The sequence below is a fragment of the Somniosus microcephalus genome, chromosome 19 (assembly GCF_052327205.1).
Source record: "Somniosus microcephalus isolate GS21.2 chromosome 19, FLI_Smic_1.0, whole genome shotgun sequence".
Taxonomy (NCBI): Eukaryota; Metazoa; Chordata; class Chondrichthyes; order Squaliformes; family Somniosidae; genus Somniosus; species Somniosus microcephalus.
The window spans coordinates 46838364-46910452 of record NC_141005.1 but is presented as its reverse complement, the minus strand read 5'-3'; the positions used below and the strand labels follow the sequence as shown (position 1 = coordinate 46910452).

The 72089-nt window shown below is 45.6% G+C and overlaps 1 protein-coding gene across 2 annotated transcripts; it reads left to right on the top strand.

Annotated features, from left to right (window-relative positions):
- Positions 1-30876: 30876 nt before the first annotated feature.
- Positions 30877-67219, top strand: sdsl (serine dehydratase-like). Of its 2 annotated transcripts, XM_085961761.1 has the most exons (8): positions 30877-31075; positions 34877-35038; positions 35145-35184; positions 37827-37966; positions 46646-46734; positions 53248-53475; positions 59045-59169; positions 61723-67219. In XM_085961761.1, exons 2-8 carry the CDS (start codon positions 34880-34882, stop codon positions 61914-61916), a joined length of 975 nt encoding a protein of 324 aa, XP_085817887.1. In that variant the 5' UTR covers positions 30877-31075; positions 34877-34879; the 3' UTR covers positions 61917-67219. The 2 variants fall into 2 exon arrangements, with proteins under 2 accessions (XP_085817887.1, XP_085817888.1); XM_085961762.1 differs by lacking the exons at positions 35145-35184; positions 37827-37966 and having other exon boundaries at positions 30879-31075.
- Positions 67220-72089: the final 4870 nt, after the last annotated feature.

The following is a 72089-nucleotide window of genomic DNA, read 5'->3' as shown; positions in this document are numbered from 1 at the left end:
CCCACCCAACTGGACGACGGTGGAGAGGCGTTGGAGAAGGATGGAGTGGTCAAACGTGTCAAAGACTGCAGACAAGTCAAGAAGGACGAGGAGGGATAGTTTACCTTTGTCACAATCACAAAGCATGTCATTTGTGACTTTGATGAGAGCCGTTTCGGTACTGTGACAAGGAAGGAAACCTGATTGGAGGGATTCAAACATGGAATTGTGGGAAAGATGGGCACGGATTTGGGAGGTGACAACACATTCAAGGAATTTGGAGAGGAAAAGGAGGTTGGAGATTGGGCAGTAGTTTGCAAGGACGGAGGGGTCAAGGATTGGTTTTTTGAGGAGAGGGGTGATGACGGCAGATTTGAGGGAGAAGGGGATGATGTAAGAAAACTACTAGGCACTTGGTCTAAGCGTTAAACAAAGTTTTAATCAACTGTTTTACAACATGGAGGTCTATTTGTGTCCTTCACTAGTTCCTGTTAAGAATGTCCTGTGCAAGCTGGGCCCGTGCCCGAGTATTTATACTCTCCCTGGACAGCGCCACCCGTAGGCCACTCAGTATTATTTCTTAAGTGTTTCTTTCATGAATGACTGATTCATGTCAGGGGACAGTACCCGAGGAGAGAGAACCGTTAATAATGTCAGCTAACATGGGAGCCAGAAAAGGAAGTTGGGTGGTCAGCAGTTTGGTGGGAATAAGAGGTTGAGAGAGCAGGAGGTGGGCCTCCTGGACCAGATGAGCGTGGAGAGGTCATGAGGGGAGATCGGAGAGAAACTGGAGAAAGATGTGAGTTCAGGGCTAGGGCAGGGGGAAACCGAAGAGGAAGTTTGGCCCGGTGGGTCACAGAGATGAAAATATGAGGGCCAATTATGTGATTCCATGCAGAGAGCTACACTTGCAGGAAGTGCACCTTGAGTCAATGGTGTGGGTGTGCAGCCCATGGTGGTTCATGGATGGAAAATCCATGTGCATCTGCAATTTTCCACAATACACACCCTGTGAGTGCAGCTCCCTGCTGGGAGTACAAGACCCTGGAATCGGCCCTAATGTGTTTTCATGATGTGCCATACAGTCCCTTGGGATAAGAGATTTTGCTCCAAGCTGACAGTTGGTGAGTTGTTTATTTAGCACTGTATATTATAAATCAGTGATGGTGAATTTGAATTTGGAAGTGCAGAACAAGCCCAGAGTTACATCTAGTCTAATCAGGGTTTGAACTGGAAGTAGTAAGTTAACCAGACAAGCTAGTTAAGATGGGAATTATTTGGTCCTGTAACACTTTTGTTTCATTGCCAATCTAATCATTTATGGCAGATGGAATTGAAAGTGGAAGTATGCCAGAGCAGCTATTCATTTGGAAATTTAATGGTTATTATTACTTCCAACAAATAAGCCATGAGATTGCTGTTGGACCACTATTTAAGGGTTAACTGAGCAGAGCTTAAGGATTTGGGGAGTTAAAGGCAAGCCCGTTAACCTGGTTTTGGGCATTATAATGGTCGAACAGCAGGCTGACCAATGGAGCGGCACCACCAACAACAAGGGCCAGCAGCTGTCAGTAGTGCTAATAAGTCGTCTAAATCCCCACAATAGTGCAGGGCGCATTGTTACTGCAAAATATTCCTGTGCAATGGAGGCCCCAAGGCTGAGAAAGTGTAGGGTTGATGACCAGGTGCTAGCAGTGCTTTACAGTGAGTGAGAGAAAGAGGCAAGTAATTTTTTGGCAGAATTGGCCACTGTTCCTGGAAACACTGGATGCAGTATGAATGGAAAGAAATGCTACCACAAGAATCCAGCGGATCTAGAGGGATATCAGGAAGATGTCTGACCTGAAGAAATTAGTTAAAGTAAGTCAAAAGTACTGTTATGAATGTCAAACACTTGCTATCAGTAGGCATGTCAGAAGGTCTGCTCTGAAGAACTTTAATTATTTTTCTGATAAACCATGTCATAGTCATAGAGTTATACAGCACAGAAAGAGGCCCTTCGGCCCATCGTGTCTGCGCCGGCCATCTAGCCCTATCTATTCTAATCCCATTTTCCAGCACTTGGTCCGTAGCCTTGTATGCTATGGCGTTTCAAGTGCTCATCTAAATGCTTCTTGAATGTTGTGAGGGTTCCTGCCTCTACCACCCTTTCAGGCAGTGAGTTCCAGATTCCAACCACCCTCTGGGTGAAAAAGTTTTTCCTCAAATCCCCTCTAAACCTCCTGCCCCTTACCTTGAGACTATGCCCCCTGGTTATTGACCCTTCTACTAAGGGGAAAAGTTCCTTTCTATCTGTTGTGTATGTACCTTTAAGGGAATAACTGGTCTTAGACTGCAGTACCAGCAGTGACCATCCCTGTATAAAAGGCCCTAGCAGGCTTCTGTAGTTTTAGTTTCAAGCGGCCTCTTGTTCAGTAAAGTATCTGTTAAACTGTTCTCCCAAAGTCCGTGTATTATTGAGGCGCGGACTTTACAGTGGCGACAAGTAAGTTCGAACTCACCTGCAGTGTGGCATCATCTCACGGGGATCTCGCCTGAAAGGAAGGTCCTGGAAGGTCGTAGTCTGAGCAACGGGCGTCGACCGAGGGCAACCGCCCAAAGAATCCATCGGTGTTTGGAGAATTGCGGGAGAGACTGTTGTTCCAGCGAATCGTGCTGGTATCAGGTAGCGCGCTGACCCGTTCGGACTGCGGCGGGCTCAAGCTCGATCGAGCGGCTCTACGAAACGGGCTGCGCAGCGTCACCGGGAAAAGAAAACAAGAGAGAGAGGGTGGAGCGCACCGGGCACGGTCGGTGCTCGAGAACAGGACAGCGGAGAGAAACCAAACGGGGGGGAAGGAAAGCGAGACGCGCCGAAGCTGTGGGTCGCCGCCATTACCCCGTAGAACGCTAGGAGCAGCGTGGCAGTAAGGGGAAGAAGCAAAAGCGTGGGAGGCGCCATTTTATCCCGTTGGGGAAGAAGCAAAAGCGCGGGAGGCGCCATTTTATTCCATTGGGGAAGAAACAAAAGCGCGGGAGGCGCCATTTTAAATCGCCCAAGATGCTGAAAAATGGCAGTATCACTGCTTTCGACAACGAGGTAGAAGACTAGACCACGTATGTAGAAAGAATCGAAGTGTACTGCAAGGCAAATGAGGTGGCTGATGGAAAGAGGGCGTCGGTATTATTAAATCTGATGGGTGCGAGTACGTACGGCCTATTGCGGAATTTAATTACCCCAGCTAAACCAATGGAGAAAAGTTTTGAGGAGATTGTTCATATCTTACAGGAACACCTAAGCCCTACACCACTGCTGATAGCAGAACGATTCAAGTTCCATAAAAGAAACCAGCACAAAGATGAGAGCAATGCTGACTATCTTACGGAACTACGCAAGTTATCGAAGCACTGCCAGTTCGGAGCAGGACCGGCAGACACCTTACGGGATAAGTTTGTCTGCGGGCTCCAGAGTGAAGGAACCCAGAAACGACTACTTTCAAAAAAGGACCTGACGCTAGAACAGGCTTTCAGCGTGGCAGTATCCTACGAAGCAGCAGCACGGGGAGCTGCGGAAATACAACAGAAACCACAAGAATACAACGCTAACGAAATGGCGTATGGAGCCGAAAAGTGCTATCGCTGCGGCAGAACAACCCATGAGCAGAAGGACTGCTGGTTTAAAGACAAAATATGCAGGCAATGCGGGAAAATGGGACATATAGCAAGAGTCTGCAGGTCGGGAAAGAAGACCAACACGACAAGAACTACTAAGGAACAGTACAGGAAAGTAAAGAAACTGACAGATAGTAGTTCCGAAGATCAGGAGAGTGATAAGGACTCCGGGAGCAGGCGACTAAGTTGTTTAAAATTACACAACGTGATCGCAAAAGAAGATCACCGAACCATTTGGGTCACCCTCATGATAGCAGGGTCCCCAGTGAAGATGGAATTGGACACAGGATCAGCCCTAACTGTCATGAATCGACGAGACTATGAGCGGCTATTCTCACACATACCCTTAAAGGACACGTCCATTGTATTGAAGACATACACGGGGCAAAAGTCTACCCCAGAGGAAAAATAAGGGTGCCAGTTGAATATAACGGAAAGGAAACACAGAAACTATACATGTATATACTACGAGATGGAGGACCACCATTATTGGGACGTGAATGGATCCGAAGACTACAATTGGATTGGCATTCCATTCTGGCACTAACTGTGACTGACAAAAAAGATGATGACGTCGCACCTGGACGTCTGTCACGAATTCTATCTGACGCAGAAGAGGTGTTCCAACAAGGACTTGAGACTCTAAAAGGAGTAAAGGCAACCATAAAGATTGAGGATAACGCAACCCCAACATTTTTCAAGGCCAGACCGGTGCCATACGCGATACGCCCAGCTGTGGAAGCTGAACTGGAGAGTCTGGAGCATTCGGGGGTGCTGTCTAAGGTGGACTGGAGCGAGTGGGCCACACCCATCGTTCCTGTAATGAAGAAAGCATTGAGCAGCACGCCTGGGGAGCCAAGGAAGGTTCGCATCTGTGGGGACTTCAAGGTGACTGTGAACCCAGTCCTGCACACAGTACAGTATCCGCTTCCGCGGATAGAAGATATTTTCGCCTCACTATCTGGAGGGAAACATTTTACAAAGATTGACCTGGCTCAAGCGTATCTACAAATGGAGGTGGAAGAAGCATCTAGGAAATACCTCACGATAAACACTCACAAAGGCCTTTACCAGTACAATCGACTGGTATTTGGGGTAGCATCGACCCCGGCTATGTGGCAGAGGGCAATGGAACAAGTCCTGCAAGGGATCCCGGGGACCCAGTGTTATTTGGACGACATCCTGGTTACGGGCGAAAATGACAATGAACACCTTGCCAACCTGGAACAGGTGCTCACGAGATTGCAGGAATATGGGCTACGAGCCAACCGTCCCAAATGTGAGTTCTTCAGGAGACAAATCTCGTATTGTGGCCACATGATTGATGAGGAAGGGTTGCATAAGTCGCCGGACAAGATTGAGGCTGTAGTCAAGGCTCCAGCACCAGAAAATGTGTCGCAACTGAGGTCGTTCCTTGGGTTGGTGAACTACTACCATAAGTTCTTGCCGAATTTATCTACAATTCTGCACCCACTGAACGCCCTCCTTCAAACTGGTGTAACATGGAAATGGAGTGATGAGTGTAAGCGTGCCTTTCAGGAATGTAAATGCCTAATCACTTCAAAAGAAGTATTGGCCCACTACAACCCAACACTACCGATTTGGTTGGCATGTGATGCGTCACCTTACGGCATTGGAGCGGTGCTGTCACACAAATTCCGTGACGGTTCAGAGAGGCCAATAGCCTTTGCATCGCGCTCACTAACCTCAGCCGAGCGTAACTACGCCCAGATTGACAGGGAGGCCCTCAGCCTGGTGTGGGGGGTGAAGAAGTTCAATCACTATCTGCACGGGCAGAAATTCACCCTACTGACTGATCATCAACCCCTGGTCTCAATTTTTAACCCAAAGAAGGGTGTTCCGGTGATGACAGCACAACGGCTGCAAAGATGGTCACTTTTTCCAGGGGCACATCAGTATGACATAGAGTACAAAGGTACGAAACAACATGGAAACGCTGATGGGCTGTCGCGCCTACCGTTGCCTACAGCGGAAGAAGCACCTGCAGTGGACCCGGTGGAGATATTCCATGCGACCATAGTTGAATGTTTGCCTGTTACAAACGCAAGTATTGAGAAGGAAACCCGAAATGACCCGACACTCTCTCGGGTCTATGATTTGACGGTGAAGGGATGGCCAGCATATGGCGACTCACTGTTGCCAGCATTCTCGCCAAGGAGGGAACAGCTGTCAGTGTGCCGGGGAACCTTGATGTGTGGATCCCGAGTGGTAATTCCACCCAAGTTGAGAGATAGAGTACTCAATGAGCTTCACGAGGGTCATCTGGGAGGGGTAAAAATGAAGAGCCTAGCCAGGGCGTTTGTGTGGTGGCCGGGAATCGATAAAGAAATCGAGGATATGACCAAGAGATGCACAGGATGCCAGAAGGTCCAAAACGCTCCACCACAGGCCCTGCTACATCCATGGGAGTGGCCCTCATCTCCATGGCAATGGGTACACATTGATTTCGCTGGTCCATTTATGGACTCAATGTTTCTAATCGCTGTGGACGCCCATTCGAAATGGCCAGAGGTCATTAAAATGTCCTCCACCACCACGGAGAAAACTATTGCAGTCCTAAGGACCATCTTCGCCAGGAATGGGTTGCCAGAACAGATCTGTTCCGACAATGGCCCACAGTTTGTGTCTGAGGATTTCCGGAGGTTCCTGAAGAATAATGGGGTGAAACATTACACATCTGCCTCATATCATCCAGCCACAAATGGATTGGCTGAGAGGTTTGTTCAGACCTTTAAAAAGGCCATCAAGGCAATGTATAATGACGACATACCACTGCAACACAAGGTGGATAACTTCCTGTTTGCTTACCGGAATGCGACACATGCAGTAACCAACCAAACTCCAGCCGTACTGTTTTTCAACCGGAGACTAAGATGTCGCTTGGATTTGCTCAAACCAAACATAAGACGAGATGTTGAGGATAAGCAGTTCCAGCACATAAATGAGAAGCCAACCAGGAGCTTCAAGATAGGGCAACCAGTCTTGGCCCGCGACTACCGAACAGAAAAATGGCAGCCAGGCACGATATGCACACAGCAAGGACCACTAATGTACACAGTGGACGTTGGAGAGAGCATCGTGAGACGCCATGCTGACCAGATTCTAGAGTCACAGGAACAAGCCAAACCTGTACCACAAGCATGTGCACCTGGTAATGAGCCCGAAGTACAGATTGCGTCTACCTCAGAAGCAGGGGTATTGGAAGCTGACGAACCAACCAATGACAGTGAGCCAGAATTGACTCCACTGCCAGAACAGGATACTCGAGAAAGGCGCTATCCAGTCCGGATCAGGAAGCCTCCTCAAAGACTGAACTTATAAATGATTATTTCAGTTGATGTATATATTATTGAGAAAATTGTAATTGTAATTAGTTATTATTTAGTTGTTAAATGAATGTTATGTACTGTTTATCTAAAAGGGGAGGAATTGTTGTGTATGTACCTTTTGATGCGCTATCAATTACTCATAAAAGACTGAGAGTTAGAAGAGTAACTAAAGGCTTTTATTAACAACAGAATGGAGGTCTGCCTCGAGTGGTCGACCGGTCCAGGATACCAAGGGCTGGGGAGCAGTCACCTTTATACTAGGACCTGTGGGAGGAGTCAGCCGAGGCATGTCCAGGCATGCACACAGTGGAATACAAACAGGACAAACAGGAATACAAACAGTGGTTTACCACATTCACCCCTTGTTTAAAATTGAGTCCGGCGGGGTGAAGTGTATTAAAAGTTAGTGTATTGGAGTCTCTCCGGAGGTCTTGTCTGCCGCTGTGATCGGCGTGGCGACGGCAGGGGTAGTGAAGCTTCCGGCGTCGAGTCCAGCGTAGGCTGTGGCACAGGCGTGTCGTCCTCGTAGATGTCGAGCGGGTCGCGGGGCCCAGGCCTGCCGTCTGCTGGGGCTGGATATCGGATCGTGGTGGGGGGTGGTAGTGGGTTACTGTGGTCCCCGAGGGTGCAAGGTCTCTTATGGAGACTGTGTCCTCCCGCCCGTCCGGGTATGCGATGTAAGCATACTGGGGGTTGGCGTGGAGGAGGTCGACCCTCTCGACCAGGGGGTCCGTTTTATGGGTCCTCACGTGTCTTCTCAGTAGGACCGGCCCTGGGGACGTCAGCCATGGCGGTAGCGATGTCCCTGATGTGGACTTCCTTGGGAAGACGAACATTTTCTCATGAGGGGTGGCGTTAGTGGCAGTGCAGAGCAGTGACCGAATAGAGTGGAGCGCATCGGGGAGCACATCCTGCCAGCGGGAGGTTGGAAGGCCCCTAGACTTTAAGGCTAGCAGGACGGCCTTCCAAACTGTCGCATTTTCTCTTTCCACCTGTCCGTTCCCCCGGGGGTTGTAACTGGTGGTCCTGCTTGTGGCAATACCCCTAGTTAGCAGGTACTGACGGAGTTCGTCGCTCATAAACGATGAGCCCCGGTCGCTATGGATATAGCTGGGGAAGCCGAACAGGGTGAAGAGGTTGTTCAGACATTTAATGACCGTGGCACTGGTCATGTCCGGGCAGGGGAAGACGAACGGGAAACGGGAGTACTCATCAATAATATTGAGGAAGTACACATTGCGGTCGGAGGAGGGGAGAGGCCCTTTAAAATCAACGCTCAGGCGCTCGAAGGGGCGAGTGGCTTTTATCAGGTGGGCCCTGTCTGGTCTATAAAAGTGTGGTTTGCACTCAGCGCAGACTTGGCAGTTCCTGGTCATGGTCCTGACCTCCTCAATAGAGTAAGGCAGGTTGCAGGCCTTGATGAGGTGGAAGAACCTGGTGACCCCCGGGTGGCAGAGGTCATTGTGGAGGACCCGTAGTCTATCGATCTGCGCGCTGGCGCAGGTGCCACGCGATAGCGCATCCGGGGGTTCATTTAGCTTCCCGGGCCGGTACAAGATCTCGTAGTTGTAGGTGGAAAGTTCGATTCTCCACCTCAAGATCTTGTCATTTTTGATTTTGCCCCTCTGCTTGTTGTTAAGCATAAAAGCAACTGAACGCTGGTCAGTGAGCAGGGTAAATCGTTTTCCGGCCAGGTAGTGCCTCCAATGACGCACAGCCTCCACAATCGCCTGGGCCTCCTTCTCAACAGCGGAGTGTCTGGTCTCCGGGCCTTGGAGGGTTCGTGAAAAGAAGGCCACGGGTCTCCCCGCCTGATTGAGGGTAGCGGCCAGGGCAAAGTCGGACGCGTCGCTTTCCACCTGGAAGGGGATGGATTCGTCCACTGCGTGCATGGTGGCTTTGGCAATGTCCTCCTTGATACGGTGGAAGGCTAAGCGGGCCTCTGCCGTCAAGGGAAAAGAGGTGGACTTGATCAGCGGACGGGCCTTGTCCGCATAGTAGGGGACCCACTGGGCGTAATAGGAGAAAAACCCTAGGCACCTCTTCAGGGCCTTGAGGCAGTGGGGCAGTGGAAGTTCCATAAGGGGACGCATCCGGTCGGGGTCGGGGCCGATGACTCCGTGTTCCACAACACAGCCAAGGATGGCGAGGCGGTTTGTGCGGAATATGCACTTCTCCTTGTTATATGTCAGGTTTAGGAGTTGGGCGGTGCGGAGGAATTTTTCGAGGTTTGCGTCATGGTCCTGCAAGTCACGGCCGCAGATGGTCACATTGTCCAGATATGGGAAAGTGGCCTGCAACGCATTTTGATCTACCATCCGGTCCATCTCCCTTTGGAAGATGGAGACCCCGTTGATGACGCCAAAGGGAACCCTAAGGAAGTGATAGAGGCGGCCGTTTGCCTCAAAGGCAGTGTACTGGCGGTCCTCAGGGCGGATGGGGAGCTGGTGGTACGCTGATTTCAGGTCAATGGTCGAGAAGACGCGGTACTGCGCGATCTGGTTGACCATATCAGCTATACGGGGGAGTGGGTAGGCGTCCAGCAGGGTGTAGCGATTTATTGTCTGGCTGTAGTCGATGACCAGGCGCTGCTTCTCGCTGGTCTTAACGACCACAACCTGGGCTCGCCAGGGGCTGGTGCTGCCCTCAATAATCCCTTCTTTCAGGAGCCGCTCCACTTCGGTTTTAATGAAAACCCTGTCCCCGGCACTGTATCGCCTGCTCTTTGTGGCGATGGGCTTACAGTCGGGGGTGAGGTTAGCAAACAGTGGTGGGGGGGTGACTCTGAGTGTGGAGAGGTTGCACCTGGTGCGCGGCGGGCAATTTGGAAGCTGCTGGCTGCGGACTGTGAGTGGGGGTAGGGGTCCACCGTACGCCATCGTAACACTTTTAAGGTGGCACTGAAAATCTAACCCCAGCAGGACGGCAGCGCAGAGGTCAGGCAGGACCAGAAGTTTAAAATGATCGTACACGGTCCCGTCTACTACGAGTGTCACCACGCAGTAGCCGCCGATGTCCGCCGACTGGGACTCGGAGGCCATAGAAATCCGCTGTTGCGCAGGCAGGACTGGGAGAGAGCAACGCCGCACCGTGTCGGGGTGGATGAAGCTCTCCGTGCTCCCAGAGTCAAAAAGGCAGATTGTATCGTGACCATTTACCTTAATGTCCATTGTGGAACTGGCCAGTTGGTGCGGTCTCGCTTGGTCCAGTGTAACGGATGCCAGCGTAGGGGTCGGTGTGTCGCTGCGGGTATCAGATGAGGCGGTGTCGGGGGCCTGCTGCGTCCCGGCTGTCGTCCAAGATGGCGGCGTCCATGATCCCCATGTGGCTGGAGGCGTCCAAAATGGCTGCTGTACCGGTGATTCGCACACGGCCGGGGAGGTCCAAAATGGCGGCCCGCATGGCCCACACGCGGCGCTGCTGGGGTTCGGGGTGGCTTTGGCCCTGCAGACGCTAGCGTAGTGTCCCTTCTTCCCGCAGCCCGAGCAGATCGCGTTTTTCGCCGGGCAGCGCGCTCTGGGGTGTTTTGCCTGGCCACAGAAGTAGCATTTCTGGCCTTGGGACACTGCTGTCTGGCCTTGGGACACTGCTGCGGTAGTTGGGCCGTTGTTGGGGTGTGGCTGGGGTGGCACGGCGCTATGAGGCGGTCCTACCGTGTCCCAGGCTGTCATTCCCCGCGGCGTCCACGGTGCAGAGGAGTAGGCATCCATGCCCTGGTAGGCTGCATCCAACGATAGTGCGAGTTCAGAGGCCTTGTTGAGGTCGAGGTTACTCTGCTCCAACAGTCGCTGTCGGGTGTAATTGGATCTGTGGCCCGCTACAAAAGCGTCCCGGATAAGTTCCTCTGTGTACACGGCGGCCTTTACATCCTTACAACCACAGGCCCGGCCAAGCACAGACAGTGCCTGAAGGTATTCCACGGTCGATTCCCCAGGTTGTTGTTTACGACTCCCCAGGAGGTGCCTGGCGTACACTTCGTTCACTGGGCGCGTGTACTGGTCCTTGAGGAGCTTGATAGCGTCCGCGTACGAGGTCGCGTCTTGGATGACCGAGTACACTCGGTGGTTCACTTTGGAGGTCAGGACATCCAGTTTGTCCTCGTCCGATTTGATTGCTTCGGAGGCGGTCAGGAATTTTTCGAAACACTTAAGCCAGTGAGTAAACTTGGTGGATGAGTCCGCCTCCCGATGATCTAAGTCCAGGCATGCTGGTGTGAGGATCTTCTCCATTATAAAAATGTTGTTAATAAAATTGATGCGCTATCAATTACTCATAAAAGACTGAGAGTTAGAAGAGTAACTAAAGGCTTTTATTAACAACAGAATGGAGGTCTGCCTCGAGTGGTCGACCGGTCCAGGATACCAAGGGCTGGGGAGCAGTCACCTTCTTCTAGGACCTGTGGGAGGAGTCAGCCGAGGCATGTCCAGGCATGTACACAGTGGAATACAAACAGGACAAACAGGAATACAAACAGTGGTTTACCACACCTTTAAGGGAATAACTGGTCTTAGACTGCAGTACCGGCAGTGACCACCCCTGTATAAAAGGCCCTAGCAGGCTTCTGTAGTTTCAGTGTCAAGCTGCCTCTTGTTCAGGAAAGTACCTGTTAAACTGTTCTCCCGAAGTCCGTGTATTATTGAGGTGCGGACTTTACACTATCTACCCTATCTATACCCCTCATAATTTTGTACACCTCAATCAGGTTCCCCCCTCAGCCTTCTCTGCTCTAAGGAAAACAACCCCAGCCTGTCCAGTCTCTCTCCATAGCTGAAACGCTCCAGCCCAGGTAACATCCTGGTGAATCTCCTCTGCACCCTCTCCAATGCAATCACATCCTTCCTATAGTGTGGCGACCAGAACTGCACACAGTATTCCAGCTGTGGCCTAACTAGCGTTTTGTACAGCTCCATCATAACCTCCCTGCTCTTATATTCTATGCCTCAGCTAATGAAGGCAAGTATCCCATATGCCTTCTTAACCACCTTATCTACCTGTCCTGCTGCCTTCAGGGATCTATGTACATGCACACCAAGGTTCCTCTGATCCTCTGTCCTTCCTAGGGTCCTACCATTCATTGTTTATTCCCTTGCCTTGTTAGTCCTCCCAAAATGCATCACCTCACACTTTTCAGGGTTAAATTCCATTTGCCACTGTTCTGCCCATCTGACCAACCCGTCTATATCATCCTGTAGCCTGAGGCTTCCCTCCTCGCTATTTAGCACTCCACCAATTTTCGTGTCATCTGGAAACTTACTGATCATTCCTCCTACATTCATATCTAAATCATTAATGTACACTACAAACAGCAAGGGACCCAGCACCGATCCCTGCGGTACACCACTGGACACAGACTTCCAGTCACAAAAACAACCTTCGACCATCACCCTCTGCCTCTTGCCACTAAGCCAATATTGGATCCAATGTGTCAAATTACCCTGGATCCCATGAGCTCTTACCTTCTTGACCAGTCTCCCACATGGGACTTTGTCAAAAGCCTTACTGAAGTCCATGTAGACTACATCATCTGCACTACTCTCATCTGCACTACTCTCATCCACACACCTAGTCACCCCCTCAAAAAATTCACTCAAATTGGTTAGACATGATCTCCCCCTGACAAAGCCATGCTGACTATCCTTCATTAATCCTTGCCTCTCCAAGTGGAGACAAATTCTGTCCCTCAGAATTTTTCCAATAATTTCCCTACCACTTATGTTAGGCTCACTGGCCTGTAATTCCCTGGTTTATCCCTACTATCCTTCTTGAATAATGGTACTGTACTACGTTAGCTGTCCTCCAGTCCTCTGGTACCTCCCCTGTGGCCAGAGAGGTTCTGAAAATTTGTGTCAGAGCCCCTGCAATCTCCTCCCTTGCCTCACACAGCAGCCTGGGATATATCTCGTCTGGGCCTGGGGATTTATCCACTTTTAAGACCGCTGTTGTGTATGTACCTTTAAGAGAAGAACTGATTTTATACTGCAGTACCGGCAGTGACCACACCTGTATAAAAAGCCCTAGCAGGCTTCTGTACTTCAGTCTGACATTTACCCTCTGTTCAGTAAATACCTGTTTTATTGTTCTCCTGCAGTCCGTGTATTATTAAGGCGCGGACACTACACCCGCTAAAATTGCTAGTACCTCCTCCCTCTCAATGCTAGTTTGTTCAAGTATATCACAATCCCCCTGCCTGACTTCTATGCCTATATCGTCCTCCATAGTGAACACAGATGCAAAATATTCATTTAAAACCTCACCGACATCTTCCGGCTCTACACACAGATTGCCACTTTGGTCCCTAATGAGCCCTACTCTTTCCCTGGTTATCCTCTTGCCCTTATATACTTTTGAGTAACAAGCAGTTGCCAGTGTAGTACTGGTGAGAGAGAACCAGGGCACTAAATGCTAATCATATGAACAATGACAGACAGGAAAAGACCCTCTGGTCCATTCAGCCTGCCCCACACAATGGCGATACTTCGGTATCACTATATATACACTCTCCACCCCACCCAAAGACCATGTGATCGCCTGGGAGAGGCGAGAAACCAGATTAAAAATCCAGGCCAATTTGGGGAAGAAAAGCTGGGAAATTCCTCTCGAACCTATCAAGGCGATCGAATCTAGTTCAGATCATTCTAGCCCTGAATTCCTTGGAGTACATACCTTTTTTGTAAACGGTGATCTCCGCCCCAGCCTGAAACTTGCTTGAAGGAATTCAGTGAATTGGTGTCCACCGCACGAGCCAGCAGCCTGTTTCAGAGGTCCACTATTCTCTGGGAAAAGCACCACCTCCTGACATCGAACCTAGATCTGGCCTTATACAACTTAAAATTCTGACCCCTGCGCTTTCCTACTCTATTTAATTGGAACAAATAGCCATCTTGAACACAATCTATTCCCTTCATCATCTTATAAACCTCAATCAGATCATCTCTAAGTATATGCTTCTCTAAAGTGTAGAGTCCCAGCTCTGTAGCCTATCTTGATAACTAAGATGCAAGGACATACAACTGCATGAATGAAATGCAATGAGGAAGTGTGAATGCCAAACTTTCTGGGCAGCAGAAAGCCTTAAAGACATAAGCAATCCTATTTCCATGCTGCATTTTCATTTGCTATCAGCCAGGATGACCTTGAAGATGGGCAGCTGCATTACACTTACATTTGGTATCTCTAGACAACCTTGAGACTACTTACTAGACAAGATGGCATATAATGGACATGGACTGGAGGTGAACTTGAGCAGTACAAACCCTTGAGCCATTTTGAGGAGGCTTAACCAGACATGATTGGGTATGAGTTCATCAAGGGAGTAGAAGGTGAAGCTTGAAGCCAGAGGCATCCCCAGGTTCATGGCCAGTATCACGTTATGTACTTAGTCAAGGACCTTAAGTAACATCACACATAGTATATTGCAATGAAAGGACTCCTACCAGGTGCTGATTTGATGCCACATTTTGACATTTGTTCCTAAGACTGGAATAACAGAGTAACACCACAGTCATTTTGATTTTAAACTTTAAACTTTTGATTTATCTTTTTGATATTAAATAATAATTATATTCATTCCCTTGGGGAAAGAAAAACGGAGAAACATCAGTGGGAGAGAAACCTACAGAAGGGATTGGAGGGGGGAGGTGGGGAAGAGAATATACTGGTGTTCCAGACCTTTCACTCACATTTTTGGGTGACAGAAAACAGATGGGCAGATGACAAGAGACATCGATGGGAGAGAAAGAGACACAACGATGAGAGGTAACAAAAGATAGACAGTGAAAACAGACTGCAAGGACATTACTATAGAGACATCTGGGATGATATTACTAAAAAGACAGATGCAAACAGAGAAATGTGATTCAAACAAAGAATGAAGGACATTGGAGTGATGCAGACACGTTCCCCATACTGCTCTAGTGTTAATAGTTGGCCTCCTGCCTATTTCCCAGCCTGAGCCTATCCCTTTCTCTTTACCACTTGTCTTTTATCTTTTGTTTCCCCTTTTTTTTTCCTTTCTTTCATTGATTGGTCATCAGGGCTTCTGTAGACAGAGGGAACAACATGTAATGAGGGCTATGTCAGTACAAGAAGCAGGATAGAGCAGACTAAAGTCTTGTTTTAGGTGCCTGGATAAACCTGGTGGAGCCCTGCAATACAAGCCAGCAAGAATCTCCAGAACCATTACAAAGCTTGCTGCATGTTACATCATATGACAATCAAGAAAGGCTTGCTGCTACCAGAAGCTAAAGAGGGTGGTGATGATGATTGGGTAAAAGGGCCTCCAGCCCCACAATAAGAGGAGGGTGTACTGGAAGGGGAGGACATGGAACAGGACAGCCAGCAACCAGGACACAACTTATAGCCCAGTGCTTTCATTGAATACAAATTGATGCTCATATAAAGTCATTTCACAGCTGTCTGTTCTCCTCCCACTTCACACCCTCACAAAATCCTTCACTATCAAAGACTTTTGCCGAGTTCCTTCATAAGACAGAAGTTTATATATTCTCCTGACAACACTCAACTTCCCAAAGTTGCAAGTTTACACAGAAATGAACTCCGACCTCGGTTTACTTTGCAGAAAAACATGCACCAAAAGGTGCCCAAAAATCCATTCAATCCTTCTACAATTACTGCTTAACAGTGCCTACCCTATTGTGCCATACTGGTGAAGCATCTTGCTTGAGCATCTTGTCTGCTACTTCTACGAGGTGCTAATTTGCACACAGCAAGATCCCACAAACAGCAATGAGATGATGACCAGATGATCTGTTTCAGTGCTGTTGGATGAGGGATAATTATTCTCCATGACACTGGGGAGAACTCCCCTGCTCTTCTTCAAATAGTGCCATGGGATCTTTTACATCCACCCGAGGGGGTAAAAGGGGCCTCGATTTAACATCTCATCCGAAAGACAGCACCTCCGACATGCAGCACTCCCTCAGTACTGCACTGAAGTGTCAGCCTAGATTATGTGCTCAAGGGATGAGAAACAGCTTGGTTACTGCCCCCTCCCTCCTCCTGTGATACTGGAACACTTTTGTGCTCTGAACACTAAAACTACATTTATCAGGATTAGAAAAATAATTCTCTAAGAAGAAGTTGATAGAAAATAAATAGAACTACAATTAGCAAACACCAGAGACACCTAGAGGGGAGTATTATTTACATTTCCATTGGAGTAGTGAGAACGATATAGCAGTTACTTGTCTGTATCCTCAAACCCTGGGCATGAGTAATTTTAAAAAGCTACAATAATTTAATTAAATTTAGAAAATATAAAGCTTTCTCACAGTTTTGCAGCCTTGTTTTGGGAACATAGGAATGTGGATGAACAAAAGAGAGCACTGCAGTCTATCTGGCTGGTTCCGAGGTTTGAACAATACCACACACTATTGCATTAATGTGTCACAATTTCAAAAATAATGCAGTTTGGCAGCAACTTAGTGGAGAATGATCTCTAAATACAGCCAATGAACTGGAATGTCCAGCTCGGTATTCCATAATGCCACAAGTTTGCCAACAAATGGCAGAGGAACACTTGTCAAAGAAAATGTGCTTGTGAATTTTTTGCCATACTTTAATTACAGCTGGTGTTTCTGATGTTGTACTAAGTTGACCATGGCTTATTTTCAAACTATTTCAAGGGCATCTCCTACACTGCCTGCTTCTATTTATGATGGATGGAACAGGGACAGAAATAGAAACTAACTGAATTATTCCCTAGGGTAGAGAGATTTATATTAGTGTCGACTCTTGACTTCCAGATTATTATTAGGGATCTTCCACTTTATTACAACTCATTATTTGGATGTAAAAAAGAAAATATTTCCAGAATGTAAAGCATAAGGAATATTTATTTCAGGGTTAACAGATGGACACACGATTTAGGGAACCTGACCTTGGTTTATAGATGCCGATTATTCACTTTATGTCTTCTAGAGATTCAAAGGTAAAGTTCCCAGGCCTTTGCCAATGGTGCTCTGTAATGAAATTTTAAAAAGAGCATGACTAGGTCTCAGTTACTTTCCTTCAGTACCTCTGACTTTTCTTGCCCTTATCCTAACCTCTACTGATTATCGCCCCTTAATAGCCGAGCTGAGATTGGGAACTCGCCATGCAGGAAACACCCTGGCACTTCATTCAACCCCAAGTTAGGCACCAATAATGGCCTACTAGAATTAATTACTTCTAATCTGGACATCCCATCAAATCAGAGACCAATGTAATCCTTTGCAGTCAATAATGTGGTCAAAGAAAAAAAAAGATTTTCATAGCTTTACAGCATCTAACAAATGAATATGAGTTGTAACTCCACAAGTCTGAATCAGATTAAACAAACTCTCAACATCACAGTATAAACGTTACACCAACTATGTAGGATCATTATACCTGTGTGTACAGATGTTATAACTAACTGTTTGATACACTGTATTCTGGATTTCAATTGTTATGCATCTGGTACACTGATACCAAGACACTTACAGATGAAACATTGAGCGAAGTAACACTTTAGGCTGTCTAATCCAGTACAAGATGATACATAGCAATTTGATTCTAAAGGGAAAATGAAAATCTGAGCTAAGAGAGGAAATGTTTCCTTCTAGTGTTTGGCACATGCAAATTCCCAAGTTCAGCAAAGAGACAATTTTCTGAATGTATCCTTTGATGGCGAACCTCACCTGCTGGTGACATGCATTTGGAAAACTGACCCAATACAGGTAGACTACCCTTTATCCGGACTTCCGAAAACCGAAACCCTCTAAAAACCGAAGGTTTTTTCGGTCAGCGTAAGTCGTGCGCACGACATGACCAGAGTGGCGCACAACTTACAGGCCTAGCCGGATAAGGGATAGTGTAGCATTTTTCCGCACTTCTGAAAACCGAAATCGCTCAGCGTAAGTGTACCAGCCTTTATCCGCACATCCAAAACCAGAAAACCTCTGAAAGCCGAAAGTGGCGCAAAGCATGACTTCTGAAAACCGAAATCGCTCAGCGTAAGTCGTGCGCACGACCCCGACCCCCGCCGACCCCCACCGACCACGACCCCCGCCGACCCCCACCCCCGACCCCCCCGCCGACCCCCACCCTTTCGGATAAGGGATAGTGCATCCTTTATCCGCACTCCCGCAAACCGAATTACTCTGAAAACCGAAGTGTTTTCGCGCACCTTCCGAAATCCGAAATTTTCCTAAAACCGAAACACGGCTGGTCCCGAGGTTTTCGGATAAAGGATAGTCTACCTGTATTGGTTTCCATTGTTGTAAAACAAAAAGCTTCTGATCCCTCACAACATTCTGTATGTGTGCAGGTATACAAGAAATCTCAAGTATAACTTCAGGAACATTTTTGATATCTTAAAGCATTACTGAAAGCTTTTAACAAAACTGGAACTGGCAGCAGCATAGACCCATGACTATATTGAACCTTATCTCGTGCTGCCAGAACCAACAACCCATGGTTGTACTGCCAAACACATTGAGCTGATTCATATGTTTGATTTATGATGTAAAGTTGCATCACAATATGAACATACATGATGCATCGGGCTGGCTCATCATCTGTTCCCAGGCCGGCAACTCCAGTTTTTTTAATTAAAAGTATTATTTCACCAAAATGACACCAAATTGGGGGGTATAGTTAATAATGAGGAAGACTGTGACAAAATACAAGAAGACAGTAATAAACTTGCAGAATGAATATGTAAATGGAAAATGATTTTCCGTATAGTTAAGTGTGAGGTGGTACATTTTGGTAGGAGGAATAAGGAGGCCACACACTCCTTGGGGAAAATAAGGGGGGAATTTTAATATGGAGGAGCGGGTAGGAGGGGTTAAAGCTGTTGAAAGTGACAGCACTTCGGGAAGCCAGCTTCTGGGTTTCACTCCAGCGTGCTAGGCTGTGTGCATGCAACCCCCTTGGGACAGGCAGGTTGCTTATTAACATATGTTAATGGATAGTATCATGGAGCAGCAAGACAATGCATGAGAATGAGTGTCACTGGTGGATGGATAGATGGGAATGTGAGGAAGTGCATAGACAGAGAGGGATGAGCGCACCTTCAGGGGAGGTGGGTATGAGGCGTGATGTGCTGGAGTAGTTTGAGAAGTCAGGGTGATGAGATGAAGTGGCGCACACCGCAGGATGTAGGTGAATGTGCCACTGTACTCGCCTTTCCTGACCTGGTTAGGTCATTAAACCGCTTCCTGCACTGCATCCAGGAGCGTGGCACTACGCTCCTGCTGCTGACCTCCTTGGCAACCTCCAACCACGCCATCATGGTCTCTTCCTCCTGTTGCTGGGGAATAGTATCTCCTTCCGGCTCCTCGCAGCCCCTAGCAGCACATCCAGGGAGGCATCATTGAAATGGGGTGCAGCCTTTGAATGTCTCGCTTCCATTTCTCATCTTCTTCCCTACTCAAACTCCTTCAACTTGCATGCTTGGAATGTCTGTTTAAATACTGGAGTTGAGATTGCGTCATGCGGGTCCTCATTACGCTGCTGCCACTGATTGGACAGGAAACCCGGAAGTAAAATGATAATGAGGTGGCTGTGCTAAAACGCCACTGACAGACGCACTTAACATACTTCCGAGTTTCCTACGCGGTATTTGAAAGTAGCAATGCAAGTTAACCAGGCCATAAAAATGCACAATAAAACTGGGGTTGTGTTCGTCAGTAATAAGACACAAGACTGCAGGAGAACGGTACAACAGGTGTTTACTCAACGTGGCTCACTCTGGAACTGAACTGTACAGATTACTACTCAGTGCTATATACAGGTGTGGTCACTGCCGGTACTGCAGTATACATGAGCTGTAAAAAGTAGTTCCCCCCTTTAAAGGTATATACATTCTATATATACACATTACAATTCCTCCCCTTTTAGATTAACAGTACCATAACACTCATTTAACAATTAAATATCAAACTAATTACACTTTTAACATACAACGTTATCTGAAAATAGTCCATTTATATATTCAGTCTTTGGGGAGGCTTCCTGATCCTTTCTGGATAACGCCTTTCCCGAGTGTCTCGCTCTTGGTGCGGAGGCGATTCTGGCACCCTGTCGTCGGTTGGGTCATCAGCTTCCGATGCTACTGTTTCTGAGGTAGATGCGACCTGTACGTCGGGTTCCTCACCAGGTACGTATGGGCGAGACATGGGGTTGACTTGTTCCTGTGACTCTAGGATCTGGTCAGCATGGCGTCTCACGATGTTCTCCCCAACGTCCACTGTGTACATTAGTGGACCCTGCCGTGTGCATATCGTTCCTGGCTGCCATTTTTCTGTTCGGTAGTCGCGGGCCAAGACTGGTTGCCCTACATTGAAGCTCCTTGTTGGCTTCTCATGGATGTGCTGGAATTGCTTACTTTCAACATCTCTTCGTACGTTTGGTCTGAGCAAATCCAGGCGAGATCTTAACCTTCGGTTAAAGAACATCATGGTCGGGGCCTGGTTGGTGACTGCATGTGTCGCATTCCGGTAGGCGAACAGGAAATTGTCCACCTTGTGCTGCAGCGGAATGTTGTCATTGTACATAGCCTTTATTGCCTTCTTAAAGGTTTGTACGAACCTCTCAGCCAATCCATTTGTGGCTGGATGATACGGGGCGGATGTGTAATGCCTTACCCTATTCTTCTTCATAAACCTCTGGAACTCTTCGGACACAAACTGTGGTCCGTTATCGGAGCAAATCTGTTCTGGCAAGCCGTTCCTGGCAAAAATGGTCCGTAGGACTGCAATAGTTTTCTCCGTGGTGGTGGAGGACATTTTGATGACCTCAGGCCATTTCGAGTGCGCATCCACGGCTATTAAAAACATTGAGTCCATGAATGGACCAGCAAAATCAATATGCACCCGTTGTCATGGAGATGAGGGCCACTCCCATGGGTGTAGAGGGGCATGTGGTGGTGCATTTTGGACTTTCTGGCATCCTGAGCAGCTCTTGGTCAGGTCCTCGATTTGTTTATTGATTCCCAGCCACCACACATAAGCCCTGGCAAGGCTTTTCATTTTTACCCCTCCCAGATGACCCTCATGAAGCTCATTGAACACTCTGGCCTAGAAATTCAGTGGGCTGCGCCACCAGTTAGCGCCCAAAGAGGGCACTCAGTGGCTTTAGCGCCACTGGCCACGCCTCCCGCGATATTTAGCGGGGCGCTAATGGCGGCGTTAGCTTGTAGCGCTGCGCCGCCACCGATGACGTCATTGGTGTGCGCAGCGCCCCACTCCCGCCCTGATCATGATATTTGGTCGCGCCCGCCTCTGTAACGCCGGTCGCAAATCGCGACCTGTTCACAGGGCCTACCTGTGGCGGTAGTGGCGCAAATTAAGGTGGAGGTGCGGGGCGGCCATTTTTTCCGGTGGCCGCCTGCCAGCACCTCCTCGCGCTGGCCTCCTGATCCACCCCCCGGGCAGTGCCGGCTGTGTCCCAAAAGCCCGGCACTTCTCCTTGGTGTCGGGCTCTTTTGCTGGCACTTGCGATCGGTGATCGCGTTGGTGCAGGCCCCTCCCCCTTAAGAAGGGGAGGAAGGCCTGCAGTACAGCAGCGCACCGTGCCACAGCATGTGGCGCTGTGGCACGTAGCGCGGCGATATTCAGTTTGAGCGCCCCAAGCGGGACGCGGGGAGCCTCGAGCAGCGCCCCGAGTCCCTCTTGGGGCGCTCCCACTGAATATCGGGAGGGCGCAAGCGGCTCTGGCCGGAGCGCAAATTCTGGTGCCCAGACGAGCTTGGTGCCCCAAGCGCGGCGCCACCGAATTTTTAGCCCTCTATCCCTTAACTTGGGTGGAATTACCCCTCGGGATCCACACATCAAGGTCCCCCGGCACACTGACAGCTGTTCTCTTCTTGACGAGAATGCTGGCAACAGTGAGTCGCCATGTGCTGGCCATCCCTTCACCATCAAATCATATACCCGAGACAGTGTCGGGTCATTTCGGGTCTCCTTTTCTATACGAGCGTTAGTTACCGGTAGGTATTCAACTATAGTCGAATGAAATATTTCGACAGGATCCACTGCTGGTGCTTCCTCCGCAGTAGGCAGTGGCAGACGTGATAGCCCATCAGCATTTCCATGCTGTTTTGTGCCCTTATATTCAATCTCATGGTGGTGCGCCCCTAGAAAGAGTGACCATCTTTGTAGTCGTTGCGCAGTCATCACCGGAACGCCCTTCTTCGGATTATAAATGGAGACAAGGGGCTGGTGGTCAGTCAGCAAGGTGAACTTCTGCCCGTGCAGATAGTGATTGAACTTTTTCACTCCCCACACTAGGCTGAGGGCCTCCCTGTCAATCTGGGTGTAGTTACGCTCGGCTGAGGTTAGTGATCGTGATGCAAAGGCTATTGGCCTCTCTGAGCTGTCCGAGAATTTGTGCGACAGCACCGCTCCAATGCCGTAGGGTGACGCATCACATGCCAACCGAATTGGTAGTGCTGGGTTGAAATGGGCCAATACCTCTTTCGATGTGATTAGTGTTTTGCTCTTCTGGAAAGCTCGTTTACATTCGTCACTCCATTTCCATGGCACCCCAGTTTGCAGTAGGGTGTTCAGTGGGTGTAGTATTGTCGACAAATTTGGCAAGAACTTATGGTAGTAGTTTACCAGCCCGAGGAACGAGCTCAGTTGTGACACGTTTTCCGGTGCTGGAGCCTTGACTACTGCCTCAATCTTTTCTGGGGACTTATGTAACCCCTCTTTAATCGATAACGTGGCCACAATATGAGATCTGTTTTTTAATAAACTCGCATTTGTGGCGGTTAGCTCGGAGCCCATATTCCTTCAATCTAGGTTGGCGAGGTGATCACTGTCATTTTCGCCCGTGACCAGGATGTCGTCCAAATAACACTGGGTCCCTGGGATCCCTTGCAGGACTTGTTCCATTGCCCTTTGCCAAATAGCCGGAGCTGATGCTACCCCGAATACCAGCCAGTTGTATTGGTAGAGACCTTTATGGGTGTTGATTGTGAGGTATTTTTTCGATGCTTCTTCTACCTCCATTTGCAGATACGCCTGGGCCAGATCAATCTTAGTGAAGCGTTTCCTTCCAGATAGCGAGGCGAAAATATCTTCAATCCGCGGAAGTGGATATTGTATGGTGTGAAGGACTGGGTTCACTGTTACCTTAAAGTCCCCACAGATGCGAACCTTCCTTGGTTCCCCAGGCGTGCTGCTCAACGACTTTTTCATCACAGGGATGATGGGCGTAACCCACTCGCTTCAGTCTACCTTGGACAGTACACCTGAACATTCCAAACTCTCCAGCTCTGCTTCGACGGCTGGGCGGATTGCATAAGGTACTGGTCTGGCCTTAAAAAATTTTGGGCTTGCGTTTTCTTCGATTTTAATTGTTGCTGTCATGCCTTTTAGTGTTCCGAGTCCTTGCTGGAACACTTCTTGCGCGTCGGTTAGGATCTTTGACAGTCGCCCAGGTGTGACGTCGTCATCCTTTTTGGCAGCCACAGTCAGTGCCTGTATGGAATGCCAATCTAGCTGTATTTTCCGGATCCATTCACGTCCCAGTAATGGTGGTCCTCCATCTTGCAATACATATAGGTCTAGTTTTGGTGTTTCCTTACCGTTATATATAACGGTCACCCTTATTTTTCCTTTGGGGTAGACTTTTTGCCCTGTGTACGTCTTCAAAATAATTTTTGTGTCTCTCAAGGGTATGTGTGAGAATAGCCGCTCGTAGTCCCGTCGGTTTATGACTGTTAGGGCTGATCCTGTGTCCAATTTCATTTTTACCTGGACCCCTGCTATCTTGAGATTGACCCAAATGGTTCGGTGATCCTCCGTTTTGATCACATTATGTAGTTTCAGACAACTCAGCTCCCTGCTTTCGGAGTTGGTATCACTCTTTTGTTCGTCTGAACTATTCTCCATCACCTTATGTACCTTCTTGTACTTTTCTTTTGGAGATTTCTTATTGCTGGTTTTCTTTCCTGACCTGCAGACTCGTGCTATGTGTCCTACTTTTCCACACTGTCTGCACACTTTGTCTTTGAACCAGCAATCATTGTGGTCGTGTGTTGTTCTGCCGCAATGATAGCACTTCTCTGTTCTGTATGACATTTCATTTGTGCCATATTCTTGCGGTCTCTGTTATATCTCTGCAGCGCCCCGTGCTGCTGCTTCATATGATACCGCAATGCTGAAAGCCTTGTCTAGCGTAAGGTCCTTTTCAGATAAAAGCCGTTTCTGGGTTCCTTCACTTTGAAGCCCACACACAAACTTGTCCCTTAAGGTATCTGCCAGTCCCGTTCCAAACTGGCAGTGTTTCGATAGTTTGCGCAGTTCTGTTAAATATTCAGCATTGCTTTCATCCTTATGCTAGTTCCGTTTGTGAAACTTGAATCTTTCTGCTATCAGCAGCGGTGTGGGGTTTAAATGTTCCTGTAGTATCGTCACTATGTCTTCAAAACTCTTTTCCACTGGCTTTGCTGGGGTTACTAGATTTCGTAATAAACCATACGTCTTTGCACCCATTAAGTTTAACAATACCAGCGCTTTCTTGTCATCTGGCACCTCATTTGCCTTGCAGTATACCTCTATTCGGTCGACATATGTAGTCCAATTTTCGACTCCATTGTCAAATGCGGTGATACTGCCACTCTTCGGCATTTTGGGTGTGGTTTAAAATGGCTTAAAATGGCGTCTCCCGCACTTTCCTTCCTCCCCCGCTGCTGCCAACGAATTTTCCGCAGGCCTTCCTACGCTGCTGCCAATGCCGCTCTCGGCGGTCCTCGTGGCAATGGCGGCGTCTCGCGGGTTTCTGCGCGTCTCTCTCTCTCTCCTCGACGCTGCTCGGCCCCTGAACACCGGCTGCGCCCTGTGCCCTCTCTCTCTTTCCCCCGGCGACGCTGCTCGGCCCTTTGCTGTGCCGCTCGGTCGGGCTCTAGCCCGCCGCTGTCCGGGAAGGGTCTGCGCACTACCTGCTGCCAGCCCATTTCGCTGGACCGCCGCGACTGGAAAGCCAAGCCTGGCTCTCAACAGCCTCTCCTGCAATTCTCGAGTCTCTACTGCTCTGATGGATGACTGGGCGGTTGCCCGTGGTCGACGCCCGTGTCTCTGGCCTTGACCTCCAATCTTCTGGTCTCCAGGAACGAATCCCTGGGAGGTGATGCAGAGTTGCAGGTAGGATCGAATTTTTCTCGTCGCCAATGTTGTGTCCGTCAGTAATAAGACACAAGACTGCAGGAGAACGGTACAACAGGTGTTTACTCAACGTGGCTCACTCTGGAACTGAATTGTACAGATTACTACTCAGTGCTATATACAGGTGTGGTCACTGCCGGTACTGCAGTATACATGAGCTGTAAAAGTAGTTCCCCCCTTAAAGGTAAATACATTCTATATATACACATTACAATTTCTAGACAAATAGAATTCAAAAGCAGGGAAGTTATGTTAAACTTGTATAGAATATTGGTTAGGCCACATTTAGAGTATCACAGAATCACAGAAACCCCACAGTGCAGATAGAGGCCATTTCAGCCCATCGAGCCTGCACCGACACATATCCCACCCAATCCCCGTAACCCCTACACATCTCCCACCCTATCTCCGTAACCCCACGTATTTAATCCCTCTAACACTAAGGGTCAATTTATCATAGCCAATCAACCTAAACCCGCACATCTTTGGACTGTGGGAGGAAACCGGAGCACCCGGAGGAAACCCGCGCAAACACGGGGAGAATGTGCAAACTCCACACAGACAGTCACCCGAGGCCGGATTTGAACCCGGGTCCCTGGCGCTGTGAGGCAACAGTGCTAACCACTATGCCACCGTGCTGCCCAGTTCTGGTCTTCATACTACAGAAAGGATATAGAGGCACTGGAGAAGCTTTACAAGGATGATACCAGAACTACGAGGTTATAACTATCGGGAAAGACTGACCAGGCTGAGGCTCTTTTCTCTAGAAAAGAGAAGGCTCAGAGGTCTTTAAAATTATGAAGCGGTTTGAATGGGTAGATGTAGAGAAAATATTTCCACTTGTGAGGGAGTCCAAAACTAGGAGCCATAAATATAACAATAGCAAAATACTGTAGATGCTGGAAATCCGAAATAACAACAAAAAATGCTGGAAAAACTCAGCAGGCCAGGCAACATCCATGGAGAGAAAATAGCATCAACGTTTTGGGTGAAAACCCTTTGTCAAGACTAAAGAAGCACAGGAAATGAAATAGATTAAGAGGCCAGGCTGGGAGAGAACAAAAGAGAAGAGACATTAAGAGGTATTCAAACCGAGACGAGATGGTGATAGGACTAGTGGAGACAAAAGACAGCTCTAGATTAGGTGTGAAATGCGCTGACAGAATGGGAGACAGCTGCCATGTGGGAGAGAGAAAAAAAAGAAAGAAGGAGGTGGGGGGGGGGGGAAAGGCCAAAACAAAGGTGTGGATAAAAAATATAAGTAAAAATGTAATAGGGGCCGAGGTTATAATCTGAAATTGTTGAACTCGATATTGAGTTCGGAAGGCTGTAAAGTGCCTAATCGGAAGATGAGGTGCTGTTCCTCGAGTTTACGGTGAGCTTCCGTGGAACAATGCAAGAGGCCGAGGACGGTGAGGCCCGAGTGGGAATGGGGCGGTGAATTAAAATGACAGGCGACCGGAAGCTCGGGGTCACCCTTACGGACTGAACAGAGGTGTTCTGCAAAGCGGTCACCCAATCTGCGTTTGGCCATAAATATAAGATAGTCACTAATAAATCCAATAAAGTATTCAGGAGAAACTTCTTTACCCATGGAGGATGAAAGTAATATGCAAACAGGGTTAGATGAAGTAGGGTGGGAGGAGGCTTGAGTGGATAAACACCGGCATGGACCTGTTGGGCTGAATGGCCTGTTTCTGTGCTGTAAATTCTATGGGGGAGAAATTGGGTGGAGCCGCAAACGAGGCGCCAAGCTCGCCTGGGCGCCGGATTTAGCGCAGCGTTTGGAGCAGTAGCGACCGCCAGAAATTCAGCTTGAGTGCCCCAAGAGGGACACGGGGCGAGGCTCGAGGCACTCCGCGTCCCTCTTAGGGCGTTGAAACTGAATATCGCAGCGCAACGTGCCACAGTGCCACACGCTGCGGCATGGCGTGCTGCGGTACTGCAGGCCTTCCTCCCATTCTTAAGGGGGAGGGGCCTGCAACAGCGCGATCGGAGATCGCGAGTGCCGGCAAAAGAGCCTGGCACTGAGGAGAAGTGCCGGGCTCTTGGAAAACAGCCGGCAATGCCGCGGGGGGCGATCAGGAGGCCGGGGACGGAGGTGCTGGCAGGCGGCCACCGAAAAAAATGGCCGCCCCACACCTCCACCTTAATTTGCGCCACTGCCGCCACAGGAAGGCCCCATGAACCGGGCGCCATTTGCGAACGGCGCTACAGAGGCGGTCGCTGCCAAATATTGAGATCGGGGCAGTAGCGGGGCGCTGCGCACACCAATGACGTCATCGGAGGCGGTGCAGTGCAACAGGTTAACGCCGCCATTAGCGCCCCAGCTAAATATCGCGGGAGGCGTGGCCAGTGGCGCTAAAGCCACTGAGTGCCCTCTTTAGGCGCTAACTGGTGGTGCAGCCCACCGAATCTCTAGGCCTCTGTCATTTAAAACTGATATGTGATTTTTTTTTTGAACAGCTAATTCTCAGTCAAAGGCTCAAAGATGGATATTGTCAACAGTACAAGTTCCAGAATAAACACCTAAGAGAGTTTAAAAGAATCAGCAACACTGGCAACAAATAGTGAACCCCCAAATGATAAATATAATACAGCCAGAAAGAGTCACAGGGAGAGGAATAGTTTGCAGCAATAATGACAGATCAGGGTAAATAACAGTGTGACTGATATCAAAAACTGTAAAATGAAACTAAACTACAAAACAATGCTGGCCGTCTTCAATAAGTATGAAATGTTTCTTTTATTGAATATATTTTGGAGTAACGGGGCACATACATTTACATATTTTGTATTAAGTTGATGCAGCTTTGCAGAATCAGGTGTATGTGTTATGCAGGAGAAGGCCTGATATTTCAGTGACGTCATTGAAGCCAGCACTGCGTTCATTCAGTAATTGCACACTGAACACTTTTCTTTTACCCAGACACTTGCATAAGTCACATCCAGTTAGAACCAGTCTTTTGTAAAGTCAGATAAAGGGCAGGAAAGCTTGATATCACCCCTGGCAAAATGCCATTCTCCTGTCTGCCAGGAGCAGTAATACACATCACTGACAGCTAATGCTGGGGAAAGGTTTTATAAATCAATGATTAGGCAGAAAATTGGTGGGAATCATAAAATAGATTGTACAAATGCTAGATACTGACCAGTGGATGTTGTTTTTCAGCATGTACCTTATTAAAACCCCAACGAACTTTGAACACTTGTCGGAACTCCTCTTAACCTTTTCTAGTCCAGTTTAAACAGAGTCCCTGGGTGGATACGGGGCAGGTGGTGGGATTGAGCACCTGCCCTTCTGGACCATGGAGGGGTAGGATGGGGGGGGGGGTAGGGAGGGGTAGGATGGGGGGGTAGGAAGGGGGGTTAGGGGGGATAAGGAGGGGTAGGATAGGGGAGATAGGGGGTAGGATGGGGTGGGGAAGGATGGGGTGGGGGGAGGATAGGGGGTGGGGGGAGGATAGGGGGTGGGGGGAGGATAGGGGGTGGGGGGAGGATAGGGGGTGGGGGGAGGATAGGGGGTGGGGGAGGATGGGGGTAAGGGGGGGAGGATGGGGGGGTAAGGGGGGGAGGATGGGGGGGTAAGGGGGAGGATGGGGGGGTAAGGGGAGGATGGGGGGGTAAGGGGGAGAGGATGGGGGGGTAAGGGGAAGGATGGGGGTGGGGGGGTAAGGGGAAGGATGGGGGTAGGGGGGGTAAGGGGAAGGATGGGGGTGGGGGGTAAGGGGAAGGATGGGGGTGGGGGGGTAAGGGGAAGGATGGGGTAGGGGGGGTAAGGGGAAGGATGGGGTAGGGGGGTAAGGGGAAGGATGGGGTAGGGGGGTAAGGGGAAGGATGGGGGTGGGGGGGTAAGGGGAAGGATGGGGGTGGGGGGGTAAGGGGAAGGATGGGGGTGGGGGGGTAAGGGGAAGGATGGGGGTGGGGGGTAAGGGGAAGGATGGGGGTGGGGGGGTAAGGGGAAGGATGGGGGTGGGGGGGTAAGGGGAAGGATGGGGGTTGGGGGGGGTAAGGGGAAGGATGGGGTGGGGGGTAAGGGGGAAGGGTGGGGGGGGGTAAGGGGGAAGGATGGGGGTGGGGGGGTCAGGGGGGAGGATGGGGGTGGGGGGGTCAGGGGGGAGGATGGGGGTGGGGGGGGTCGGGGGGTCAGGAGGGAGGATGGGGGTAGGGGGGAGGATGGGGGTGGGGGGGGTCAGGGGGGAGGATGGGGGTGGGGGGGTCAGGGGGGAGGATGGGGGTGGGGGGGGTCAGGGGGGAGGATGGGGGTGGGGGGTCAGGGGGGAGGATGGGGGTGGGGGGGTCAGGGGGGAGGATGGGGGTGGGGGAGGATGGGGGTGGGGGGGTCAGGGGGGAGAATTGGGTGGGGGGGCGTCGGGGGAGAATTGGGTGGGGGGGTTCAGGGGGTAGAATTGGGTGGGGGGGTCGGGGGCGAATTGGGTGGGGGGGGTCAGGGGGGAGAATTGGGTGGGGGGGGTCAGGGGGGAGAATGCGGGTGGGGGGGTAAGGGGGGAGGATGGGGTGGGGGGGTAAGGGGGAGGGTGGGGGGATAAGGGGGTAGGATGGGGTGGGGGGATAAGGGGGTAGGATGGGGTGGGGGGATAAGGGGGTAGGATGGGGGTGGGGGGGTAGGATGGGGGTGGGGGGGTAAGGGGTGGGGGGGTAAGGGGGAGGATGGGGGTGGGGGGATAAGGGGGGAGGATGGGGGTGGGGGGGTAAGGGGTGGGGGTTGGGGGGGGTAAGGGGGAGGATGGGGGTGGGGGGATAAGGGGGGAGGATGGGGGTGGGGGGATAAGGGGGGAGGATGGGGGTGGGGGGATAAGGGGGGAGGATGGGGGTGGGGGGATAAGGGGGTAGGATGGGGGTGGGGGGGATAAGGGGGTAGGATGGGGGTGGGGGGGATAAGGGGGTAGGATGGGGGTGGGGGGGATAAGGGGGTAGGATGGGGGTGGGGGGGATAAGGGGGTAGGATGGGGGTGGGGGGGATAAGGGGGTAGGATGGGGGTGGGGGGGTAAGGGGGGAGGATGGGGGTGGGGGGGTAAGGGGGGAGGATGGGGGGTCAGCGGGGAGGATGGGAGTGGGGGGGTCGGGGGGAGGATGGGGGTGGGGGGGTCAGGAGGGAGGATGGGGGTGGGGGGGTCAGGGGGGAGGATGGGGGTGGGGGTGTCAGGGGGGAGGATGGGGGGTGGGGGGGTCAGGGGGGAGGATGGGGGGTGGGGGGGTCAGGGGGGAGGATGGGGGGTGGGGGGTCAGGGGGGAGGATGGGGGCGGGGGGGTGTCAGGGGGGAGGATGGGGGCGGGGGGGTCAGCGGGGAGGATGGGGGCGGGGGGTCAGGGGGGAGGATGGGGGTGGGGGGGTCAGGGGGGAGGATGGGGGTGGGGGGGTCAGGATGGGGTGGGGGGGTCAGGGGGGAGGATGGGGGTGGGGGGGTCAGGGGGGAGGATGGGAGGTGGGGGGGTCAGGGGGGAGGATGGGGGGTGGGGGGGTCAGGGGGGAGGATGGGGGGTGGGGGGGTCAGGATGGGGGTGGGGGGGTCAGGGGGGAGGATGGGGGTGGGGGGGTCAGGGGGGAGGATGGGGGGTGGGGGGTCAGTGGGGAGGATGGGGGTGGGGGGATAAGGGGGGAGGATGGGGTCAGGGGGGAGGATGGGGGTGGGATGGGGTCAGGGGGGAGGATGGGGGTGGGGGGATAAGGGGGTGGGATGGGGTCAGGGGGGAGGATGGGGCGGGGCTTGTCTGCTGCGGACGGGTCTGTAACTCGACCGTTAGCCCAGTGAGACTTTAACCCTGATCATTAACTCGTTTTTTTTTAACCCGGGCCATTAACTGGGTCAGACTTTAACCAGGCTCCGGTTAATCTCGCTCGATCACAAAGGCTCCGGGAAGTTCGGAGCTGCCCCACTGGTCGCTCCTCCATCGGATAAATCTCCAAAATACAGGTAAACATTTTACTGAACACATGAACTTTACTTACAAAGGAAAAATAACACGAAACCTACTGTCGAGCTGCAAATGGATCACCGCCGGGCTGTTTCCTGATTTTTACCGTGTCATGAACAGATTTATTGATTTAACGAAATTCTAGCAGCCAGAACCTGGGCAGTTTTTGAAATGGACGGACTTGGACATTCCATCGCTGGCCCGCGTCCACCGGCCACCGGGAGAATGCTGACCGCTTCATAATGACCGCATGTGTCCGTCTCAGACTCTTGTGCGAGTGATCCTGATCCTGAGCTCGGCTGTGCAGCAGGATGTGGGATTAGACGCCCAATGCTGTAGTCCACCAACAGAAACCTATTCTATTATAAACATTTTTATTTTTAAACTACACCTCAGCCAAAGTTTCATCCTTACTTTTGCACTTTCAGTGCGTGCCCATCACACCTATACCCGTAGTGTGTGCACCCCTTGGTGCCTGCAGCTGACTTTGAAATCAGGATGGCGGGGGGAAACCAGAAATCCGAATGCGGAATAATTAGGGTCTCTGTGACCACTGTCTGCTCCAACATAACAGTATGTGCAGCATAACTGTAGCTCAGGAGTATATTTTCCATCAGTGAAGTTCACACATGAACGTTCATGCTACACTCATCTATGGGCTTAAAACCGAGAGTTAAGGCCTGCCTAAAAACAGAAAGAAAGACTTGCATTTATATAGCGCCTTCCACGACCTCAGGACATCCCAAAGCGCTTTACAGCCGATTAATTACTTTTGAAATGTAGTCACTGTTGTAATGTAGGAAATGCAGCAGCCAATTTGCGCACAGCAAGGTCCCACAAACAGCAGTGTGATAATGACCAGATAATTCTTTTTGTTATGTTGGTTTTGCGGGATATCCCCAGGACACCGGGGATAACTCCCCTTATCTTTGAAATAGTGTCATGGGATCTTTTACGTCCACCTGAGAGAGTAGACGGGGCCTCGGTTTAATGTCTCATCTGAAAGACGGCACCTCCGACAGTGCAGCACTGTACTGGAGTGTCAGCCTGGATTTTTGTGCCCAAGTCTCTGGAATGCTTGAATCCACAATCTTCTGACTCAGAGGCGCGAGTGGTACCCACGGCTGAGACTACAGTGCACAGCAAAATGTAATACTAGTGTGCTGTGTTCATATGCAAACTTTGCTGCTTGCAAGATTTACCCTCAAGTCCAAAGGGATTTGCAGTGATTTTTAAATTATTGTATTATTAATTTAGTTACAGGAAACTTTTGTTTATCCGGAGTGTCAGCCTGGATTTTTGTGCCCAAGTCTCTGGAATGCTTGAATCCACAATCTTCTGACTCAGAGGCGCGAGTGGTACCCACGGCGCTCTATCCACCGGCAAAATTCAGGAGTCAGTTCAGATAAGTTTTTTTTCTTTTCGTTGCTTTTTTGTGGCTCTGCAAGGTCTAGCTGAAGCTGTTGCTTAGCTACAGAGATGCTTGCAAGCTACGCCGACTGTTTTGAAGCAGGGTTTGTTGCTTCACACGGAGCTCAGAAGCTCCGTATGTTTTAACATTAGCGCTGGTTTCTATGGCAGTTTTGATGGGACGGCACCAGCTCGGTCCCGTCAGTGCCGGATACCAGAAAGTTTCCTGTAATATTATTCTCCCTGCTACTTTTTCTCAAGTTTCCCCGCCCCCAAGCCCCAGCCCCAACCCCAACCCCAACCCCATCACAGTGGGTATGGTAGCATAGTGATTATGTTACTGGACTGGTAATCCAGAGGCCTGGACCAATGATCCAGAGACATGAGTTCAAATCTCACCACGGCAGTTGGGGAATTTAAATTCAGTTAATTAAATACATCTGGTATCAGTATTGGTGACAATGAAACCATGTTGTAAAATCCCATTTGGTTCAGTAATGTCCTTTAGGGAGGGAAATCTGCTGTCCTTACCTGGTCTGGCCTATATGTGGCTCCAGACCCACAGCAGTGTGGTTGACTCTTAACTGCCCTCTGAAATGGCCTAGCAAGCCACTCAGTTGTACCAAACCACTACAAAGAAGTATACTAACTCCCTCCCTAACAGCACTGGGGGAGGGGTGTGTACATTCACCATATGGACTGCAGTGGTTCAAGAAGGCGGCACACCATCACCTTCTCACTGGCAATAAATGCCACGGTCTTGCCCACATCACGTGAATGAAAAAAAAAATGGCATGGCCTGGGCAAGAGGGTGGGAAGGTGACCCACTCCCAGGTAATGTTACACAGTAATTGGAAGTGTAGTTGAGTGTCATATCATTTCTGTTCTTTTGAAAACTCCTTTTAAAGGCCTTTGTGCCTCCTACCAGCTGTATGAGATTGCAAACTTCCCATGTGGTCACAAAGCCATGTCTTACCATTGTAGGGAAGAGCACAGAGGAACAACACTATGCATTCTCGACTCTTGAGTTATAATATTGTGCATTCAAGCCCCACTCCAGAGACTTGAGCACAACTCCAGTGCAGTACTGCGCTGTCGGAGGTGCCGTCTTTCGGATGAGACGTTAAACCGAGGCCCCGTCTGCCCCCTCAGGTGGACGTAAAAGATCTCATGGTACTATTTCGAAGAAGAGCAGGGGAGTTTTTCCCAGTGTCCTGCCAATGTTTATCCTTCAACCAACACCTAAAACAGATTATCTGGTCATTATCACATTGCTGTTTGTGGGAGCTTGCTGTGCACAAACTGGCTGCCACATTTCCTACATTGCAATATTGACTACACTTCAAAAGTACTTCATTTGGCTGACACTATAATGCTGTATTTATGGAGTGTAGCATTGTTGGAGGGATTATATTTTGGATAAGATGTTTAATAAGAGCTCATCTGTCTGGTGAGATGGACATAAAAGATCGTATGGCACTACTGGAGGAACATGAGGGCATTCTCCTTGTGTCCTGAGCAACATTCCTTCCTCAGTGAACACCACCAAAGGCAGATTATATGGTCTATTGGACAGGAAATCATATTTGTGTTATTTTAAAATAATTTCAAAGTGACTGTAAATGGCTTTTACACTGCCTCCAAGGTGTGTTGCAGAAGAAATAATAGGATGTAATTTGATGGCTCTAGATGCGTCTAGTGTGTTGTATTTTCCCTTGTCCACTCCCTCCACAGCACTTGTGATTATGGGGGTGGGGGAAGGAGAAGAGGACTACCATATTCTTTGTTGCAACTATATTAATAGTATACACTATGCTGTTTAAATATAATGAGCAAATGAATAAACACCTACTCTTCACTTCTTTAACTCTTATCCAACATGAAGTTAAACTTATACATGTGGCCAAGACAAGCACAATGAAACTCTCAATGTAGCGATGCTGTAGCTTTTTGTTTTTAACCTGTCAATCATCCATCCTCCCTTTGGGGCTGCTTTCTTTGAAATGTTTGTAATAGTTCGTAATTTTGTTTTATTGCTATTGCATTGTATTATTGCTCATTTATATGTTCTTAATTATTTACTAGGCCTCTTAAAAATAAAATGGAGAATTGGATTGTTCGCCATAGTTGAATTGCCTCGCCTGGTATCGAGTACATGGACTACAGCCATATGCCTCCACGAGGCTGTGCTCAGTCCAATTCTTGCACCAGAGGTCGGGGAGGGATGCGTAAGTCTTTCCCTTGCCCTCGCAGCTGAAAAGAGATATATAAAAACACAGGACTATGATTGGATTAGAGAGGTGGAAGAATAAAATAAACAAATTGGGTACAATATTTTTTTTAAAAAGTAAGTCAAACTGATTAATTGATTTTTAATCTTCAATTGACAGGCAATGGCAATGACAGACCAAAAAAGGTTTCATATCTGCACACCACTTCATGAAAGTCTGGCGCTGTCCAAGGTAGCAGGGACAACAGTCTACATCAAACTTGACAATGTGCAGCCAACTGGCTCCTATAAGATAAGAGGAATAGGGCATTTCTGTCAAAAGGTAAGCAGCAAGTAAATATGCAAATTCATTTTTGCTTTATATTAAAGGTACTTGGAATTTATATTCATGTCTGGCATGCAAAAAACACTGTACATCACTTTTTCAGGCCGCAGAGGAAGGCTGCAAACATTTTGTATGCTCTTCAGGTAAGTAATAACTTACTGGTGAGTACTTCATTCTGTGTAATTGCACTGAGGCCTGTTGACATGATCTAAACTAAATTGAGTTCATTCGGATTTAAGAATTTATTTACAATGATGTTGTTGATTAGTGGGATTCAAACTGAATGCCGATGAGCATTTCAATGTTTATTCAGGTTTTGTGGCTCTATAGAAGCCTTAGTTCGGATTCAGCCTGAGAGAATGGGAAGTCTTGAACAAAACCAATTCCACATTTTGCTGCATCACATGTAACATGTAATGGTGACCAGTATATGGAAATAATATACTTAAACCAGACACTAGCTGAAATCCTCATCTACCCAAGTTTGCACTGTAAATGGGGGTGGAGAGGACATCAAAATGAAATGAGTTAATCCAGAGTCCAGTTTACAATAGAACTCTGAAGTGGCGTTAATAGTTAATCTACGTTGATAATCACTATGTGTAAAGCAAATAAATTTGGGAGTGGGGGAAATCCTGATTAGAGAAAAATTCCCTTAGTACAATAATGAATTCAACTTTTAATCTAGAATCAATTCAGCCAGTGTAAATGGGAAAGGGAAAAGTCCTGTAACTGGATACTTCTCTCATCACTAGCACTATATTTTGTTTTTTGACTGTGACTTGGTGTTTCCATGCAGCAGATGCACTGGGGGATGAAATCTTCTCCCTTCAATGCACTTCAATGGACTAATGAAAACAGCAAGATGCTTGAACAAAATTGGTTGTTGCTGAATTACAAGTGTAAATTAATTTCAAGTCACTGCATTCTGGCCCATGAAACCCTGCATAATGGGGCTACTGTTGAGATTTTACTTCTGGGGGGAAATTGACATTAACAGAACAATACATCCAGAAAGCAAGATTTCTGTGATTGAAGAAATATTCTCTCTGTGTTGCCATAATTCTGTTTTTTAAGACAATTCTAGAAATACACTGGCCTTCCCAGATGACTTACTTGGTAAGTGCTCCATGCTACATGATATTGAGTCATACAGACCAGGAAGGTCTTGAGTTCAGTCGCTTGTCCGTTGAATATGAGCAGGCTATTTAGCTGTGGGGAGCATTACAGGCGATCCCATTCCTAGTGTCACCCGACAGGAATCACGAGACTGAGTTGCAGTGAAAATCCAAAGTAATTTTTTCTCTCCTCCCTAAATGGGGCCACTGAGATGAATTAGACGCTGAGAGGCTGTTTCCCTGGCTGGAGAGTCTAGAACTAGGGATCATAGTCCCAGGATAAGGGATCGGCCATTTAGAACTGAGATGAGGAGAAATTTCTTCACTCAGAGGGTTGTGAATCTTTGGAATTCTCTACCCCAGAGGGCTGTGGATGCTCAGTCGTTGAGTATATTCAAGACTAAGATTGATAGATTTTGGGCACTAAGGGAATCAAGGGATATGGGAATAGGGCAGGAAAGTGGGGTTGGTGTACACGTTCAGCCATGATCTTATGGAATGGTGGAGCAGGCTCGAGGGGCCATATGGCCTACTCCTGCTCCTATTTCTTATGTTTAATACTCTGTGGCTGCTCCACCTTTGTCACAAAGATTACAAAGAAATGTAAGGGTGAAGGAGACCATTCCGCTCACCTAACTCTTCCTTTAAGAACACCATAGGTTTCTCTCTGTCTGTGTTCAGTGCCTGCTAATTTGAACTAAATTCTATTTTATTTTGTTGCTTATCTTTTGGTTTTTAATCGCTATAGTTGAGCTATCCCCTCAAGTCCCCAAATCCAATGTCGTTAGTTGTGAATGCGTGGCAACACGTGATTCACCTTAGTAGTAGAAAGTCTTAGTGTGAATGGTACTAGGAATTTAGTGCAGCAACACACTATGCTCCTTCAGGTGGCCGAATGCTTCCCCATTTTACAGAATGGAATAATCTTTAATAGTTTAACGAACAAGAAAGTGGAAAAGGGTACAAAGTTCATACCAGCCATAAGGAAATTGGCTGATGTCTTTAAGAGATGGTGAGAATAATTTTATTTCCTCACCTGAAGGTGCTGACTCTTGCTGGGTTACAGTCCAAGTGAACTTTAGCCAGTTTTTGAAAATTTGTTCTTGGGATGTGACTGCTGGTAGCAATGTATTTATAGCACATCCTTAGTTGCCCATGAAAGGTGGTGGCAGGTTGCCTTCTTAAACTGCTGCAGTCCTTGTGGGGATGATGCTTCCACGATGCCGTTGGGTAGGGAATTCCAGCGATGATGAAGGAATAGTGGCAATATATGTCCAAGTCAGGATGGTGTGTGGCTCAGAGGGGGTGACATTGCTGCTCCTGCCCTTTATTGCTGGTGGAGGTTGCGGAGATAGAGATGCTGTTGGAGTAATTGTAGCACCCCTACTGCCGACCCAGCTAACCAAGCAGAGACTGGGGGAGGGGCGGGGGGGTGGGTGGTGGGGGTCAAACCTGGTAGGTATGGCTTAGTTCCACACTGGGCAAGAGCATTTAGCAGCTAAGCCATCAGGGAAGCCAATTTTTTTTTTTCCAAATGATCACATCCTACTGACTTGTTGGGCACCAACAAATGTAATTCATAGTGAAAAGCTTTTATGAACTCTATGCAGGAAATGCCAAAAATGTGCCAACTTGCTGTAGTAGCTGTAGGTGTCTTGACCTTACAGGAGGGAATGCTGGCTTGGCTGCTGCCTTTGCTGCTCGGAAGCTCCAGATTCCTGCCACTATTCTGGTTCCCAGTAGCACACCAGCGTTTACCATTCAGAAGTTGAGAGATCATGGAGCCTTTGTGGAAGTGGTTGGTAAGGTAGGTCCTAGTCAGAACATCTTGTGAGGCTCCATCGATTGTGTGTCGGGAGTTGGGTGGGGGTGGGTGGGGCAACGATGAGGTTGTTTAGCAGGCATGCGCTGCCTAATTTAAATATAAACATTAGGTCACGTGCTGAATGTCACACCTTTGCACAAGGTCTTTTATTTCAATTAAATTTTTGCCATTTTCACAAAATCGGGGCCAGTGTGTAAATATTGTACATGGTGGGGATACTGCTATGTATGGATCCTGCATTTTCAAACACAAGCCCCAGAAGCATTGAGCTTGTTGCATAAGTAAAATGATGTGTGCAGAATCTAATGCCAAAATGTGTTTGTGTCAAATCGAGAACAAACTTGGTGAGGAGGAATAGATGCCCCTCCTCTTGACGTGCATCAAAAATATTTGGCTGAGTGAAGGTAGATTGTGTGTGTATGAAAATATCTCCAAGCGTGGCCAGGTACCTTTTCTTTTTATGGTAATAAAAGCACTTCAGAATATCTGAATGCAAAAATAACTTACTGAAAGATGAATGAATTGAATATGTAATTTGATCATTCTCTGCAGACGTTGGAACAGACAGTGTTGTTTTTATTGTTCCGTACATTGCTCTTGGTAGTTTAGCTCAACAGCTGTGCCAGCAGTCTGAGGCATTTCAAAAACACTCTAAAGTTAGTGGCTCGAAACAGCCAGCTCAGATTCAATGAGTCTGCTGTTAAACCTGCTGAGACCTGCTGTTAGCCACAATTCCAATTCAGACGATGCTCAGCATTGGTTCGCAAGAGCCCAGCCCACTGTATTCATTGGGTTTTGCTGTCTTTGCCTATCCATTTGGTTAGCTTTGAATTTTCTGGCTCATTGAACTGAATGAACTTTACATGTCACTCAAAGTTTTGCCTGATTGAGGCAGATATTAACCATATACAGTTCTGTTCCCCAGATATTATACAAGCGAAATGTTATGCGAATGAGGATCATTTGCTACAGTAGAATAAAAATGAATGTAAAAGTGACATTTAGGTAGAAATGGACACGGGGAAAGTGTTGACAAGAAGAAAAAGGTTTGCTAAAAAGCAAATGAGAACATATTGACTGTCACTCTCTTTCATTTGCTTCAATTTATTTTTAGTAAAGCCTGCAACGAAGCAGTACTGAGTCATCCCTGTCCATCTGTTTGTCACTGTGTTTGAAATAGGTTCAAATAACTCGCCTATTTAGCAAAGAATTGGCTTAAAGCTTGCCTCGGTGGGGAATGCAATATCCCTGTCTGTCTTGATTTTGGCTGTTCTCTGTCATTGATAGCACAGTAGCTGTAAGAGCAGTTAGTAGAGGCTGTTTTTGTGACATCCCAATACTGTCTGGGTTAATAAGCAGATCTACAGGTCACCAGCATAGACCTGATGGCGAGAGAAGAGAGCGAGAATGAGGGGAAGAAAGGAGCATCACCTGGAGCAAGCCTGTTCAATCCAGAGTTAGATTTTTGAAATTTTAAAATATTTAACTCCAAATTTGAAACACTAATATAGACAGTGTGAGCACACAGAAACTGTCACGTACATATATAACGTGTATGTAATTGAGAGCATTTAGACAGCCAAATAAGAAAAAATTGAATTGCATGTCATGGTGGATTTTACGAGTCCTTGCATGGCAAAGTACCACACACGCCCTGAGTGCGCATCGCACAATCTTGGGCCTGCTGCTCACAGTTTTCCAGTGCATGCTTGCTCCGTATGAGGATCAGAAAATCCACCCTAAAGTATCATCTCTTGTTTTATAAAGTTAAACCCCTTCAGGAAAATATTGTCACATCTAAGTTCTGGCATCCAAAATACAAAGATGTTAATGGTCAAATTATTTGAAGTGCTCCTTGGCTCCTGGTACCACACAGTTTTGTGAGTCACAATTTTGACTTTCATTTCTGGTTGCCAGACCCTCCCTGATGGATTGGGAAGGCCCGTGGAGTATGAAACTCTTATTAATGGCCCGAATACGAGTGGTTACCTTGCTGCCGTGGCTCTGCTGCCTTTGGTATCTTCTTCTTAGGCAGTCCCTCGGAACCGAGGATGACTTGCTTCCACATTAAAAATGAGTTTGCAGGTGACTGATGAGTCCAATGCGGGGCCTAGAGTCTCTGTCACAGGTGGGGCAGACGGTGGTTGAAGGGGCGGGTGGGTGGGGTGCTTGGGTTGACGTGTCGCTCCTTGCGCTGCCTGCGCTTGGCTTCCGCTTGCTCCCGGCGAAGAGACTCGAGGTGTTCAGCGCCTTCCCGGATGCTTCTCCTTTGCTATGGGCCTGGGCCCCTCGACCTGGCCGCCCCCCCCCCCCCCCCCTCGACCTGGCTCCTAGTGCCACTGGAGGCGGTTGCTCCACCTCATTTAAACTCCAGTACTGTCAACTACTTTGGCAGAAGTGCTGTGAAATACATCAGTGCTTTCAGATGAAATGAGTCAAGTTCAAGGTCAAGGTCAAGTTTTAACCCTTTCACTGCGACTCCTCGTCCCTGCCATCTGTGGCTTTTCTCCATGCTGCAGACGTGTCATTGCCTTGAAACCAACAGAACAGGCCGCTTATTTGCATATCAATGGCCCTCATTTCCATGACAACAGATCGTATTTACATAAAGGACCTCTCATTTATTTGCAAACTGGCACATTTAGTTGTAAGTGAATTATGTCCTGAGTAATGACAGCATTAAAGCACATAATAAACCATGGACTAAATCTAACTTTCGTTCCATGTTGCTCCCTATGTAGGATATCATTTTCTGAGTGTTTAACATTGTTGAAAGCAATCATTTTAGTTACACATTATCACTGACAAGCATGGTGGTTCCTAAAGCTGCCATCCGTGGCAACTTTTACATGACAAAAATCTGCAGAGGAGATGGAAGGCAGTGGGGAACAAAGCCAATCTGTGTTTATCTGTGCTAAAATAATGTTTGGCAAAGGGCGAAGAACCCAGTTGTCTCGGAGCCACAGTCACTGAGCCAGGTAGTCGAGGAGGCCACAGAGCAATTGATTATTTGGTGATGCGCAGCTGGAATCTGACCATGTCTGCCAGTGTTTGCGAGGCACTCCAGTCTCAATTTGGACTGCACAGCCCGGGGAGAGGACAGTGTTTGTTTGGCAGCAGCCTTGTCAAATGAGGATAATTCTGCTAATCAGGATTTGCAACCAAGACCTGCTCCTGAAAAAGCTGAATGGTTGGCAGTATTTTAAAAGTGCCAGTTAATGTGCATGTACTAATGCTGTTTACATTTTTATTCGCCCCACCTTTCTCAAAGGCGTTGCCTTCTGCTGGGTTACAGTTGCACGAGTATTGGCAGCTCTTTGTTACTTTACCCTAGCAGACATTTTTTATACACCAGCCTGGCAAGTGAGCACAAGCAGACTCTTCGCCCATGGGGGCAACATAGCCGAACCCGATTTCATTCTCCCCCAATATCCCCACATGCACACTTCAAAACGTAGTAATGTCTGCAGTGAGAAAAGCCCATCTGGCCACCAAACCCACTCCATTCCGAGTCCATGTCGTGACCGTGCCATTATTATGGTGGTCAGCTGTTTTACTTTAAAATGGTGGGGAAGCAGAACTCTGGTTGAAATAAAGCAAACACTGACTTTGGCTCCAAAGTCTGTTGCTGTTTGCTTCTAAGGAATTGTGTTATGGTGTCCATCCCTTTCACTACCGTAGTTGAAGGAGGAATAAAATAACTTGTGTCCAGTCACTGCTTGTTTGACTAACATGGAATTTGGAAGGTGTGGGGAGACATAACTGAACCTCAGTTTTGATTAGAACTGAAGAGGAGTTTGGCTTTAGTGATTAAGTTTTATCAAAAGGATCAATTTACGGACTGATGTTTACTAAAAACTTCACTTTGACTCAGAAGTGATACCATGATGGAGGACTGGGTATTGCAGTAGGTAGGCACACGCAACTTTCACTTCTGGGGCCTTGGGCACACAACCTTCTGACTCGGAGGTGCGAGTGCTACCACTGAACCAAGGCTGCCACCTTAAAATCATCACACAACACAATCATTAAAAACATGTAAAGTACACAAACATTTTGGTTCCAGGAACAGACATGGGGAGCTAATATTTGTGCTTTCAGTTGCACTTGATGGATTGCCTCCAGTCTGGCGGTGGCAATCTATTATGCTCTATTGATGATTAATGTCAACTTTTCATATTTCATTTTGGGTGTTGACTGCTCTAACATAGGTGGTGCGGACTCTCTCCTTGATTTGATTATTCCATGGTAAGAAAGGGACCTCAACTACAAACAAATTGGAAAAACTGCTAAGTTGCAGAACAGGCTCTGTGCCTCAAACACAAACAGGCCAATAGTCCACATTATACATCACAGCAGTGCACTGCACTGCACTAAATCCTAAATATGTGAATCTCCGTGTAATTTGTTTTAATTAAGTAAAATTCATTACCACTTCTACCCCATTCTTTATTTCCAAAAACCTGACAATCCCACCAGTGCGGTGACAGGAATGGTTAATAAAGCCAGTTAATGCATGCGCCCCAGGGAACATCCTCCTTATTTCAAAACTAGTCTTGATGAAAATAAATCTCCATATAAGTCATGTCCCAGGAAGTTCTTTTGAGGAAAATTATTTTTTTTAAGTTACATTTGCTATATATAACTTCTTTGAAGAAAAAAACCTAAATAGACACACCCACAGCTGTGATTCTCAGAAACCATCAGCTCAGCTTAAAACCTTTCTGCCTCCAGTTTGTGCACAACCATAAAATTGCATAGGATGTACCGCACAGAAACAGGCCACTCGGCCTAGCTGGACTATACTCCACACAAGCCCCCTCCCACCCTACTTCATCTCACCCTATCAACATATCCTTCTATTCCTTTCTCTCTCATGTGTTTATATAGCATCCGTTTAAATGCATCTATGCTATTTGCATCAACTACTCCTTGTGGTAGTGAGTTCTAGATTCTAACCACTCTCTGGATAAAGAAGTTTCTCCTGAATTCCCTATTGGATTTATTAATGACTATCTTATAGATTTGGCCTCCCCCCCCCCCCCACCCCCCCCCCCCCCACAAGTGGGCATCAATGGTCAGAGAAAACAATTGGTGCTGACAACCTTCAGTTGTGCCTTTCAACTCCTCTCATTGGTTCATATGGACAACCTTCTATCCCAGTGGAAAAAAGCTGATTTTTCTCGAGATGCTGACGATTGAGTTGATAAGTTGACTGTCCCGCTTAAAAAGCTGATGGTTAACGACTGATAACCGTATGATAGACTTCACTGTAATGCAAAGTGATTCATTGCATGAAATGCTTTGAGGCGATGCGATGTGATAATTGACCTTTCTGGCATGTGCTGACAATGGGTAGGAAAGTTCAAAATGCACTTTCAGCTGCTGGCCACTGTTGCAGAAGAGACTTTACTTCATTGGTTGGCTTTAGCTGTTACGTACAATACAAAGCTGTTTGTAAATCTATGAACCTGAAAGCTTTAGAGAAAAGCAGCAATAATACATGAAGGTAATCTCAGTGAAAGGTGAAAGTATTGGCATGCTTGCCAAAATCTTAGCAGTTCCTATGAGAGGCAGTTAAATTTTAATCCAAGGACCTAGTGACACTGATGAAAATCACACCTTATGCTAAAAATAGCCTGCTATTTGCACTTCAGTATTGGCAAAAGACCATAACCCTGATTTTGTGGTCCTGGTAAAATCTGTGCCAGGAATGGCTGGCTGGTAATGCTAAGCCAGCCAAAAGTGCATTGAGCTGATTGCACAATTTTGCAGGGTCAGCTCATTTGAATAATTATTAATAGGTAAGTTGTGAAAGGCGCTATATAAATGCAAGTTCTTTCTAGAAGAAAGTTGCTTTCTTATTGTGACGCAACAAAAATGTTATTACATGAGTATAATAATGCAATCAAATAATCCAGGATAATAAACGTTTGGCAATGAGTTACAAAAGGGTGGAAATACTCAGCAGGCCAGGCAGCATCTATGGAGAGAGAAACAGAGTCCCAGACCCGAAACGTTAATTCTGTTTCTCTCTCCACGGATACTGCCTGGCCTGCTGAGTATTTCCAGCATTTTCTGTTGTTATTTCAGATTTCCAGCATCCGCAGTATTTTGCTATTGTAATTACAAAAGGGTAATTGAATCAGCAACAACTTTCAGTGATCCAGGCTGGAATTTTACTAATCTCCGTGGCTGGTGGCAGGTCCTGACCCCGCTGCTGTCTCCATCCCGCGCTGTGAAATGAATTTCCCTTGATGGGCTTGTTAAGCCTGCCCAGCGTGATTCCCGGCCAATTAGAGGAAGCGGATCTGGTGATGTCATTTGATGATGCGTCATCAGCCGGTTTCCTTAAAGGGACCATGTCCAAATTTATTTTGACACTTATGCTGTCAGTGTTCTACAGCATTGAGGTGCTGCAAACACTGACAGTGACTGCACAAAGGCACAGTGCTGCACCCAGGCTCTCCCGTGACTCCATATGCTTATGGAGGGAGTCACAGCATGCAGGGAGGTCCACTTCCCTTCCCCTGGGCGGAAGAGACATCCCCAGGACACCAACACAGCCTGGTTGAACGTTGCAAAGGAGGGCATAAGCAGGGATGTGGTCAGGAGGACCTGGGTGCAGTGCCGCAAATATTTCAATTATCTCAGTAGATCACGAAACGTTACTGCAAAGCCACACTCAACCTCACCCTCCTGTGCCTCTCATCACATCCCCACCACTCTGCCTTCCCTACCCTACTCCTGCACATCCTTACTCACACCAACTTACCTTGCACCTCCACCCATCCCTCTCTATTTATATTATCACATCCCCATCTCACTAGCCACCCCTCACACTCACCCTCATCCTAGTGCAAGCATACCAACTAACAACACACAAGGGTAGGCACTTGGGTGTTTTATGCAATGGTCATGTAAAGTTTCTATTAATGTGGTGTCAAACATTGAAACCTTTATTTTCAACACTTTGCATTCTTGGGCAGATTTGTGGAAGTAGCTTAGTGAGTTGCAGTGAATGGTGAGACATGACGGTACTCCCGCAATGGTGATGAATGTGAAAGGAATGGTGTTGGTGTGGGGTGGTGCCAACCTGGCACATGTGGCAGCCAGGGTGTACAGCGTCAAGTGAAGTAAATCTGGCCATGGTGAGGCCATCACTGGCCTCCCAGGCAGCAATGTGGTCAGGTGCTGATGCCCTCTGTCCTGTGTAGCATCAGTTGATGGCGGAGAAGGTTGTTGTTGTTGGTGCTGCTGGTGTAGAGGCTGATCGTGGTGGGATTCTGAAGACCAAGGTGAGACAGTATAAAGGGCACCCATGCTGATGGAATAGATGGCAGGTGAAGTAGAGATGACAGATGCAATCTGTCAATGGTGAGAGAGGTAATAAGGTCAGACTGGATGGAGACTTGTGTAAAGACTTGCAGCATGGTGAATCTGTTGTGGAAATGCAGTGAGGAAGAGCTTGTGGCTGAGGGAAGATATCTCTGTAAGGTGGGAGCTTTTACTTTACATTTGATGCTGTCAATTCAATGGCTACTGAACTCCCACCTCAGCTTAACAGACGTGGTCCACGACCAGCGTGGAACCTGTGGGTGAGCTGTCAGATGCAAAAGGTGAGCTGAAAATCATTCGTCAGTGGCTCTAAATAAGCCACTGATTACCTGAATTGGGTCCCCCTGCTGCATGTCGGGTCTGCTCGGCGCTGACAGACCCAACATTGGGAAAGGCGCGTGGCAGCGGGTTCACTGTGGGGTCCTGACCCGCTGTGAAAAGAAAAATACTTTCCCACCCGACCTGCCACCGATCGCACCCACTGACCCCCCACAAAATTCTGGCTCCAGTGTCATTAATGTTAACAAAAAGCTGTGTGAAGCTTCAAAAGCCTGAGCTCTAATTAATGTCTTAAACATGGCACCAGATTCATGTTTTAACGTGTAGTCTACTGTTTTTTTTTAGCCTGGACAGTATGTGTTGGCAGGTTGTTCAACTGGGGAGCATGGCAGCTGACCATATCCTTGCCTTTCCTGACAATACACTTTACAGCATACGCCATTGGATAGTAATAATAAATTAAAACTATCAAAACATCTTGAAGCGCTTCAACCAAGTGCATTGAATGTTCTGAACATTAGCAAGAGCCCTAGCTGAGATTCTTAATTCTCCCTCTTTAGCCCGAGGACACTGAAGCCAGTTGTAGCATTTGGGTGAGATCAGCAGCAGGGATTGAACATTGGACCTTTCTGGTTTGTACGGTACCGTGCCACACCACGTGATGCCACTGAGCCATCGGGGAACTCTGCTGGTTTCCTTTTAATTTCCTTTATAACTTCAGTTTATGACTCTTGAAGAGCACTTGATAGAAGATTGTCAGCCTACACGTAATCTCTCGCAAGCTTCACTGTTCAAACTTTCTAATGTCACATACAAGTGTTTGCCTCTGTTTCGAGACTGTTTGCTCAAGACTTCCTCTGACACAATGGGACTGTGGGGTCCTAGCTGTTCATTCTATCATGTTCGCTGGATGTTGGATTTGGTCCAGGTGAAGCTACTGTTAAGAGCAAACATTGCTACTAGTTTGTCAAAAGGATGTAACAATGGAGAGCTCTTTGATAAATAATACTGGACACTAATACATCTTCTCTAAATGTTTGCTAGGTTTGGGATGATGCAAATGAGCAAGCATTAAAACTATCTGAAAATGATGGCTGGGTGTATGTTTCTCCCTTCGACCACCCTTTGCTCTGGTAAGGATTCAACAAAGAATCAGAAAACTCAATTCAGTTAATTAAATCAAAAGATAATGGAACAGCCATGTCAAAATATTGTTAGTTCAACTCTTAAATGACCCATTAAAACCTACATAACTCAAAAGACATTTAGTTACTTGCAGTTGAGAGTATGATTTATTTTGACAGCATTTTTCTAATCATGAAGTAAAAGAGAGATACATATATTAATTTTTATCAGCTTTAAACCCTTGTAACAGAGTGCTATGAAAAGATTCTGTGACTGATAGTAATCTTCTACAACAAGCGACACACTGTAAGGAATCAGGTGCAGTGAGTGTCACATAGCAAGGAATCTTATACAGTGAGAGACACATAGTCAAGTATCGGTTATAGGGAGTGACACAGAATGTTATAAATGATGTAACACATAGTCAAGAAGCAGTTATAATGAGTGACGCGACGCACTGTCAGGAAACATTTACAGGGAGTGAGACACAGTCAAATCGCCTCTGCTTTTCTAAAGTATACAGACCCAGCTCTTTAAGCCCAGCTGGATAATTAAAGTGATTTACACTGGAAATTAATCTTGTGGCCCTCTTCTGCATCCTTTTCAAAGCCTCAATATCCCCCCACCATGTGAAGAGACCAAAACTGGACACTGTGTGCTAACTGAGACCTAAGCAAGGTCTTGTACAAGGGAAGTGACACTGTCAGAATCTTATAAAGGGAGTGACAGAGTCGGGAGTCAAGACTGGAAGTGACAGTCAGAATCTTAAAGGGAGTAAGAGAGTCAGGAATCAGTTAGAGAGTGATACAGTCAATGTTATAAAGGAAGTGACACATAGTCAGGAATCGGTTACAGGGAGTGACAACAGTCAGCTCAGCGCTGACGGACCCAACATCGGGAAAGGTGGGAGGGTAATTTATCTATGCAAATCAAATGGTTTAAAATCCTGATTTGAATGGTACTAATATGCTATCCTATATAGTGTAAGTTCTGGAAGAGGAGCTATATTTCTGTACCAAACACTGTCTGGCTATTTTCATTTAAAGGAAAACTTTTGCCAGAGTGGGATGTGATTTTGGTAACAGATTACAACACCCCAAGTTGTTTTAAGTGGTTCTAGTGAATCCGATATAGCCATGGACTGCATGTCCATTTTGAAGGGTTAATAGTCTCATTTTATAAGTAAACTTCTAGGTGCTTAAGCCTCTCAAAATAGCAGTGTTGAAAAAATCTTGGTGAATTTATGATTTGCGAACATGTTGGTCACTACTGATCCTACAGGCTGTTTTAAATCCTGAATTTCTTGCTTGCAAGACAGAAACTTAAGACAAGAAAACACTTTTAACCCTGTTCAACGAACTTGGCTGCAAACTGACACAGCTACGGTTTTGAACGCGGGATCTGCACATAGTGGTTTCTCACAAGGTTTCTCACAATATTTTTTGTGCTGTGTAAGGTGCCCTGCTCCTGCTGGTTGATGTAATCAATCATCCACTTGGCACGTCTTGGTCTCCAGTATTTGCTTACTCACCCAGTAAAGGCAAACACCATTGGTGATCGATGGCTGTACACAAACTGACTGCAGTCCATTAACTTCTCTTTCCATTCAGGGTTTGATCAATTACTACTGTGGACTGTTTTGCTGTTGAATTGCAGCCATGTAGCACTACTAAGTAAACATGACAAATTCAACCTAATTGAGACCCCTCCTTTCTTAATTATTCTCATACCCAGCGTGACAGCCACCTCACCTGATTTAATGCTTGTTACTGCTGATCTTCCTTAGGAAACCTACTGGGTGGAACATCTGTGCATTTGGCACCAACACCTGTTAATGATTCATAAGCTTTATTTTACCATTTATTACACTTATAAATGTAGAGAAACTATAGCTAAAGACTTTTGAGTGATAATCCCCAAATTAAAAATTAGAGTTAGACTGAAGTTGGTAAGGTAGTTTTAAATTTGAAAATTTAAAAGAAAATTGTAAATTGAATTAAAAAGTTTTAAATTTTGAAATTCTGATATTCCTGGATTTTACCAGCTCTTGCTGCAGACACATGGCAGTGACCTAATCTTTAAGTCATGTCACAGGAAGGTACAACTCTCGTCCTCTTCATATCAGCCTGACACCAGAGCGTTATTTAGGTCAGAAATGCCCAGGAGGAAGTAGGTGGAGCAATGGGTTATGATACCATTCCTTTTAGCTATGGGTTTGGGTCCAGGCCAGATGGATAGGATAAAGTATCTCTCTTCAGTTATGACGGTTCTGAGTTATTTGAGTTAGATAGTCTCAACCCAGTTCCAATTAGCCACAATAGAGCGACAAATCTTCTGAAAGCCGTTAAAAAGGCTTAAAAGGCAGCTCGGCTGATTCACACTCTTTGCCAAAGCTTAAGGGCAAAGGGATTAAAAAGTCACAGACAAAACTGAACCAAGAGAAAATCCCATAGGCAGACAAGTGATGGCGCAGCCTCGCACTGGACTCCATGTTTTATGGTTGTTGAAGTGGAGGTGGTGATGTATGAGGTGATTGCAAGGAGGATCAGCCCCCTGTGCCACTCTGCCACTATCCCTATGTCCACATTGCAGCATGTCTAGAAGGATGGGGAGACAGCCATGAGGCCGCAGCTGACCAGTACTGTCACTGGCTATGGTACCTGTTAAATTGGACAAGAAATATTAATAGTTAGTGATTAGGATTATCCCTTACAAGTCATCCAAGAGATTAATGGTCCGTTTGAGCCAGCTGCTGACTCTCGATGTTGCTAACAAACTTTTTATGGACGGCACAGTTTCAGATAAGGAAACCGATAAGATGCAGTAGATAGGTTTGCTGCCAACATTGGAAACCGGGAACTCGAATCCGGAATCCTCTTGAATAAATCCTGAATCCATGTCCATAGGATTCAACTTGATTAAAACATATCTAAATAAATAAAATCCCTCTCCAGTCTAAGTACAGTGATTACAATGATTACTGCTTAAAAAAAACCAAAGTTTGCTATTTTTAATTACAGTATCAGTTCTGCCAATTGTAATCAGTGGATCTGGGTTTAGCTCCAACCCACACTAATGAATGTCTCTGTCCTTTAGTCCTTGCATGCTTTGAATTTGTGAAGCCCAAAAATGAACCACTGTTCAAAACCATCCTTAATTGACACTAAATTGAAATCTAATTCAAGAGAGGCCACAGGATGGCTGGTGTGGAAATAGAAAATGTCATATTAGGATGCACGGAATTATTCTGAGGTTGAGGTTAGGGTATGTTGTTCTGATTCTATGAATCTTAGTAGTTTTGTGCAGTTTACAATCTTGAGTGTGACATGCACCTGAATACTTACCATCAACGTGCAAGGTGCTGCTGTAAGGTGCTTAGTCCAGCCTTGCTGCTTATAAACCTGACACATCAAGCGACCCGACAGTTTCACAAAGTGAAGACTAAAGAAATAGGGAGCATCACCCATTTTATAAAATGATCAGTGCAAACAGAAACAGAGTTCAAAACTTCCAGCTGGGTATGATTTGTGCTTTTAGGTTTATCGTTGTAGAAAGTGATCTGGAAATGAATGATGTACAGTTACTTAATGCATTTCTACAAAGCCACTTTTTACAGCAAGAGACCTGATAACTCACATCTTACCTGACTGGAGCTTTTGTATTTTATTGAAAATCCCTTTCAGTTTTATTTAATTCCTTCATGGTGAACGTTGTTACCTGTGCTTCTTACTGTAGCTGCAGATAATATAGAAAGCACATTGTGCATGGGTGAAAACTTGAATCATAGAATAGAATCATAGAATGGTTACAGCACAGAAGGAGGCCATTCGGCCCGTCACGCCCGTGCCGGCTCTCTGCAAGATCACTTCAGCTAGTCCCACTCCCCCGCAGCCCTGCAATTTTTTTTCCTTCAGGTATTTATCCAATTCCCTTTTGAAAGCCACAATTGAATCTGCCTCCACCACCCTTTCAGGCAGTGCATTGCAGATCCTAACCACTCGCTGAGTAAAAAAGTATTTCCTTATGTTGCCTTTGGTTCTTCTGCCAATCACCTTAAATCTGCATCCTCTGGTTCTCGACCCTTCTGCCAATCGGAACAGTTTCTCTCTATTTACTCTGTCTAGACCCCTCATGATTTTGAATACCTCTATCAAATCTCCTCTCAGCCTTCTCTGCTCTAGGGAGAACAACCCCAGCTTCTCCAGTCTATCCACGTAACTGAAGTCCCTCATCCCTGGAATCATTTGTGTAAATCTTTTCTGCAACCTCTCTAAGGCCTTCACATCCTTCCTAAGTGCGGTGCCCAGAATTGGACACTGGCCCAGTAATTCCTCTCTGAACGCGTGAGTACGGTCGGGGTACTCACGCGTCTGGCCGGAGGAAATGCCCGTGTTCAGCATGCACAGCGCATGCGGGGAAAACCGGCATTTCCAGTCCTCTGAACGAAGGGGTTCAGAGGCACAGCGCGTGCGACTGCACAGGCAGTGCGTGCGCAGTGAAATTCCTTTTTTTTTCCAGAGTTGCCCGAGTGTAAAGGCCTCCGGTTTTTACGCGTGGAAAAATCAGACGTAAGTACTTAGTTTTACAGGTAAGTGGGCTTTTAGTACAATTTAGAATTTTTTTTTCCACAGGTTTGTTATTTTTAAAGAATTTACAGTAAGGTAAGTTTAGTTTTGGCCCCGATTTTTAAAAAATTTATTTTTTCCAAAAATTTGATTAATTGTTTAAAATAGCTTTTTAAAGTTATTCATAGTTAATTTAATTATTGGGATGCTTTTTAAAATTTTATTTAAAGTTTAAGTAGTGTTTTGGGGTGCAGTACTTTTCATGAGTTTGACAGTCTTTACTATCAAACTTATGAATGAAGTTTCCCCTCCCCTGATTGGCTGAACAGTGCTCACCTGATCCCAGCCGGCACATCGCACTAACTACGCCGCTGGGTCAGGTTAGCACAGCGCGCCGGGATCAGAACCTGGCCACTGACAGGAAATCCACTGCGGGCCAGATTTCAGATGTCGGCGCGCAGGGTGAGCGCACATCGGGGGCTTGCACGCGCGGCAAGCCCCCGACAGGAATTACTGGGCCAATACTCCAGTTGAGGCTAAATCAGTGTTTTATAAAGGTTCATCATAACTTCCTTGCTTTTGCACTCTCTGCCTCTGTTTATAAAGCCCAGGATCCCGTATGCTTTTTTAACCGTTTTCTCAACTTGCCTTGCCACCTTCAACGATTTGTGCACATATACCCCCAGGTCTCTCTGTTCATGCACTCCCTTTAGGATTGCACAGTTTCGTTTATATTCCCTCTCCTCGTTCTTCCTACAAAAATATATCACTTCGTTTCTGCGTTAAATTTCATCTGCCACGTGTCCACCCATTCCACCAGCCTGTCTATGTCCTCTTGAAGTCTATCACTCTCCTCCTCACTGTTCACTACACTTCCAAGTTTTGTGTCATCTGCAAATTTTGAAATTGTGCCCTGTACACCCATTTAATGTATATCAAGAAAAGCAGTGGTCCTAGTACCGACCCCCTGGGGAACCCCACTGTATACCTTCCTCCAGTCCGATAAACAACCGTTCACCACTACTCTCTGTTTCCTGTCACTGAGCCAATTTCCTATCCACACTGCCACTGTCCATTTATTCCACGAGCTTCAACTTTGCTGGCAAGCCTATTATGTGGCACTTTATCAAACGCCTTTTGGAAGTCCATGTACACCACGTCAACCACATTGCCCTCATCAATCCTCTCTGTTACCTCATCAAAAAACTCATTCAAGTTAGTCAAACATGATTTGCCTTTAACAAATCTGTGCTGGCTTTCCTTAATTAATCCACACTTGTCCAAGTGACTGTTAATTTTGGACTAACACTCTGGACTTGGATACCACACACGCCTCTCTATAGGGCTTATGGAATAGTTTTAGCTATACCAAGGAGCATGGGTAACAGTTATCACCACTGAGATTTCTACCAGATAGATGTAGTGCTAATACGATCTTAACATTTCACCCAGAACCTGGCAGATCAATGTCAACAAAGTCAAATATTATGTACCTGATGGTTTTTGCCGCACATTGAAGCAGTATAACGTTTTGTACAACTCAGCCAAAATCCTCTGTGCATTTGGTGTAAGAAAACTATAATACATTTATAAACCTTCTCCTTCGTACTAATGGAGAGATTTTTTTCACCGTGGCATTTTCTGCAAATGCCGGGAGCCCTGATCAGAAAGTCGTGCACCCCCCAGCCCATGATTTATCGTCCGTTATTTCCAAGTGCCTGTCGAGGTAGAAAATCTCCCCTTAATTCTTTGTTGTTGCCATTTCAGCTTCTTCTTTAGATTTCATCATTCTTACTCAGTGTGTGTGCCAGGATCAGGAGATAACATTCTGCTCAGCCTTGTAACTCTCTGACACCATTACATTACAACACAAAAAATCACGTCGTTTCTTTCAGAACTTGGAAGTCTGTTGGATGCCAGAGCTAAAACATTTTTTCTCTAAAATTAAATCCTAAGGGAAGGGCATTCCAGTGTTGTGAAGGAACTTTGGGACTCACTGCACTGCAAACCTGGGGCTATTATTCTGTCGGTTGGAGGTGGAGGCCTTCTCTGTGGAGTGGTAGAAGGGCTGAAGAAAGTGGGTTGGTGCGACGTGCCTATAATTGCCATGGAGACTAAAGGTGCTGAAAGTCTGAATGCAGCAGTGAAGGCTGGGAAGTTAGTCACACTCCCTGATATCACAAGGTATGGTGAAAATGTTGAATCATAAAACTTCTTAAATCTATATTTTAGCTTTTTGCTAAGAGTGTAGTGATATACAGGAAACTCTCTTTTTACCGGCACCTAAATAACCGGAAATATCTCTTACCTGAACCCACTCCTGAATTTTGCCGGTTAAGTTTTACTTCATATTAGTGGCCGTGTAACCGGGGTTCCTGGATCTGTGGCCGTGTGACCGGGGTTCCTGCACCTGTTGCCATGCAACAGGGACGCCTGGATCTGTGGCCGTGTACGGGGCACTCGTACCTTAGTAAGTATACCGCTCTGTAATCTGGACTTTTTGATCAACCGGCACCACGCCGGTCCCGTCGGTGCTGACTAAAAAAGAGTTTCCTGTAATGGTAAATTTGCCGATCGTGTGGGAAGCCATGCTCAAGAGGATGTGGGTCAGAGAATGGGCTGCAATATTGTAATGCTGATCCTCTGACCCATGTTCGCTCCGAGCGCAGCTCCCTGTTGACACAAAATTGAGCCTGGTGATTCCGCAGAGGGAGAAACCCAATGGGAGAATCACCTCCTGGGAACAACAACAACTTGTATTTATATAGCAACTTTAACATAGTAAAATGTCCCAAGGGATAGAAAACAGAGAGTTGTGGAGAATGGCTGTTTTTCAGACTGGAGGGAGGTATACAGTGGCGTTCCCCAAGGTTCAGTACTGGGATCACTACTGTTTTTGATATACATTAATGACTTGGACTTGGGTGTACAGGGCACAATTTCAAAATTTGCAGATGACACGAAACGTGGCAGTGTAGTAAACAGTGGGAAAGATAGTAATAGACTTCATGAAGACATAGACAGGCTGGTGGAATGGGCGGACACATGGCAGATGAAATTCAACACAGAAAAGTGAGGTGATACATTTTGGTAGGAAGAATGAGGAGAGACCGTACACACTAAATGGTAGAATTTTAAAGGGGGTACAAGAACAGTGAGACCTGTGGGTGCTTGTGCACAAATCTTTGAAGGTGGCAGAATAGGGTAACAAAGCAGTTAATAAAACATGGGATTCTGGGCTTTATAAATAGAGGAATAGGGCAGGATTTTCATTGGGCCATGGAGGCGTGAGGGGGGGTTAAAATCCCAAAATCGGGGGTCCTGACACCATCCCGCCCCCAACCCGCCTCCATGCCAGTTTCAAAGGAGGCGGGTACCTGCCCCGCACTGGGACCCGCCTCCCTGAGGCGGGAAGGGGATTAGTGCCAATTAACTGCCTGTTAACAGGCAGTTTTTAGCCTAATCCCTATTTTTAAGGTTGAAGTGTGGGATTCCCGACGGCTCCAAACCACGCCAAGTTAGAGGAGACGGGCCGTCGGGTTGAAGGACTTGGAGGGTTCGAGATGTCGGTGTTCAGGTGAGTGATGTGTGCATGAGTGCAAAGGTAAGTGTGTCTAAAGTGTTTAAAGAAGTTTAAATTACCTTTTCTTACCTTTACAGCTTTCTTTCCTTTAGGTCTCGCGAGTCCCTCATCTCACTGGCACAGAAAGCAGAATGGCTGCAAACTGTCAAAAGTGACAGCCTTCAGCTTTCTGTGCAGGAGAGATTTCTAACTGATTCTGTGGAGAAGGACTCATGTTAGAAGTAAGACTGTCAGTGTTTGACAGGTTCAAAGAGCTTTCAAACACTGATACTTCATCTGTCAAAACCTCTTGACAGATGAAATTTCAGTCTGTGACGTCACCTGTTGCTGGGTGGCCCTTAATTGGCCTGCTGAGCCCGCTGGGCAGGCTCAACAAGGTCAATCAAGTTAAAATCGCGTGGATTGGCCACATCTTGATGGAGGCGGGACAACAACCCCGAAAGTTGTAGTCCCGCCTCCATCACGTCCCCTGAATGAAAATCCAGCCCATAGAGTACAAAAGCCAGGAAGTTATGCTAAACCTACATAAAATACTAGTTCGGCTCCAGCTGGAGTATTGTGTCCAATTCTGGGCACCACGCTTTAGGAAGGACATGAAGGCTTTTCAGTGGGTAGAGAAGAGATTTATTAGAATGGTTCCAGGGATGAGGGATTAAAGTTACGTGGATAGACTAGAGAAGCTGGGATAGTTCTCCTTCGAGCAGAGAAGACTAAGAGGAGATTTGATAGAAGTGTTTAAAATCATGAAGGATTTAGAGTAAATAACAAGAAACTGTTTCCAATGGCTGAAGGATCGATAACCAGAGACAACATGAGGAAAAACTTTTTTATACAACGTGTGGTTAGGATTTGGAATGCACTGCCTGATAGGGTGGTGGATACAGATTCAATAGTAGCCTTCAAAAGGGAATTGGATAAATACTTGAAGGAGAAAAAATTGCAGGGCTCTGGGGAAAGAGCGGGGGAGTGGGACTAACTGGATTGCCCTTCGAAAGAGCCGGTGTAGACTTGATGGGCCGAATGGCCTCCTTCTGTGCTGTACTATTCTATGATTCTATCAGAGCAACTGGTAGCAGAGCAACATTGGTGGAATCCAGTCCTACGTTTCAGGATTATTCTCCTGGAAAGGACTTTTTTATAGAGCCCAGTGGACTGATTGATGTTTCAGGTCAATGAAAACACTCCAACACCATGTATGGAGCTCCTTAATCTCCTTATTTACAAACCAATTACGAGTTGTTTAACAATTTGTACTGTTAAAATGTGTTTATATTGTTCAACAGAGAAACCCAGCGTAGACTGCTTTAAAAATAATACAAGATGACTCCCAATCAATTTGTAGCTGTTCAGATTGTTAGAAAGGCTTTGCAGATAAATACTTCCCTGGACAGCCTCCTTCCCTTTGGTCCACCAACTGTTGAAGTTAATTAAAAATAGCATGTACCTTAGTGTAATTACCCACTATTCTCACTCTAAAGACAGATGGAAACGTTAGAGCTTGTAGAATCAGGAGCAACTGAGTTTTTCACGGCGTAATAAGCAATGTTCCCTCTAATTCTTTTGGCGCCGCACGCCGCCTTTAAGGGGCTGCGCAGGCCATTCAAAATATTGCACATGTGCGGTTTTTGCATTGAAAAGCTGGCAAGCTGGCTGCAGGGGATCCCTGGAGCACTGCCTGGCCATGTGGCTGCGCAGCTTAAAGGGAACGTCGAAACATAGAAAAATAGGAGCCGGAGTAGGCCCTTCAGCCCTTCGAGCCTGCTCCGCCATTCAATATGATCATGACTGATCCTCTATCTCAACACCATATTCCCGCTCTCTCCCCATACCCCTTGATGCCTTTTGTGCCTAAGTTGGTAATAAGTGATAATACATACTACTGAACAACTGCTCTGGCCCATAACATTTAATTTTACAAGTCCCATTCCTTCAGAAGAAAATTAAGGTTGCAGATTTAAAAAAATAACATTGTTTTTCTGTTTTATCTCTCTCCCGTAATCCCATGTGTATGTCACAATCCTTATTTTGCTTCCTGTACAGTGATTTAAATGTAATTTATATTTCCTGTTTCTTGCTTCCTGCTTTGCTGTCTGCATATGTCAGTGAGGATTCTCCTCCTGTTTGAACAGCTTCCCTGCTCCTTGTCCTGCTCACAGACACCACAGGTTCCCTGTAGAGGGCGCCGAATTCAAACAGACGCTGGAAGAGAGGAAGTCATCGCTGACAAGCCCACTAAAAGCCTGCGAGCAATTGTATGCGAGGTGAATGGCGAAAGCCGTTCCTTCGCTGCTCACAGCAAAATCCGAGCCATTAACTTTCCCAATCATGTGTGACTTGGATCAAAGGTGGTCCACAGGTCACACAAACTCGGAGGCACAGGCCAGTACTACAGTTCTGTGTTACTATCATGAAAGGTACATGGGTTAACTGCATTGCTTATTTTAACAAAATGTTTGCAGTGATGCATTAGGTGGCTCCTTACGAGATATGCAGTCACTGTTAGCTTGAAGCATGAAATTCTGTTTGCATGTCATTCCCAGTGGCAGAAGAATAATTATCCCCCTCTATGAGATGACTGTATATGTTGCAATTGTCACCTTACCTTGGGAGATGTGCTAATAGTACGGGGTAGACTTTCAACTTACTGCCCAGGCATAAAACTACCACTGCAGGTCACTGTCTTTATAGAAACCGCCCGATTTTCATTTCTCCTGATTGTTGTATGTTTGATCAAAAAAATTCTTTTCACAATTAGAAAAGTTCATGGTCTTGGGCCCCTTCTCCCTTAACCTGCATTTGCTGCAGGCAGTCCTTCTCTCCTGGTGCTGGCCACTGAAGCAGCGCCAGTGTATTAACACCTCGTTAGTATGTGCCCTCAGCTGTCGGAAGACTGGAAGAACTCAACCGACTGTGAGACTATGCTACCATCATGACTGACTGGACCAGGATTATTATACCTTTCGCGATGAAGCTCAGTGTCTGTAATGTCGCCAGTTACATCACCTAGCTTGGTTAAAAGGGTATTTTTGTAAATAATTTGACACCATTGGATGTCAGTAATTTCTGGGCATATGTGAGAAAGCAAATAGACATCATACAGAGAGATTCAACAACTTCAGCGTAACTAATATTGAAGTGACATATTGTGACCAGTTTTCCAGTGATGTATGCCAGTAACCCTTGAGTTCTGAGTGTTTTGTCACTCAGTCATGATACAGGATTTGAAAGACGTTTATGCAATTTGCGGTTTCTATAACTTTTTTTCTCTTGACTTCAATGACCTCAAATTTCTATAACATGAGATCAAAGAAAATGAATACCTTTAACATTATTCAATTGGGTAACTGCTAACTTAAAATAAGAACAGGAAATGCTGGACATGGAATAGGTTAACTTAACCCTTCTATAAAACCCATGAATTCTGTTAAGAGTGTGACAAAAGTAGAATTTTAGCCTTGGTTGGTTTGAATATCTAAATATATTTTAAGAAACAATAGTACCTCAGTGTGTCACAGAGTAAACACACGTCAATTTGTGAGAGATGTGATCTGCTTATGCAAACTGTGGTCAGGCCATGAGAAAAAAAGTATTGGAAAAAGCCTGAACCATAACAGGAGGGTAACCTGGATTTTCATTCCAATGCTGGTTGCAATTCCAGCATTTTCTGTTTTTATTTCAGCTTTCCATTGTTCACAGTTTTTCTTTTCATTATGGCGCTAGATTGATTTGTTCAATTTTCTTTTGTTAGAGGTTTTGAGAAGAGTGAAATTTGTTTATCTGTTGATAAGTTTGGACTCTATGCTCACCAGGAGTTGCATGTGCATGTTTGTTGGTGTGTATGTATCTTGTGCATCTCCACTTCTTTTGCCCCACCATAGCAGCTGTGCCTTCAGCTTTCTAGGCCCTAAGCTCTGGAATCTCATCCATGAGCCTCCCTCTCCTCCTTGAAGATCTCTTTGATGAAGCTTTTGGTCAGACCTCCTAATATCTTTTTTTGGCTCGGCATCCATTTTTGTCTGATTGCGCTGACGCGCTTTGGGACTTTTTTTCTACATTAAAGGTGCTATATAAATGCAAATTGTTGCTGTATATGTCTGTGTGTAGTAGTGTCTGCTGGTAGCATGCGGAGGATGAGCTGTTTCTTCTAACTTTCTGTTCTCTGTACATTAGTGTGGCTAAAACCCTGGGAGCTAAAACCGTGTGTAAGAAGGCACTTCAGAATACACAGGAGCACATTGTTCTCTCTGAGGTAATCAGTGACCATCAGGCTGTGCAAGCAGTAGAGAGATTCCTAGGTGAGACTTTTTTTTATTTTCTCACGCACACATTTTTGAGAATCAGGCTTCATTCCAAATACGCACAAAGCTTTTAAATATTTTGTTTTGTTTTAATTTGTGTAAAATAAGAATTCTATTCTGCAGTAAGATGAATAATGGATTACAATTTGGATTCTTTCCTTACACATCCCATTTGGAGCGGAATCCTTTTGCAGTGCATTCTGATTAAATGAAGGCACCAGACGTAAAAGTAAATCCGTTTCTCTTCCACAAGGAAGAGCCCAGTGAATTGGTTGTGAGAGTTTCTCACTGCAATAATGAGAGCTGCTCTTTACACAAATGTGGGAATTTGGTGCAATTTTCTTTATGCAAAATTCTGATACTTTTATAAATATCAACTGCATTGAAATGGTTTAGGCTCTTGGTTTTTGTTGGGAATATTAAACTGAAAGAATAATTGACAGCCAATCTGAATTAGTACTTATGTTAGGTTTTATACTTCACTTAAATTGGTAAATTATTGTCACCGTGTTTAATTGTAGATTGAGGACGCCCCAAAGTCTCCCGAGCTGCGTGCGACTCCTCTGCGGTTAAAATGCCAGTTCTTTGAATGTTTCCTTTAGCCATCCAGCTGATGTATTCATTCCCGATGTGAGAAATGCAGAATATTAAAGGGCACAGTTAAGAAAACAGACATCCTTTCGTCCATTCAGACCATGCTAACCTCAAAGTTTTGAATGAGTTGTAATATATTAACTATTTATTGCTGGCTGGCTGTGCAGTACGAACCAGGGCCTTTCTCAGCCATACTACATCACTAATGAGGAGTGGGATCCCAAAATTAGGTCTCATCAATCTGAAAAATAAAGCTTTTCTTCTTTTTAACGGTGAATTTTGAGGAAGTAAATTCTATGTGCTTCCTATTCTATTTTGACCCCCAAATGATAACTGTTGGTTTATTTCATTTAAAAATAAGCCTTTCAATAATTTTATCTCAAAGGCCGGTGGCCATCTTTCTGATTTCAGCAAGGTTATGTGAGCTGGTTCTGGGGAAACATTAATGAATAGTACTTTTTATAATATCCATTTGGGTCTATTAAACTTTAATGCTCAGTGATGAGTTTAGCCTTTGATTCTGTTTTCTAAACCCAAGATAGATTTACTAATCTATCACCGGACATTGTTGGTTGTGTTTTGCTATAACCACCAATCGAGACAATGAGAGAAATCAGAGACAGGAGAGAGAATGAGAAAGAAAAAAGAAAAAAAACTTGCATTTATATAGCGCCTTTCACGACCACCAGACGTCCCAAAGTGCTTTACAGCTAAGGATGTACTTTTTGAAGTGTAGTCACTGTTGTAGGAAACGCAGCAGCTAATTTGCGCACAGCAAGCTCCCACAAACAGCAATGTGATCATGACCAGATAATCCGTTTTAGTGATGTTGATTGAGGGATAAATATTGACCAGGACACTGGGGATAACTCCCCTGCTCTTGGTCAAAATAGTGCCATGGAATCTTTTACGTCCACTTGAGAGAGCAGATGGGGCCTCGGTTTAGCGTCTCATCTGAAAGACGGCACCTCCGACAGTACAGCACTCCCTCAGTCCCTAGTACAGTCAGCCTAGATTTATGTACTCAAGTCTCTGGAGTGGGACTTGAACCCACAGACCTCCTGACTCGGAGGCGCTGGTGCTACCAACTGAGCCACTGGCTGACAGAGGTATGAAAGAGAAAGGGATAGTGGTAATGAGAGAGACAGAGGAAATTAGATGGTGAGAGAGAATGAGAAATAGTGATTATAATCGATAGGGAGAAAGGGAATATGTGAGAAAGACTAGGAGAGAAAGAATGAAAGATGCAGAGGAAAGGAATAACAGAGATAATCAGCTATGAGGGAGGGGAAAATGAGAGGGGAAATGACCGGGGCTATAATGGAGCGAGGGAATTGGAGAATACAGTCTAGGTTTCAATTAACAGAAGCAAAGCATGACCAAAGTCACATTGATGGATCACATTTGATAATTTCATGTATAATATGCTTGTTGTTAATTGAGAATATCAGTGAGCATACGAGTGCACTTCTGGCTCTCTTGTCAGTGTCCAGCACCTCTATTTGCTTATTGAGCTTGAATAAATTGGTCACCCCCATTGTAAATACTGTTGTGTACACTTTTGTTTTCCAGTAGGGTTGCTACCTTCTGCCAAGCCCAAAATTAAGCAAGAGACATAATAGGGGCAGTGGGTAGGAACATGGTTTGAATTTTAATGCCTGTTTGCTGATGCAGAAAGTTCTTTTGAAACCTTCTGAAACCCGAGGAGCTGATGCCTCCATGCTGTGTGCCTACTCCACAGAACTAAGTGGAAGAAATGGATTCCTAGTTTAAAAATCACGGTTTTGGTGTTGGTTTACATTTGAGATATTTCAGGACATGTTACTCAAAAGCCAGAAGGTCCACAGTAAATGCAATGCTGTCTTCTGGGCTAGATCTCACACTAGGTCGTAGGGCTGAGAGGATCGTTAAATCAGAGCTTGTGACCTGATTGCAAACAATTTGCTCTTTTTGCAGACGATGAAAGGATACTGGTTGAACCAGCCTGTGGTGCATCACTAGCTGCCATTTACAGTGGAATAATCCAGCGACTGCAGAAGGAGGGACGGTTGGCCCAGGACCTACAGTCAGTAGTAGTCATTGTCTGTGGAGGAAGCAGCATCACAATGGCACAGCTTAAAGAATATAAAATGCAACTGGGGGAGAGCTAAATGAAGCAGTTTTTCTGAATGTGACACTTTTCTTGTAAACTCTTTCTGTCTGCCAGACAGTAATCACGTGAAATCATATGACTGGAATTGTTAAGAGTACTGGGTGCTTGTTGAATTGAATGCATGGCAAGGTTCACATATCCTGGGAACCTTGCCTTTTACTGCATTATTCCTCTGTGTTAATATATAGCTTGCAAATATTTCCTGTATTATAATCTCAAAACCATCTTTGACGAAGTGTTTAGATATATTGCAGTTCCACAGTAGGTTGCTCTCACTTCTTTCCCATTATGGCCTGGCCCCCTCTCTCTTTCTCACTGTGATTCTACCTCTCATCTCTCTCTTTCCCCCAACTGTGACCCGACCCAGACTTCCTGTTTTGGGATGGACATAATCACTGCATTCCTGTCACTTAAAAAAAAAAAATGAAACTAAACGCCCAAGGAAGACATTTTTGTTTTGGCTGCACAATTTTCCGTGAATAAAATATGAGTACCAGCATATACATATCTGAAAAGTTGTATATAAAATTCCTCGGCTCCTGTAATACCCTCATTCTTTCTCTCAGGGTGCCCTCTGCTTCTGATCAATCCTTCATGAAGGCCTGGTCTCTCCTATTTTCTCAGTCATAGAGTTGTTGTTCAGTGGCAGATGGGACTCTGTTGGCACTACTGTCCCTGTACCTAATAGTGAGAAGGAGTGTGATATTAGGAATAAGGCTGGTTAGAAGCTTAATGGAGCATTTTGAGTTGGATGGGGGGGTGGTGGGGCGTAGTGGAAATAAAGTAATTGCACAGGTGAGTGAAAGGGAAAGATCAGAGGCATTAAGGAGTGGGTAGAAAGGAATTTATGCAACCATCTTTTTGGGAAAAACTATTAAACAATTAACATTGTAAAAAGAATTAAAATCACATTTTTCTTTGGGAAGGGCTGATTCTGATTCCCTGGGATATTCCCGTTAATGTGGGAGTGCTGGCATTGCAGCTGGATCCATTGAGGACTGAAAGCTATAAATTACTTTGTTTGTAATCAAGGCGAAGTAAATGGGAGTCAGTTCATTGCATTGGTGGCAATGACGGTATCTGCAAACGTGGTTAGATATAATAACTGAAAACTTTGAGTTCTGCTTTGCCCCTGCACTAGGCGATGCAGTGGGTTCAATCCTTTCCTTCTGGTCCTGAGGCTGGGTTCCAATCTAATCCAACTCAACTCTTCATTCTGATGGCTGCAAAAAGAAATGAATGTGGGCCTTTAATGTCACACTAATGTTCCTGAACAAAAATTGGTTGATAATGAACAATTTCTTTTCTCTTTAAAAAAAAATCTATATCAGACAAAATGCTATCTAATTTTAAAGAAGAACAGTCTTCACACAAAGTATGTTTGGCAAACTTTCTTGTTTTGGGAAGAAGAAACAGAAAAGAGGTAACATTTTCAGCACCATGATCTCACACACACACACACCCACCTGCAATGATGCATTGACTGTATTTATGTCATTGCATCAAGTGCTTCAAGCAGATAAAGGAAAGATTTGCCAAATGCTTTTTCATGAGGATTGTTCCCAAGCACCTACATTGGATTCAGAGGAAATCGTTTTGAGGCAAATTTGATTTCAGACAAAGGGAGAAGCCCACTATCAGTAATTCTTCTGAAAATTAGATAATTTGAAAAAAGAAACGTGCATATAGTCTTTTACTTAAGGTTTATTTTTGTTTGTTTAAACAAAGTTCAGAAGACTTCTTGAACGATTGCTGATAATGTGAGATGTCTGAGTTAAATGTACAGATCACTGTTGACATGTTAAAACTGTGAAGCACATTGGGTTAAAGACTATCGACTGATGTTATTCCAGCTGGTTCATTCCGTCTGACACTAACTCCTCCCAGCCAGTTCCTGTTAATGATGTTCGGTATTTAATGTCCCAGTTGCACTCCAGTAAGTGGTCATCTATCGGGAGTATTTTCTAAAGGTTGTTTTTGTACTAAAAGAGTGCTATCAATACCATGCATGCAGTCAGTGATCCTCGCAAACATAAAGCTGGCGACTACCAGAGACTTCACAGCATCACAGACCCACATTATCATGACTCTTGCAAGCTGCTGTCAAGTCACCACTTACCTCTTAATGGTAAGAGTTTCCTCACGAGCAGCGGCACCAGCAAACAGAAACAGGGGAGAGTAGCATGTGGAGGTCGTGGGTCTGTGTTTGAGCACCGCGCAACATACTTAATACCAGAATACCCAAACAGGATGCGAATGTTCAGCCCAGTTATACTGCCTGGTCACAGACATCTTGAACTGGGGAAAGCAAAGCTGCACATAGGCTGAACCGAAATGCATGCACATATCTCTGGTCACCTGCCGGTGACTGCTAATGACATTTCTAAAGTTACAAAAGCGGTGACGGGACAGGCACCTCTTTTCTGTCACTCGAAGCCTACATGCAGTACAGCCAGCGCAACCCCAAACTGCGGAATCTTGCATTATTGGTAGAGTTGCCACGTGTTAGGTGTTGGGTGTGCCATTAAAGAACACAAATGCTAAACATGCAGCACAATTTGAGAAAATGTTAACGCCTGAAATATATTTTCACTGTCGACGAATAGATCTTTATGTACAAAAACTATTTTCAATTCCCTTTTCTTTACATTCAGTTACAGTAATGTCTCCAGCATCACCCATTGGGGGAGGGCATGGGAGGAAATTCAAAAAGATTACACAGAAATTGTAGGGGAGGCAATCTGTGTGATGTGTCTCAGTAATTGTTTTAAATGATCACATAGTAATTCTGTGACTTTATTATTCTCCAGGGCTGTAATTGCTCTAATATGTGCCAGTGGAAGCGGGTGGAGGACTAACAACAAATTGTTCTATTAATGAAATATATTTCCTCATAAATGTAAGGGGACATAAACCAACATGTAGGGCACTTGGTAATTATGTTTTAATGTTACTACATTGTTATCAGTATCCCATGTACCCTTTTAAGAGGACACCAGAGCAGTGTTAAACAGTGTAATATTACTAACACTAATACTATTAATTATCAAACAAATCTGTTATATTAACAGATAATTTACTACATTGTTATTGCAATTATATAAAATACATTCCTTGAAGCATTTCCTAAATTCTTAAATATAGTTTACTTTGTACTCCTGTTTTACCCTTTAAGCAGTGCGGATTGTAGTCAAGCCCTGTATGCCCTCATACATTGGAGAACCTCAGTTTTCGTGGAATAGTTGTAATTTTAAACCTTGTGATTGTTTTTTATGTTTGTTTCTGTACAGAGATACAAAAGTACAGAACCAAACAAATACCCTGATAAACGAATAACTGACTCTAACAGTGTGGATTCCAAGTAAATTAACATGCAGGTTACTTGTACCTGCTTTGCATTACTTTTTATTGTGTAATCTTTTGGTCAAATGTGTATCTTCTCTCCACTTTGTACCTTTCACTAATTCACCTGTGCAAGTGCTGAACTGGATTGAAGTTCAAAGGGTTAATCCACAGTTGTTTCCAGTATAACCAGTCAGTAAAGTTGGAGGGCCCAAATTTTATGGCTCTGCTGGCAGACGAATGACGGACCGGAACCCCTGTCCGCCTACATGCTAGGCCGCCTTCACCGCCCCCCCCAACACCACCTCCCAAATGATGGGGATGAGGTCATTTCCCGAAGATCACCAATGCCTGCAAGGGCGCTGGTTTTCTCCTGGCTCTTCCAGACCAAAGATAAATATAATATTCACCAGCCTTCACCTCCAAAAGGAGCCATTTTGTCTTGAGACCTAATAATTACTCCTCTATGGGATTGATCACCTTTCTTTAGTTAAGGTTTGGGATCTTTCAAAAGACCTATTTTACATGGAGGTTTTTACGGATGTAAAGGGTGAAATTTCTGGGATAGCCTGGGAATTCCCTCTGTTGTACCCCTTTGACATGGGAGGTGGGTGGAAGATCTGCCCACAGCCCTTCCAAACAGAAAATGATTGGAATGAAAAACAGGTCAGAATCCAGAAGCAATTTGGTTCCGCTTTGGTTTCCAGTCTGCTGACTGGAGATCGGCCCCAGCTATTGACCCAGATGGAATTTCGGGTCTGTAATGTGCAAAAACTCTTGTCAGCTTGTTACCAAATTGCATTTTTACCCACAGTACCTCATTAAGATTCACATGATCAGATATTTCCGCAGCAAAGGTGCTCTCGTGAAATGTCAAATAAAGCACCGCCATTGTGATTCACTCACATTTCCTCACACTCTTGGTCAGTAATGAAAAGTTTAAAATCAAAAAACAAAATTAGGAAAATTGAATTGAGAGCCTTGTATACAGTTTATAAAACAACAGGAGATTGGATGGCGTAGTGTGTCTCATCAGTTGGGTGCTACATTAAATTAGTTTTGGGAGTTAGGTTTAGACAGTCTCAAGCTAGTTCTTGGTACAAATAGACCTACAGGACAAAACTGTTATTAAATTGGCATTCTCACTCAGAAGTCACAAGATGGCTGGTGTGGGAAATGAAGAAATGCAACACTTGTGCAGTCGAGGGTGCTCTTCTGACTTGGAGCTGAGGCACATTGTTGGGCTTTACTTACTATCTAACCATATTACACCTGACCTGGGAGCACTTGATGGTGACTGACTGCCCAAATTGGAAGGTGCTCCATTTCCCCCATTCCCTTGATGAGCACAAACACATATGAACAGATCCAAAGGGTGAGAGTTCGAATCCAAGGTGACAATCTCACAAATAAGATGACTGTAAACGCCTCAAGCCTTCCTCCGCCAGTTCGTGAAATCGTCTGAACAACTTAACTGACTTACTGGACAATAACTCCCCGCCCCTTCCCCAGGCTAATGAGTCCACAAGATTCAGTGAAAGGCTAAGACTATACTTAACATATTGGGTTATTGATTAATGACAACCTGATAAGTAACCATTGGAAAATAAATTGGAAAGAAGATACAGGTTTTCCAACTTTAGTTGATCAGCATTAATTCCATTGATTGTATACAGTTTTACTGTTGATGTTTGTTGAGGGAAATAAACATACAAAAGTAGTTTTAAGAAATCAATGTTGCTACTCCAGTGATGCAGAGTGAAAATCTTACCAGTTACTGTACTATTAAAATAACGGTTTTGAAGAAGGGTCCAACCCGAAACGTCAACTCAGATTTCTCTCCACGGATGTTGCCTGACCTGCTGAGTTTTTCCAGCATTTTCTGTTGTTATTTCGGATTTCCAACATCTGCAGTATTTTGCTATCGTACTGTACTATTAAATCTATTCTAATCCTAGACTGTTCCTGCGTCTCAGTATTTGTGTTTTTCTGTGAATGAGTGCCATTTCAAAGTACTGGTAAGTGTAGATGTGCAGTCATGTCATGAAAAAGACATTATTGCACAGGATTAATTTTAAACATAATGCGTATGCCCCATAGGGATTTCAGCTTTGCATGGTGAGGGTAATTTTTAACCACTGAAATGGTGATTTAAGGTAGCAATAAAGTAATTCCGCTTTCAATAACTTGCTCCAGAGTGACCAAGTGAATGTAAAGCTGATGATTGACCAGTGGATTACTGCAAGTGGCAATGCTGTGGATAATGGAAATATTAGCCTTGTCCTTTTATCGCAGTGTGATGCTCAGAAAATTCCATTAAATAGAAACCAGCCATTTATCACTATTGAAGTACAAGTTTTTCATATCTGTGTTATGCCTTCAAAGGATACATTTTCCTCCCGTGGAAAAAAGAACTCTTCAAAAATCTGTATTTCAGTGCAGACTCCCCGGAAAATGTTTCTAAGCTTTAACATGGTTATATACATCAATTTTAAATAAAGCTTTAGATACAACACAAAAGTCAAAAATGCCACACTCTTTAGTGAGCAACAACCCAGTCTAATCCTGAGGCACTGTTACCCTGTCTATCACTTTGTTTTGTATCAAGGTTACATTTCAAAATAAGGGCATACACTGGGACTGAGGAGGATAGCAATATGTTGAAGGGATGATTTTTGTGGACTCTCAGACATGGGGAAACCCGAGGCACTTTAAGTCCTGCTGATGCTGCACATGCCGCGATGAACTTGTACGAACAGCTTGGCTCACTATTGCAAGGCCAATATTCATTTGGAACGTTGAGCCAAAGAGTTAAAAAAAAACACTCCTTTGTTCCACTGTTTCTGAACTACATATCGACAGATTGAGCACTCAGTCTGCTTACTGATGTGATCATTTTGATTGCTGATCACATCAGTAAACCATCCTCTGTAAAAACGGAGTAAAGCATATTGCATCCCCATGACCAAAATGCCCCTTTAAAGCAAACATTGCTTCATATACATGCAATTACCAGACAAAAGCAATTTAACTAATGTACTATCCAATGGATCAAAATAATGCAAAGTCCTCATAACAACTATGAAGGGTTTTTGTGTGTGAGAAATGTCTTCTGCTCTTTGCAGGCACTACAACCATTTAAATGGCAGGTGCACAAACCTTCAGTACAGTGTAATACATTTGGATTTTTTTTCTCTTTCATACATGAAGTGCAGACAAAACTCGTTCTTTCAAGAATTAAAACGCGAAACAGATGTTTGGTAATTAAAGGCGTCTAGGCAATGACAGAAAGTGCACAGGTACAGTGCCCCAGCTGTCAGTATGAAAGAAGATTTTCTTTCCCCCTCGAGTTTCACTCCTTGAGCACAGCCCTGCGGAAGTTGCTTCTTGTGAGGTTTATGCAGCTTGCGCCATATGTTGGAGTATTTATCCACCTGAACTGTTCAGGGGAATAATCACCTAATTTAACGTTGTACAGAGAACGATACAATCTGAAAAGAGTTTAATGCTGCTGTTAATGAATTAGTACATTATTGCAATCTGATAAAGGCCCCTTTATCCTGTGTAAAATATTTCATACAGCCACGTATTCTATTTGGATTATTTGATTTTTCTATCAACCCTATCACAAAATTCCATCCAATTTTCCAAAACATTTTTTTTAATGGGTGTAAGAGAATTGTACTGGGAATTGATTCAGTAAGTATTTTTTAATACTTGAATCAATATTGCTGGATATTTATGTCTTCAGTACTAATAACAGCCCCATTTGGTATAGTGCTGTTCACACTTTGATATTGAAGTTTGAGTTGCCATCTACTGAAACAATAATGCCACCTACAGGTATAAAGTCTGAAAGGCAGCTTCTAAATTAGTTCATAATCTGCCATAAGCAACATTTTAACTTGGATTCCATTTTAATGAAGATCTGACCATGATTCTGAAACACTGGAAACTGTCTTTTAGAAAGCTATAGAGCCTACTTGGCCATCGCTATGAATTGCTTCTATATTAAATTAAACCCATTTTTTTTCAAAGGTAATATCAGTTAAAACAAATTTGGGTTAAATCCCCTCCCCATTACATAAGAGCAGGAGTGTGCTCAGCCATTTATTATGGCCATATCTATGCTTATGTTGCCCTGAATTAAAACCTACATCCATTTATTCTCTTTTAAATCATGGTCGGAGTTTGTTGCTTCCGTGCTTCTCATCTCCTTAAAGAGATTGGGCAGAAAAATCACGGGCTGGTGAGCACAGAGGCAGAAACCCCAGCCCAATACCCTTGACTCCTTTTTATTAAAAGCTCAAGTTTCAGTATCCTTTGCAACAGGTGGTGGTTTACGCCATAAATTGTGAAGTGAGGTTTTCCTTTAACTTTTTCATTGTTACCTGTTCTTCAGACCAATACTTGTTATTTTTTGCTTCTAATTTAATGTGAAAAGATTTTGAACTTCCACCTAGTCTACTTTTTGACTTAAAATATCTGATTCATACCCTCCTTGTTTGTTCTGAAAGAACAATCTGCACTCCAGGTACTTTAGAAAAAAAAATATATATACATAAATATACACCCACATATCTACAGTGTTACTACTGCAGACCCACATGTTATAGTATCTAAATGGAAGTTATTTCCTTCTTTGTCCTCTACCGTCTGAAAGCTATACTTTTTGATAATGCGCAATTTGTAGAAGTGCGACCCAAGGTTTAACAATTAAATTTACTTGCACTATTCTGTCCACTGGATTATGCATAATCTCCTGCTATGTTACGACACTCACCTCAGATTGGCAGATATTAATCAAAGATCAGAGTTTTTTTTTTAAAAGACTGGTAATAGCTAAAAATATTAATTAAAACAGAGGTGCCAAATATTTGGCAAGCACTAAAAGAAAAAATCCATAATGGATAAATTGCTCTTGGTAAGGAAATGTCTTTAGATATAAACAGAAAGCCTCTTTAGCTTTCAAAAACTAAGTCCTGGTTACTGGCAAGGCAAATTTAATCAGCTTGTGTCACTTTTGATATCTGTATAATATCTTCCTCAAGCAGTAAGTTAAAAAATAAGCCTTGCATCTGATCTATCACCAGACGTTGCAAGATCTCCATATTTTTTAGTATCCTGTTTTAACGACATACTTCATTTGAAGTCAGGTTATCAGACAAACTTAATGATGTTACACGCAAATATACAATGGATTAGGCATCACATAAATATCCAAGTATATACATTATAGAGAGGGAAGTTGGACAGAACACAAATGATCCAATAAATGGGTAAAAGAACATTTGTGTTTGCTGAAAGGATTTTTAAAAAATTATTCATTCATGGGATGTGGCATCATGAGCAAGGCCTAGTTGCCCTTGAGAAGGTGGTGGTGAGCCGCCTTCTTGAACCGCTGCAGTCCGTGTGGTGAAGGTACTCCCACAGTGCTGTTAGGGAGGGAGTACCAGGATTTTGACCCAGCGACGATGAAGAAACAGCGATATATTTCCAAGTCAAGATGGTGCATGACTTGGAGGGGAACTTGGAGTTGGTGGTGTTCCCATGCACCTGCTGCCCTTGTCCTTCTAGGTGGTAGATGCCGTGGGTTTGGGAGGTGCTGTTGAAGAAGCCTTGGCGAGTTGTTGTAGTGCATCTTGTAAATGGTACACACTGCAGCCACGATACGCCGGTGATGGAGGGAGTGAATGTTTAAGGTGGTGGATGGGGTGCTAATCAAGCGGACTGCTTTGTCCTGGATGATGTCGAGCTTCTTAAGTGTTGTTGGAGTTCATCCAGGCAAGTAGAGAATATTCCATCACACTCCTGACCTATGCCTTGTAGATGGTGGAAAGGCTTTGTGGAGTCAGGAGGTGAGTCACTCACCACAGAATACCCAGCCTCTGACCTGCTCTTGTAACCACAGTATTTATGTGGCTGGTCCAGTTAAGTTTCTGGTCAATGGTGACAGCCAGGATGTTGATAATGGGGGATTCGGCGATGGTAATCCCGTTGAATGTCAAGGGGAGATGGCTAGACTCTCTCTTGTTGGAGATGGTCATTGCCTGGCACTTGTGTGGCACGAATCTTACTTATCAGCCCAAGCCTGAGTCTTGCTGCATGCGGGCACGGACTGCTTTATTATCTGAGGAGTTATGAATGGAATGCAATCATCAGCGAACATCCCCACTTCTGACTTTATGATGGAGGGAAGGTCATTGATGGAGCAGCTGAAGATGGTTGAACATAGGATACTGCCCTGAGGAACTCCTCAGCATTATCACCTTTAGCAATTTCTGATCAATTGATCATTGAAATGAACTACTTTGAACTGTGGGTCAAAAGACATTGTTTGATTCTTCGATAAAAAGGAAATGAAGGAAATTTGTAATGGTCTTTTCTGTACTCTTACACCCCACCTTGCAACTAAGTTATGCAATGCCATTGATAGAGCCCTGGAAGTATGTTACCTGCTTGCCCTCTTGACTGAGGAATGATGCATAGTATGCAATATTTGGGAAGCATAAGTTAAAAGGGAAAGAGAAATAATTACCAAATCTGACAATATAAAATATGCAACAAAAAAAATAAAAAGCAGTAGCGGACAGTAATTGGAACGTGATAACATAATTCATTTTGGTACTACAGGGTAGTTGAGCTTACTTATTCTGAACTGCTCTAGTTATGCAGCGTAGTATATCTAGACATTACACAGCAGCCCTTTGTCAGATTTGATCCTATGATACAGTTTGCAAACAGGGTTACAAAAGTCCGACTCACTATGGTCGGAACCCCTCTACGGGCTATTAAATAAATAATAGAGTGAAAATAATCAGCCAGAGAG

Excerpts from the sequence above, each read along its gene's own strand:
- sdsl (XM_085961761.1), top strand. The coding sequence starts at position 34,880 with ATGGCAATGACAGACCAAAAAAGGTTTCATATCTGCACACCACTTCAT. Across the intron at positions 37,967-46,645 it reads TTGTGGAAGTGGTTGGTAAG|GTTTGGGATGATGCAAATGA; the intron begins GTAGGTCCTAGT and ends AATGTTTGCTAG. Across the intron at positions 46,735-53,247 it reads TTCGACCACCCTTTGCTCTG|GGAAGGGCATTCCAGTGTTG; the intron begins GTAAGGATTCAA and ends TTAAATCCTAAG.